General features: G+C 37.7%; 2 protein-coding genes across 3 annotated transcripts; one reads left to right on the top strand and one right to left on the bottom strand.

Annotated features, from left to right (window-relative positions):
• The first annotated feature begins 21,707 nt into the window (after positions 1-21,707).
• LOC141587180 (lon protease homolog 2, peroxisomal-like) lies at positions 21,708-34,351 on the top strand. Of its 2 annotated transcripts, none has more exons than XM_074408621.1 (17): positions 21,708-21,968; positions 23,161-23,273; positions 23,482-23,590; positions 23,828-23,997; positions 24,241-24,332; positions 25,393-25,572; positions 25,674-25,757; positions 26,280-26,407; positions 26,854-27,055; positions 27,136-27,342; positions 28,364-28,494; positions 29,117-29,330; positions 30,630-30,932; positions 31,299-31,493; positions 33,019-33,264; positions 33,771-33,872; positions 33,950-34,351. In XM_074408621.1, the coding sequence occupies exons 1-17, from the start codon at positions 21,862-21,864 to the stop codon at positions 34,031-34,033; spliced, it is 2,667 nt and encodes an 888-aa protein (XP_074264722.1). In that variant the 5' UTR covers positions 21,708-21,861; the 3' UTR covers positions 34,034-34,351. The 2 variants fall into 2 exon arrangements, with proteins under 2 accessions (XP_074264722.1, XP_074264723.1); XM_074408622.1 differs by having other exon boundaries at positions 21,730-21,968; positions 23,488-23,590.
• A 1,633-nt stretch (positions 34,352-35,984) lies between these two features.
• Positions 35,985-52,705, bottom strand: LOC141587179 (regulator of nonsense transcripts 1 homolog). The gene is made up of 29 exons (XM_074408620.1): positions 51,990-52,705; positions 49,780-50,031; positions 49,500-49,670; positions 49,156-49,206; positions 48,905-48,997; positions 48,683-48,778; positions 48,460-48,510; positions 48,254-48,372; positions 47,726-47,834; positions 47,340-47,462; positions 47,188-47,259; positions 46,750-46,821; positions 46,321-46,387; positions 45,445-45,587; positions 45,301-45,372; positions 44,825-44,953; positions 43,616-43,771; positions 42,795-42,908; positions 42,573-42,671; positions 42,407-42,484; positions 41,486-41,620; positions 40,883-40,957; positions 40,638-40,752; positions 38,910-39,271; positions 38,749-38,799; positions 38,583-38,654; positions 37,270-37,401; positions 37,077-37,196; positions 35,985-36,772 (listed from the first exon to the last, which is right to left on the bottom strand). The coding sequence occupies exons 1-29, from the start codon at positions 52,506-52,508 to the stop codon at positions 36,620-36,622; spliced, it is 3,801 nt and encodes a 1,266-aa protein (XP_074264721.1). The 5' UTR covers positions 52,509-52,705; the 3' UTR covers positions 35,985-36,619.
• Between the last annotated feature and the right edge of the window lie 19,384 nt (positions 52,706-72,089).

Genomic DNA, 72,089 nt, shown 5'->3' with positions numbered 1-72,089 from the left:
CTAGAACTTTGAACCGGTCACATAGGAAAGTGTTTGTCGAGTCATATGTGTGCTTGGTTAACTTGTTAACAATGTGATGAAGTGTGTGATTGTTGGATGTTGAAGGAGAAGTTGAGAATGTGAAAGAAAAGTAATATATGTGTAGACATGATGTTGGAATAACATGTTGGATGTTTACAATGTGGCTTTAATAGCATGATGAATTGATCTTGTTGATAGTAGAATAGATGCGTAGCATATTTATTATGTTATCATGTGGTTTTATAAAGTTTAGCATGTTAGTGTACGAAGTAACATGCGGGTAGCTCTTACGAGTTAGTGATACTCGATCGAGTGGGACTGACTCGATCGGGTGGGTTTTTGGCGATTTTGAGTCCAGAATCGAGTTTTGGGGCACTCGATCGAGTAACTAGGGGTACTCGATCGAGTAGGGGGTCACTCGATCGAGTAGCCTAGATACTCGATCGAGTAGGTAAGAGATCAGAAGGTCTGTTTGGTTCTGGAGTTTGGGTACTCGATCGAGTACGTGGGGCACTCGATCGAGTAGCCCGTTACTCGATCGAGTGTGTTTGGGAACTCGATCGAGTGGGTTCTGGGCAGCGTGTTTTCGTGTTTTGAGGTTTAGTACGTGTGTTTATGTTTACCCTTTCTTATATAGTTTCAAGATGCCGCCCAAGAGAATCGCTTTGTACGCGAGAGCAGAGCTTATGACCACGGATGACATCGTTAAGATGTTAGAGCACCAGGATGCTCTTACTGAGACCCCGAAGAGAGTGAATGAGGACAAGGATAAGAGTAAGGAGAAGGAGGTTGATCATTCTAAAAGCGACCTCTATATTGCGAGGTTTAACCCGAAGGAATACAAGGGGGTTGGGGAGCCTAATCGCTTGATAGTTGGTCGCGAGAGATGGAGAACATCTTAGACTTGGTTCATTGCCCTGATGAGATGAGAGTGGAACAGGCTGCGTTCTATCCGAGGGAGGCAGCAGGCAAGTGGTGGGATTCAAAAGAAAAGTGAGTGCTAAGGAGATATACACCAACCAAGGCTTACCCGCTATACCTTGGGGGAGTTTCGTAGGGGTGAGAGGAAGGAGTTCGTGCCGGAGCATGTGAGGAGTAGGTTGAGGGAGGAGTTTGATAAGTTTAAGATGACCGCCGAGATGTCGGTAGCGAGTACTACGAGACATTCAATGAGAAGTCCAGGTATCGAGGATATGGGTTTGAGTGAGGAGAACCTGGCGTTGAGGTTTGAGAGTGGGTTGACTACCAAGATTATGGATAAGTTACCCGTGGGAATCCTTACCGATGTTAAGGAAGCTTATGAGAGGGCTGGAAGAGCGAGAGGTTGGTGGAGATGGCTCGGAGAGGTCCGGTGGAGAGAAGAGGAAGTCCGAGAGCGAGGGTGGTGGCCAATCTAATTACAAGAAAGGCAACCACAATCGATCTAAGGGGTTTTCTTCCTGTCCGGGTTTAGTCTTTGGGGCTTCCTTTGGGCGTGGCCGTGGGAGTGTGAGTAATAGTTGGGGAGTGACTGCTTTGGTTGTGGTGGCGTAGGCCACAAGAGACATGAGTGCACGAGTGCACGGATCTGCTCGAGACCCGCACGAGCTTTGAGCAACGAGACCGGCTGGATCATGGCCAAACCGGGGAGGTCAGAGCTACCAGAGTGGAGGCAACCGCAACGGCGGTAATTCTTATCAGAAGACACCGATGAACAACAACAACAACAATCAAGGGTCGGGTGCTAAGCCGACCGCATCAGCCAAGATCTTGCCCGGGGAGGTGGGCGGAAGACCGATGGCAAGTTGTTCATGATGGACAAGAAGGCAGCCGAGGAAGATGCGCACGTTATCACCAGTACATTCCTTGTTAATGGTATTCCTACGTTTGTTTTGTTTGATTCGGGGCTTCTCGGTCGTTTGTGTCTTGAGTCATGTAAAAACAGTTGGGTTTGAGAGTATATGAGTCCGTTAGGGAGCAAGTTTTCATACCTTCGGGTGAGTCTGTATCGTGTGGGAGGTTGTTTAGAGATGTATCTTTGATAGTTGGGCAAGTCGATTTCCCTGTAGACTTGCTAGAGTTTCCTTTTAATGGTTTTGAGATGATAGTTGGGATGGATTGGTTAGGAAAGTATAAGGCTAAGATAGACTGTCATCAAAAGAAAGTGTCCCTAAGAGGTCCTAAGGGTGTTAGTGTGTCTTATCGTGGGTTTCTAGTCAAACCCAAAGTTAAGTTGATTGCAGCTGTTACCTTGAAGTCGTATCTGAGGAAGGGATGTCCGTTGATCTTGTGTCATGTGAGAGATGACCGGATAGAAAGTCCAGCAGTTGATGAGATACCAGTGGTGGGAGAGTTTGCAGATGTTTTCCCGGAGGAAATTCCGGGGTTGCCACCGAAGAGGGAGATAGATTTCACCGTTGAGTTGAAGCCAGGGACGGGGCCAATCTCTAAGGCACCGTACCGTATGGGTCCTAAGGATATGGAGGAACTTAGGAAGCAGTTGGATGATTTGATAGAGAAGGGATACATTAGACCAAGTGTATCGCCTTAGGGAGCACCGATTACTGTCGTGAAGAAGAAAGATGGGAGCTTGAGGTCAGTGCATAGATTACAGGGAGCTGAACCGTGTGACGATAAAGAACAAGTATCCTTTGCCAAGGATAGATGACCTGTTTGATCAGTTGAGTGGTGCAACAGTCTTTTCTAAGATTGATTTGAGGTCGGGGTACCATCAGGTGAAGATTAGAGAGGTGGACATACCAAAGACAGCTTTCACGTCAAGGTATGGCCATTATGAGTACGTGGTGATGCCGTTTGGGTTGTCTAATGCACCGGCAGTGTTTATGGATTTGATGAATAGAATCTTGACAGTCCTTGGACCCGCTTTGTAGTAGTGTTTATCGATGATATCTTAGTCTACTCTAAGACTAAGGAGGAGCATGAGGAGCATCCGAGGATCGTGTTGCGACTTTGAGGGATCATGAGTTGTATGCTAAGTCGTCCAAGTGTGAGTTCTGTTAGAGAAAGTTGCTTTTCTCGGGGCATGTAATCTCTAAAGATGGGGTAGTGTGGATCCGGCGAAGATTGAGGCAGTGACAAGTGGGAAGCACCAAAGAATGTTGCTGAGGTTAGAAGTTTCTTGGGTTTAGCTGGATACTACAGACGGTTCGTGAAAGATTTCTCCAAGATAGCTAGACCGATGACAGCGTTGATGAGGAAAGAGAACAGGTTTCGTTAGGATGAGGGTTGTGAGACGGCGTTCCAAACATTAAAGGAGCGTTTGACCACGCTCCCGTCCTAGCATTACTGAAGGGAGCGAGAATTTCGAGGTTTATACGGATGCCTCGAAGAATGGGTTGGGATGTGTGTTGATGCGAGAATGGTAAAGTGATTGCCTATGCTTCTAGGCGCTTGAAGCCTTATGAGGAGAACTACCCTACACATGATCCGGAGTTGGGTGCAGTGGTGTTTGCTCTCAAGATTTGGAGACATTACCTTTATGGAGCAATCTTTAAGGTATTTTCTGATCACAAAAGTCTTAAGTACATCTTCACGCAGAAGGAGTTGAACATGAGACAGAGGAGGTGGATGGAGCTGATTGGTGATTATGACATGGAAATTATCTACCATGAAGGGAAGGCCAATGTTGTTGCGGATGCTTTGAGTAGAAAGAGTGTACATTCCTTGTGTACAAACAATCTTTGATGAGGCTGAGGGATGAGGTAGCGAGCTTTGGGATACATATGATGCGGGAAGGGGATGCCATGGGTGATATGACAAGACATCCGGAGTTTTATGATGATATTCGAGGTAAGCAGGCTTTGGATCCTAAGATAGTTGAGTGGAGAGCTGGAGTAGAGAAAGGGACAGTGTCCCGCTTTTCTATTCATACAGATGGTAGTTTGAGGTTTGATGGTAGGTGGTGTGTTCCGAATGACGAGGAGTTGAAAAAGACAATCATGACAGAGGCGCATTGCACACCATATTCAGTTCATCCAGGTGGAGACAAGTTATACAAGGATTTGAAGAAAACGTTTTGGTGGCCTGGATGAAGAAAGAGACAATTTGAGTTTGTGTCCGTTGTTTGACATGCCAAAGAGTTAAAGGGGAACAGAGAAGACCACAAGGTAAGATTCAGTCTTTAAAGGTGCCTGAGTGGAAGTGGGAATCCATTTCCATGGATTTCATTGTGGGTTTGCCAAGAGTCAACAAGGTAACAACATGATCCGGGTGATAGTGGATCGTCTCGACTAAGTCACTCACTTTGTTCCAATGAAAGATACATGGACTAAGGCACAATTGGCTATGGCCTATCGAAAGAACGTGCTTAAGTTACATGGGGTCCCTAAGGACATAGTGTCCGACGAGATGCGAGGTTTATATCGAGGTTTTGGAAGGAGTTGCGGAATCGTTGGGAACAACTTTGAAGATGAGTACGACAGATTTCATCCTGCGACGAGATGGGCGAGATCGAGAGAACAATCAAGACTCTTGAGGATATGTTGCGAGCTTGTGTGATGGATTTTGGTGGTAGGCGGGAGCAAAGGTGGATTTGATAGAGTTTTCTTACAACAACAACCTATCACACCGGTATTGGTATGGCACCGTTTGAGGCTTTGTATGGGAGGAGATGCGGAGTCCAATCTGTTGGGACGATAGTGCCGAGGCAAAGGGTTTTAGGACCAGAGATGGTGCATGAGATGGTGGAACAGATTAAGATGATCAGGGAACGGATGAGAGCAGCCCAGGATCGACAAAAGAGTTATGCAGATCTACATCGTCGGGACATAGAGTTTCAGGTTGGGGACAAGGTTCTTCTGAAAGTGTCTCCAATGCGTGGAGTTATGAGATTTGGGAAGAAAGGCAAGCTAAGTCAGAAGTTTATAGGGCCTTATGAGATCTTAGAGCGAGTTGGGGAAATTGCTTATCGTTTGGCTTTACCAACCAATGGAGAGAGTGCATAATGTGTTTCATGTATCGCAGCTGTGGAAGTATGTGAGTGACCCGTCACATGTGTTGGAGGCAGAGAGCTTAGAGCTAGATGAGTCTTTATCATATCTTGAGGTGCCTAAGCGGATTCTAGACCGAAAGGTTAGAAAGACTAGGAGTGGTGAGACAGTTTTGCTTAAGATCCTTTGGTCTAACCACGAGACCGAGGAAGCTACATGGGAGGCGGAGGATATCATGAAAGAGCGTTACCCTTTCCTTTTTGATCAGGTATGTATGGTTACGGGGACGTAACCTTGTTTCTTTTAGGGGGGTAGGAGATGATCGCGAGAGTTTTTAAGAGTTTTATACACCTTTTATATGTTGTGTCGGTATGTTTGTCGGGATAAGTTGGGTTAGTATCATGCTTTACGGTGTGTTTTGTTTGACCTTCGAGTCAGGAGGCTTATGGGAGTACCTTTGTTTAGTAGTGGTTTGAACTTCGGGGACGAAGTTCCTTTTAAGGAGGGAAGACTGTAATACTCCGTATTTATATGTCTTGGGGTACTCTATCGAGTAGCCCTTACTCTGTCGAGTATGGGCAAGTTGCGAAATAAAATAGTTTTTGACCTGTTGGGTACTCGATCGAGTAGCTGGGGTACTCGATCGAGTAAGGGGGTACTCGATCGAGTACCTTGGGTACTCGATCGAGTGTCCGGTTTTACGGGGAAGTTTTCTCGGGTTTTGTTAATTATGCGATTAAGGTATTTAAACATATTCGTCATTGTTTTAATTCACTTTTACAAAATCTAAAACCCTGTTTAAGAGAGAAAGCCACCACTTCATCTTCCTAATCGCATTCTTAGCAATTCCCGAGTTCGACGGTCGGTTCTTGTTGTTTTTCGTGTCGTTGGATTCCTTGCGTCGAGGGTAAGCTTTTAACATAATTTTTATAATGTTTTGTTAAGATTGGTTAAACCCTAATTTAGGAATTGGGGGTTTTGGTGTGTAGTTTGTGATGTGTAGTCTTTATGTGTTTGTATGATAGGAGGAGAATTCGTAGAGGAGCCGTTTTGATACAAATTGTAGATACCGTCTGCGTGTTGTGCTTTCCAGGTAGGATTTCCTACTCGGTATTAGTCCCATAATGGGATATTGGTGATGTCTTTGTAGTTAGTTGTTTGATATGATGATTGTGATTGTGATTGTGATTGTGATTGGTTGTCTATGGCTCTCGAGATGCGTTCTCGGCTGAGTGGGGTCACTTGCGGGAGTGACTTCACGCCCTAGTTTCGCCCTTCGTGGAACCCGCCACGGGAGGGGATGTGCACATTAATGGGACAGGGTTATCGCTCGTACGATGAGCGGGGCTTAGGTGGGAACGGTGCTGTCCCCCATCGGGTGGGGTCCGGTGGACGGTCGGTATTGAGATGATGGGAGTTGGTGGTGTGTGTGTGTGTGTGTGACGGTTCACTGGTTTGTCTTTTGTCTTATTATTGTTATCTATATTGATTGTGTGATTAGTACTCGACCCGGTGTTGTTTTGTAAACTGCGGTGATCCATTCGGGGATGGTGAGCAGATATTGAGCAGGTATAGAGATGAGTACTGGGATAGCTGGGATGGCCACGACATGACGATAGAGTCTTCCGCTGTAGTTTAGCATTTATTTACATTTCAGTTGATAACAGATAGTTTGGAATAATGTATCGTACTTTGGTTTTGTTTGAGGATTGTATTTATTCATTAAACTATTTATATTAAACGTTGTTTCTGTTTTGTCTATTTGATTATCATACCTCGGGCGACCGAGATGGTAATGTCTTCATACCTGAGTGGTCCTGGTAAGGCACTTGGAGTATGGGGGTGTTACATTCACATTCCACCAACTCGTGTTCTTGTGATATACTGTTAATTATGACATTGATACGGTTCTGGTCATCCAACCTCAGGAGTAGCATGATTTGGAATTGGTTGTTGGCTACGTAATGACATCCATACACAATATAGGTATTGTCGGAGATCAGCTTGTGGCATGTTGTAGCTTCTCTCATAATTGGCTTTGGTTCTTCAATCAGCTCATACATTCCAAGATTACATGGAGTGGTAGATATCAGCTTTACAGCCTGGGTTTTCATAGTGGCATAGACAAAACTAATCATTAACTCTTTTGAGTCGACACATTTACGCATTTCTCCTTTGTTGTCGGAAGTGGTTTGATCACAGACTCACATTTAGGACCATTGTCCACGACTTTATGGCTTTATAGCCACTCTCCTTTTTTTTTAGAAGTGACTCACACATGATTTTCAAAAACCAACATCTTATTACCTTTTTCAATGTCATTTTTATCAAGAGTAAACAACTAGAATTTGCTTATCAGTTGTTTCATACTTATATAGCTTCATCTCTTCTTCTATAATGATGTTAATTTCATTGTGCCCGTAAAATTTCACGCTATTTTCTATGTGATATTTTGTCATGGCATCGTCGGTGACATTGGATATAAATTTTATGTATCATATTTTAGAATGTTTAAATTATTTGCGTCTTCACGAGTTTTTGTTTTTAAATAAGATTGATTATGATTGGTGCTTATATCAACCTGAACAGAGTTTTAAAATATAAATAAGAAAATAGACACTTTTTTTTGTTGGATCTTTTTCTGCTTGATCTTCTAATTTTTCAAAGTTTCAGTTGATGGTATGAATGATATTAGGAGACGTAGGCCCTGTTCTTTTGAATTTAATTTTAGATCTTATAAGTTCAATTCAGTTCAGGTCAATGCACTTCAATTCAGCTCAATTTAGTTTAGTTCAGATCAGTCCAATTTAGTTCAGTTTGGTACAACATTATTACGATTTAATACCGTTATTATATTATATTATATTCCCTCCTATTCTCAATAACCTTACCTTTTTTCCCGTTTGTTCACAATACCTTCCACATTTCTATCTTTGGAAAGTGTTTGTGTGGTCCAAATTTAATTATATGGTCGGTTAGTGTGTTTCGTTAATCTTTGTGCCAAAATGAAACGGGAAGGTTATTGAGCGTATGAGGGAGTATTATAGTATACTACTATTGTTAGTATATTTAATATTATTATTATTATTATTATTATTATTATTATTATTATTATTATTATTATTATTATTATTATTATTATTATTATTATTATTATTATTATTATGTCCTTAATACATAATCTACACTCGTCTACTTATAAAAAAGATGACGGCACTTAGAAATAATCTTTTTTCTAAATGTAGATAGTGTTAGCACTATTGTTTAAAAGTTAAGACGGCTTAAGATCAAACTTAAGAAAAAAAGCAGATAGTTTAAGAAAATGATAAAAAAAACATATGAAAGATTTGTTCAATAAGCAATCCTTGTTGAATGTTATTGGTATGTTATATATTATATATCTATCTATATTAATAAAGTAAACTTTTTTCGAGCGATATTAGAATCTCCAACATTAGAAAAACGCCTCAACCTAATAAATAATGCTAAATAACTATAATAATAACTATAAAAGAAATATAAAAAAATCATCCGTATAACACTTCTATTAGCTAGCTAATCCTATATGAATTAGATGACCAAACAAAATACGCATATAATGCCTACATAAACCTCAGGTAGAGAGTTAGAAAGTTGGGTAAGACTATAACTATTATGTTGAACTTTTATCATTTGAATTAAATATATATTTAAAATATGAGTTATGTTTGTATATGGACTTAATAACGGAGTAGTATTTAGTATTTACCTCCATCTCAAACTATATGTATGCATATAAATATTGATTTACGGGTCAAAATTCCATTCTAATTATTATACTTTTAATTTCAAAGCTTCTCATTCTTCTTTTTAACTTTTTTTCCTTGAGAACGCAATAGTTATTCGTCATGTTTTTTCTAAAAAAATTTAACGTACATTAGTAGTTGTTTATTAATGTAATGTTAATTGTTTTTTAGCTATTTTTTAATTCTGTATTCTATATTTTGTTGTTACTTATCTATGTTTTATTTGTTCATGTGCAGGGTAATACTTCTAGCAATCTTAAATGTTTGAAGGAAATATGGTAAGCAACTGTTTTATTTTTTTATGATTTTAGAAAGGAGTATACATTATATTCTTTGCTATAGAATTATAGAGTAAGTTTTGTGCCTTTAAAGATCAATTTTTAATATTTTATCTTAAACTAATGATAGTTGGGAATTATTGAAGAACTGTGCGCCTATCTTTTTGTTAACAATTATATAGTGTAATAGTCACTCTATTAAGGGAGTAATTGTTCTCTACCTCTCCCCCCAAGTAAGAGCATGTACAATGGTAAGCAATTACTTTGTAGCTTGACAAATCTACATCACATTTTAAGCAATAATTTTGTAGCTTGACAATTTCATTCCAATGGTTTAGCTAGTTAATGAAAAAAATCAAACCTAATTAAATTTTAATAAAATTAAAATTATGATAATAAACTAATTTGTCATTGGTTGATATGATATTGTGGGACCATTTAAGCAACTAGCTTAATGAGGCTTGTTGCTTAAGGCAAGCTAATCTAGTAGGACATCTCCAATGGTGTAGCAACTAGCTTGCAATTTTAAGAAATTGCAAACAAGTCCCTAAGCTACACCATTGGACTTGCTCTAATACACTAACTATGTATGAACGTAATAATTCCTCCATCACCTCCTCTTTCCACCCTCTACAACCATCACTAACCACCAATCTCCTCCTATTTCTTCTTATTTTAGCTCACATTACTCCCTTAATAATTACTCTCATTACAAGCAAGCCCTTATTATGGAACACATTATTGTTTGGTTTTTTTTATAAAGACGAGAGTCTGAGTCTTACTATGAGGATGTGAAGATTATCTTTCATATTATTAGAGACCTCGTTGAAGACGTTAACTAAAGATTGGAAGTATTTATACTCTTAATATCTCACACTTTTTGTTCATGCATGCGCTCTTCCTGTGTTCCCGCACCGCTAAGTAGTAAGAACTCTCTTATCACAGTCATGAACTTGGAGCTATACGAGAGTCCAACTTTTCTGAAACGCTTTTGAGTAATATTAGATAATCCATTATTTATTAATAAACTACCTAGAATAAATCAGTTTATAACAACGTACGTATAATGTAAGGTGTGTTATTAGTAATTTTTTTTGTCATTGCTAATTGCTTAAGACATCTATCCATTATTCTGATTGAGTTGCTTAATTTTAGCCCAACTTATAAAGATATGTCATTGATAATTTAAACTTAATAAAGTTTACGATCCATGTGTATTCTGCTTTAAACGACGTGGTTGCATTACGTTCTTTGAAGATGGTTGTGGTGATCATGGTTGGTCTTTGTATATGGATTTGGTTGATCAATCTTAATACCCTACTCAGTAGGACATCAGGAGTTCTTATACATCCAACCTCATCAGCAATATGATGAACGATGGAATATTGTTCCCAAAACTATTAGTGTTTCAAGTTTTAGATTTCTATAGAATTCACGATATGAACAAGTTAGGTTGCTGAAGTATTGGACTTTTAACAAATGGCGCACCTATTCTTATATAGATACTACTATAAGAAGGTACATTTTTTGTTTTCTTTGGTTTTTGAAAAGAAAAGAAGAAAACAAACACTCGAAATTCAGTAATCAATGTACGGGGTATTAACTTTTATTGCCTTTATTAACTAATTTATCGTATTTCGAATGGTAGCGTTACACAATGTATATAGAGATACGATTGTACACGGTTCTTTTAGATTGAACTACGAATTACTAAGTAATAATAATAATGTTGTTTCTTAAAGAAAAACATTCCTCAAACTTTTTGAAGAATTTACATTCTACACTTCCAATGTATACACTATTATCAATTTGGATCCTCTCCATTACTATCTCCCCATTACCTCTCTAATACACTTTTATTCTAATATATTTTATTTCTCCATCCATTTAGATATTACTTTTATGAAATAATTACAACCACTAGATCGTCCCAAGATTTAATATGCACCGTTTAAAAGTAATGGATGTTTATTTCTTTTCAAATAATGGAGAGAATCTGTACCAAAACTATTATTACTTTTCAAAGATGATGTTAACATTTGGAGTCTGATCTTTAATAAACTCATTAATGAGGAACAATTTTAGTCTCCATAGAAAAAGCATGAAAATCACAAGTTTTTCTTAAATTTATTAAAAAAGGATTGGTAAGCACATATATACTTAGTGTTTCGCATTAGAACATATGTATCATATTCAGCCTTTAATCTTTGTGCCACTAATTTTTAGCAAACATATTTAGTTGTCAATATATATCTATAATTTATTAATAGTTCTATACTCGCATCGTCGCATGAATTTTCAATCTGCTGATTCTCCTATTAGGTAGCCTCCCTTTCAATCTATTCATGTGCTAAAATCTGTAAATTAAACTACAAATATAGTCATGCTCATATTTCGCTCAAACAATCTGAAGTTATAAAGGGTGCATTTTTTATTTTTATTTTTATTTTCTACTTAGTCTCATGACGGGATTACATCAACCAAAAAGCCCTAATATCCTTTCATAGATTTTCTTATGCGGGACCGTATATCTATTCATTTTGAACAAAAGGAAAGTAAAAAAAATTGATTTTGGACCAAACAAAACCGTACAGTAGTATCTTATTTTCGTAGTAGATAACTCACAATAACTTACCTTAAACGGAAATTGATAATTGTTAATTGACTCTCAGAGTTCCAGCTAATCAATATGGTTTAAATATATTAAAAATATTAGTATGAAAGACTCTAACAATCGTCATGTGCATCGCACGAGCATTAAATCAAGTTAGTATATTATTGTAGGGTTTTTTTGTCAAAACAACCTTACATCTAACTCACTTTCAAAAACACTATGTAGCATTATTTTATTTTATTTTGCTTTTTATTACCTTAATTTACTAAAAAAAAATATGTCAAACAGTACAATTTGCTTATTTCTGGCCAATTTGGTCAACTTTTCGACGTTGACTAGCTGAATTAATTACTTTTTTCAGATTTTGCCTAAAACTACCAAATTTCTTCGTTTTTTGCCTTCAAAATTCCTTACTAATTTAATTTACCTCATTTTCAACCAGTTTTCTTTTTCTTCTCTTGATTTCTATATATTTGAGTTTGATTTTCATCTATGTTTTTTCTTCTTTCCCTCTAGTTTATCTCATTACCCCTTAAACGTTTTTGTTAATTTATCACCACATTATTAACCAACTAAACAATTCCTTATGATCACCTTACCACGTCACCAAACTCCTTCACCCACACCATGTCGTCTGTGGTTATAAAATGACACAGCGCCGGACTACGTTTCATCTTGAAAAACCTCGGAATAAAAACATTAGCATTCCACTAGCTCATGTGATATATTGTTATGGTATTGATACGGTTTTAGTCATCCAAACTCAAGAGCGGCGTGATCTGAATTTGGCTGTTGGGTGCATAATGACCGCCTTACACAACATAGGTCATGTCGGAAACCTGCTTGTGGCATGCAATAGCTTCTCTCATAATTGGCTTTGGTTCGCCAATCACCTTATACATTCTAAGATTACTGGGAGGGGTAATTATTAGTTTTGCAGCCTGGGTTTCGTAGTGGCATGGACAAAACTAATCATTGACTCTTTCGAACCGACATATTTACGCACTTCTACTTTAGTGTCAGAAGTGGTTTAGTAACAGACTCACAGTTAGGATCACTTGTCCTAGTCACTCTCCTTCTATTTTAATATTGACTTACACATGGTTTCAAAAACCAACAACATCTTATTACCTTTTTCAATGTCATTTTTACCAAAAGTAAATAACTGAAATTTGCTTATCAGTTGTTTCATGCTAATATAGTATCAACTCTTCCTCTATAGTGACATTTCTTTCATAGGACCCGTAAAATTTCACATGATTTTGTATGCGGTATTTTGTCATGGCATAGTTGGTGACATTGAGTATAAATTCTATGTGTCATTTTTTAATATGTTCAAATTATTTGCGTTTTCGGGAGTTTTTGTTTTGAAATAAGGTTGCTTCAAATTGGTGCTCATAGCAATTTGAACAAAGCTAAAAATTATAAAGAATAAAATAGGCATTTTGTTGGTTGGATTTTTTTCTACTTTGACCTTCTAGTCTTTCAAGGTTTCAATTGGTGGTATGGGGGATATTAGGAGACTTAGGCTAAAAACCTTTTGAAATTAATTTCAGTTCTTATTAGTTTAGTTTAGTTCAAATCCATTCAATTTAATTTAGTTCAGTTCAGCTTAATTCAATTCAATTAAGTTCAGTTTAGTTCCACATTATAATAATTATTTAATAGTATTATTATAGTTATATTTGTGTTTGTGTTTATATTATATTATATTATATTATATTATATTATATTATATTATATTATATTATATTATATTATATTATATTATATTATATTATATTATATTATATTATATTATATTATACTATACTATTATTTTTTATTATATATAATATTAATATACTTATATCATCATCATCATCATCATCAATCATCATCATTATTATTCTTGTTGTTGTTGTTGTTATTACTATTATTGTTATTACTATTACTATGTATAAAAAATTATTAAAAGGCTAGTCTAAAAATGTCACGTAGACAATGCCACATGGGATGAAAAAAAGTCACGTACACAATAACAATGTGACTTGGCAAATTAATATGACATGGATTATCAATTTATTATTATATTGCATTGGTTTAATTCACTTATTTCCTTTAAAAATCCATCCATATTTCATTAGCTTTAAACTTAATTAACTCAAAAAAAAAAACTAAAAAAAAATACGCATTAACTATAAGTTAATAATTTCAAGATATTTCATATGGAGTAGTATTATATGTATTCGAAATAAAAAAAACTGAATACATAAGAAATTAAGAATGAAGAAAAATAAATGAAGTTGAAAACTAAAAAAAAAATTGTATTGTCACTAATTCATTACTTTTTTTTAAAGGCACTAATTCACTATTGTTGTTACTATAAATTTTTTGTATATAGAAAATGTTTTATAGAACTAATTAATCTACAAATGAGTATTAAAGATCATATAAAATATTTTCTTAGGGAAATATAAAATATATGGAAAAGAAAATATTTATTTAATTTAAGTAATTTACAAACAAATTATGTAAATACTTAAGTGAAATTAGACACTAATAATAGAATTTTAAAAGGGTAGTAATACTGTGTATTTAGTTCATGAAATTATTTCACGTAAATATGTTGCTAAAATTAGAGTAGAGAAGTAGTCAATTTGTCATGATGGTGGACATAGATATGGAATATTGACTACTAACTTAGCGGAGGCATTTAATAATGTGGTTAAAGGAGCACGTTTTCTTCCCATAACAGCACTTGTAAAGTGTGTATTTTTTAGAGTTAATGCGTACTTTTTTTAACGACGTGAGTTTGCAAGGAAACGGTCAATTAAATGACTTCGTTATAGTACGAAAATCACAACCTTGTTGGAGGAAAATTGCAAAAAAGGAGCATACCATAAGGTTGTAGCTTTTGACCATGTTGGAGGGGTGTACCAAGTGACAACACGTAGAGGTTCACGACCCTTGTCATATGGTAACCATTTGCACACTGTTGATTTATCCAAGAGAACATGTACTTGTAACAAATTTCAAACATACAAGTATCCTTGTTCACACGTGTATGCCGCTTGTAAAAACAAGGGCTTAAATGCTGCCCAATTTGTGGACATCACCTACACTACCAGAGAACACTTGGCTTCATACGCTCCTATATTTCACCCTTTGAAAGATGAGGCTTATTGAGGTCCTTACAATGGGCCTACAATAGTATGTGATGAGCTAAATAGACGGGGAAAAGCTGGAAGAGTAAAAGATTTCCTAATGAAATCGATGAGAAGAGTAAGAACAAGGTGTCATGTAGTTTGTATCGTGGTTTAGGCCACAATAAAAAAAACTTACATCATGAGAATTAACAATTCACAAGGGTATTCTACTACTTACAATTGTCTTTTTTTTTTTATAATTTTTTTTAGTTCAACATTTCTATTATCTATGTTAATTTAACAACTCTTCAACTCTTTCAAATGTGCAGGACTAATGTAACAACGTCAACAACCAGGCGCGGTGAACCCGGAACTCCTCAAACAACAAGAGTTTCACATGAGCAAGGCAATATTGGAAGGGGGATGTTGGTTCCCTCCGATGTAGGTCACATATAGTTTCGCACAAGGAGTTTTTAGTAAGTAATCATGTAGTGTATTTCATTAGGGCCACACAATTTTTCTTTATTCATAGGATAGTACGTTTGAAGTTTAATGTGGATTTAATAAGCGCTTTGGTTGAGAGATAGAGGCCGGAAACCCATTCCTTTCACTTGACTGTTGGCGAGGCTACTGTGACCTTGCAAGATGTTCGAGTGTTGTTAGGGATAAGGATTAGAGGGGATATTGTTGGTAGAACAACCGCTTATAATTAGCCATTATTGATAAATGAACTCTTAGGAAAAACACCGGGTGATGGAGACCTTAAAGGGGCTTCCTTAAGGATTGGTTGGTGGTTGGAAAAATTTAGCGGTCTTCCGGAAGATGCAAATGAAGTTGTTCGACATCAATATGTGAGAGCATATTTGCTTATCTTAATGGTAACATCATGTTTCCGGATAAGAGTGGTAATGACATACAAGTTGTTTATTTGCCTTTGTTGAGGGATTTGACCAACATAGACAATTATTCTTGGGGAAGTGCTGTTCTTGCTACTTTATATCGTAATTTATGTAGAGCAAGCAACCTCAAGTCAAGAGACATTGGAGGTCCCCATATTTTATTGCAATTGTGGGCATGGGAGCGAATTACAATTGGTCTACCTACACTCACAGGCCCCGTTAATACTACTCATCATGGACCTAACCCATCAGGTTCTCAACATCAACTAAGGATTGACTCATTGGGTCGTAGGTGTTTAAGTGTGAATCGTAAGAGACCGGAAGGCATTACCACACTACTTGGATATAGAGATGCTTTCGATACAATGCGACGTGATCAATTTATATGGCAACCTTACACCCAACAGATTTTATCTTTTCTACCTGAGTTTTGTCATGATGAATCAGATGATTGGGCAGTGATGGCACCTATGATTTGTTTTAACATTGCTGAGTGTCATTTTCCTAATAGAGTAGCTCGTCAATTTGGGTGGGAACAAGATATCCCTTTAGCTTCTGATACAGAACCTAAGTTGCACAAAGTTGACAAAAGAGGTGCCCCTTCACGGAATTGGATAGAAAAACATCAACCTTACATATCAATGTGGGTAGACCTGTCAAACGGGTCGGATCCCGGGTCGGGTCATACGGGTCGGGTTAGAATACGGGTCGGGTTGAATACGGGTCGGGTCAGATACGGGTCGGGTTATACGGGTCACGGGTCGGGTTAGGGTCAAAATACGGGTCAAGAAATAATTTCTAACGTCTTTTTTAAACGATTTTTTTTAATTAAAAAAATATTTTTTTAAAATGTAAAACATATTTAAAATTAATATTTTAATCATATTCAACGTTTATATTAATTATATTGATATAATTATTAAAATAAAGTTTTTTTAATAATTATTTTATTATTAATTATTATAAAAGTTATATAAAATTAACTTTTTAGTTGTTTTTGTAATTTTAAGTAGTAAAAAAAATATTTTTTTAACTATTTTTTCAAATATAATATATAAATATAAATATTTTAATAAAATTCTTGATTTACCTTTGACCCAACGGGTCGACCTGTTCGGGTCGGGTCTCGACCCTAAAATAACGGGTCATTTCGGGTTCGGGTCAAACGGGCCGCGGGTCAAAAAAACTGGGTCTGTAACCCTAAAAAAACCGGTCGGACGGGTCGGATTTTTGGGTCTGTCGAGTTTTGACAGGTCTAAATGTGGGTTATGAGGGCTGATTTTAGGTTCCATGGTGTAGAGGGTGATAATGAAATGAGTTACTACGACCCTTACATGGTTTGGTACCGGGATCGCACTATTCTATTCATTAATGACACGTCTGTCGCGTACCTGTCAAAAATAAAACCTAACGGTCTCAACTAAATATGTAGTAGAGGCAGTCGAGTATCGAATCCACAGGGAGGAATGTAACTACAGCTATCTATTTCTAAATCTAAGGTAACAATTGGGTTTGATAAATTTTTGGTCCTAAACTACGGAGTTGAAAGAAGAGAAATAAGGAAAGAGCAGTAACGCAAGAAAATGAATTAAACTATCAATAAGAGAGAGGCATGTCGGGACTTCGGTTCACAACGGTAGTTTAACAACTTAGCGATAAATGACTCGGGCAACTAACTCATGAGACGGATATTAGAAGGTCCTTTCGGTCCACTTCCCACCCTAAAATACCACTAACTTAACTTTCGTCCTCATTAGGGTAGTCTCATGTTTATAGCGGCCTATTTAATCCAATCTTTCGATCCAGGTTAATTGTAGCCGTTTAATAGGTGACATAGAAGCGTGCACTCAACTAGGTCGGTGATTACAGTTATATTGCTATAGTGACAGAGTCTCTTAAATCGGTTCGTCTAATTCATTTACTACGTCGTCATTATTCTACCGCAGATCCCCTAATCCCAACATGAAGGGAGATTAGCTACTCATATCTATTGATAAACTAACAGCATGTAAATTTCCAGCAGAAGGCATAGCGAAATAATAATAAAAAGCAATGATAATAATTAGGGCAAGAAGGAATAACAACAATAACATAAACAGGAATTAAAACAACAAAGGAAGGTTAATTATTATTAAAGAAGAAAAGAGAATTACAATCCGAGAAATTCCGGCGTAAAGAACTCGTAATCCAAGTGAAGCAAATCCGAAAAAAACGAAAGTAACAGTTGAAGGGAATGAGTAACGTAAGAAAAGTAGCAGTGAATACTAGGTAAAAAGATTAAGTCCAAGATGATCCTAATTAACCTAGTAAACCTTGGTTAAATAGGAAAAGTCTAAGTGTTATGCAGAATAAACCAAACACGGCTAATTAAAGCCCATAGCGTCAAAAGCCTCTCGATCGAGTAGATTAGACTACTCGATCGACCAGCAGCACAGCAGAAGCTCCTCGATCGACCCAATTCCATTCGATCGAGGACTGGTCATGTGTAGATCACTCGATCGAGTAAGCAGTAGCTCGATCGAGTCTTGGGAAGCTTAGGAATCACTCGATAGACCACCAAACAGCTCGATAGTCCACCTGGGTCATCAATTCAGCTCACGTCTTCATCAAAATGCCTCGTAGAGCGTGCAACGACACTTCTAAGTGCAACACCTCACTCTGGAATAATCCCGTCTCCTCTAAATGCATGCAAAAAGGACAGAAAAGAGCATGGTTCCGCTACTTCCGCGATCATTCCTACAAAAAGGACAAAATACACCAAAGTAGCCAATTCGGGGCAAAATACTATAAAAACAGTATAAAAATGCATGGAAATACGTACTGAAATAGGCTAAAAAGACTATACATTAGGCACGTATCAAATCTCCCCAAACCAAACCTTTACTCGCCCTCGAGTAAACTCAAAACTAAACTAATGGAACGGAAATGATAACTCAGAGCTAGCTTAACTTGTCTACTTGAACCACTTTAATGCAACAGAAATCAACAGTTAAAGCTAGGCAGTCAATACGCAAACGAATTATAAGTCGTTCGAAAATAAAGCGACCTATCGACCTTGCAAGACCAACAAAATTGGACTCTCACGTGGTCACTCTTCTCTCATGAAGCAAAGGGCAAATGTTATATGTAAAAGAGAGAAGAAAGACAAATCACTCACCTAATTACGACCTACATAGCATGCATGCAACAAAAATGAAAGACAATTCAAGTACTAATGCACAAATTCCAACCAACAATGTCCGTCACAGCCGAGGGTTTGCAAATAATATGGGAATAGTGAGGTTCAGGTGAGAAAAGGCAATACAAGTTATGGAAATGTGGAGGTAAAAGCGTCAAGCTAGTTCCTAACAGGACCATAATAAACCATCCGGATCTCAAACTGACTGAAAGACTAACACGGGTGCCCTTCACTTGGCACAAAACTCACTAGACTGGAAACACAATCTCCTCAAAAAAGATATGGAATAAGAGTAGAGGAGTCAGACGGTCACAAAGTTCCCTTTTTTAAACATATCGTCTGAAACAACTAACTGAAACAACCAACCCTCTTGTCGATTGTACATCTTCAAACATCTTCTCAACTCTGACAAGAGGGGACAATCAATACCACTAACTTAACTTTCGTCCTCATTAGGGTAGTCTACTGTTTATAGCAGGCCTATTTAATCCAATCTTTCGATCCAGGGTTAATTGTAGCCAGTTTAATAGGTAACATAGAAGCGTGCACTCAACTAGGTCGGTGATTACAGTTATATTGCTATAGTGACAGAGTCTCTTAAATCGGTTCGTCTAATTCATTTACTACGTCGTCATTATTCTACCGCAGATCCCCTAATCCCAACATGAAGGGAGATTAGCTACTCATATCTATTGATAAACTAACAAAGATGTAAATTTCAAAGAGAAGGCATAGCGAAATAATAATAAAAAGCAATGATAATAATTAGGGCAAGAAGGAATAACAACAATAACATAAACAGGAATTAAAACAACAAAGGAAGGTTAATTATTATTAAAGAAGAAAAGAGAATTACAATCCGAGAAATTCCGGCGTAAAGAACTCGTAATCCAAGTGAAGCAAAAAAAAAAAAACGAAAGTAACAGTTGAAGGGAATGAGTAACGTAAGAAAAGTAGCAGTGAATACTAGGTAAAAAGATTAAGTCCAAGATGATCCTAATTAACCTAGTAAACCTTGGTTAAATAGGAAAAGTCTAAGTGTTATGCAGAATAAACCAAACACGGCTAATTAAAGCCCATAGCGTCAAAAGCCTCTCGATCGAGTAGATTAGACTACTCGATCGACCAGCAGCACAGCAGAAGCTCCTCGATCGACCCAATTCCATTCGATCGAGGACTGGTCATGTGTAGATCACTCGATCGAGTAAGCAGTAGCTCGATCGAGTCTTGGGAAGCTTAGGAATCACTCGATAGACCACCAAACAGCTCGATAGTCCACCTGGGTCATCAATTCAGCTCACGTCTTCATCAAAATGCCTCGTAGAGCGTGCAACGACACTTCTAAGTGCAACACCTCACTCTGGAATAATCCCGTCTCCTCTAAATGCATGCAAAAAGGACAGAAAAGAGCATGGTTCCGCTACTTCCGCGATCATTCCTACAAAAAGGACAAAATACACCAAAGTAGCCAATTCGGGGCAAAATACTATAAAAACAGTATAAAAATGCATGGAAATACGTACTGAAATAGGCTAAAAAGACTATACATTAGGCACGTATCAATTAACCCTTTCTCCCAACAAGTTACTTATCAAGCACTATTTGGAGCCGCACAATATCTTGTAAGTATACTTAATATACTTGTCTATTAATACTTAACCAATATTTCATAAAATGTGATTTGTGATACTATCTATTTTGTTTTAGGTTCATGGTTTTGCCAATATCCATATGATATGTGATAAGGAGCTTCAACAAATGCCTTTTGAGGTGCCCCCTCATTTCCGCTCCATGGTTCCACACATCCGGGACTACTCCTCTCAACCTCTTCAACATGTAGGCTATTCTCATCTTTTTCAACCAACCCAAGAACCATGGGAAGAAAGTTCACTTAGGGTTCATGAGTCACTCGACTCGATGGATGTGGAAGACAATGTACCTTTGGTTTAGTACACTCGGTGAACTAGACACTCTAATGCTTTCATGTCACCCATCAATGAACAAGGTATCCCGGAGCCTTCAAATGGGAAGGAGTTTTGGACTCGCCTTCGAGGGAAGAAAAAGAAGAAGATTTGAAGAACTTAATGTAATAGGTTGGACGGTTAATGCAATTGTCACTTTAGACGGTTAATGTAATTGACATTTTAGTTGGAAAACTTAGTACTTAAACTCCTTGTGCTAAACTATGTGGTGTGTAAACTCTATTTTAGTTTTCAATAGACAATGGTTTGTGTCCAATTTGCATTGTTGAGTTTGGTTGTGCCTTTTGACAATGGAACTAAATGTGGACGAAGTGAAAATGGACAGATTTGTAAAAAAATGGATATAACTAAGTTAATTACCCCGTTATAACGCACAAGTGTCAAATTAGTATTTAAATAAATGAAGATAAAATTTCGCCTTAATTGTAATCAATTCTCATTTTGCACCCAAACACGAGTGTCGATATCCAATACGGTATTGAATATGAGACTACTGGTTAGGAAGAGTGTTCGTGCTATGAGCGTTGTTTTGAAGACCGAGGGAAGTGGTTGATAAACAAAACGTGGTGTGAACAAGGTAACCACGTACGACTCGATGAACGTAGGATAATTCCACTCCTATCTAATCCCTAATCATAACTAACTACATGACCATCCATCACTAATCCATCACCAAGAAAAAACCGATGCTCCTTCTAAACTATCATCCGTAAACATGATGATGTCACTCTAATTACATCATTAACTTAATCCCCTCAACAATATATACTCACTCCCTCGTCATGACCCTCTGTCCAGTCAATTACTATTTATTTCGGTGTAATGTATAACACAATTGTTATTTATTTTCATTTTAATAAGTTTTACGCAAGTAAATAAAAGGACCTATAAAATAGACAAGTGACATGTAATTTTCTCTCCTTTGTCAAACGAATGATTGTGATAGACGGAGCATTTGATTACTCTTCTTCTTCCGTCACTATATAATATAATAATCCTCTGTATCTCTCTTACAAACCAAACAAACAAACAAACAAACAGAATAAAAATGGTGGAGGCAATGGAGCTACCAAATAGACTTGGTATATTAGCCTTCAAAAATAAAGTATTATTACCTGGTGCTATTATTCGTATTCGCTGCACTTCTCTTACCAGGTTCGTTGGTTCCATTCTTTTTTTTTATCATGTTTTGTTGTTAATTCACGGGTCGATTGAAATACTAGTGGCGGATCTTGAAATAAAAATATATGTATGGACTTTATGGCCGGACCCCTCCCGACATAATAACTAAGGTACCCCAATTTGGCAATTTCTATGGATGATCATTGATTAAGTTGATTTGATGGGTTACCAATTCAGTTTATTATGTTAATTCTAGTAATTTTTTTGAGATTTTATTATTATGTTAATAACTTAATATGATGATTATGTTAGTTGTAATGTTGTATCGTCAGTTGGGGGTTTAATGTTGTATGTCTCGCTCTAGTTGCTCAATAATAACCATCATTTCTGAATTTTAATATATACTCTACTAATTGGTTTATGCAAAATTGTTATTGCATGCAAATTATGCTTACTGGAAGGAAGTACACTAGCTCAATTTCAATTTTTAATGACAATTTTCGAAATATTTTGTTGTTTATCAGAACTTCAAATCAACTATTTTGTTGTTTTAAGAGATGTTGCTATTGTATACTGTGAGAAGTCAAGTGGGAACAATATAATTGGAATTGAGTGAGTAATGTTTAGGTTGTGCACAGTAGGGCTAGCTTAGTTGTTAAGGCATAAGGGTAGGGGAGTTGAATCCAAAGGGAAGGTTCGTTGCACTGCCTTTAAGGTTCCATTTAAACAATTCTGACAGAAATTTGGGTTTGAGGGTGCTTTTCATCCTTGCGTAGTTTGGGTGGTTCCATTAAGCTTCCGTTGATGCTTGTATGAGTTAGAGCTGATGAATTAGATAAAAGAGTGATTTGATATAAAACTAGAGGAACAAGTAGTCCTAAGAGAAGAATGGATTTCTAGGATTGTTTGCCTCTTAATCTTGTAGTAGTATTGTGCTTGTTTTGCTATGCAAATGGCAAATTTATGCAAGATACTTGTTTCGGTCCAAATTGCCTTTCATTTAACTACTTTAGCGCATAGAAAGAAAGCCGTTAACCTTGGTCTACAATTTAGATTGGTGTTCTAAAAGACATTGCAATATTACATCAACAGTTTAAAAGAATACATTTGTCATTGGTATTGTAAATTGGCAGTCAAAGATTTGGCAGATAAATATCTTTCTTTAGACGTGGCTAAACTAGAAAAACTTGCATGTTGTTTTTATCTGTCTTTGTTTCTTTTACAGTGTTAAGCTTGTGGAGCAAGAATTATGGCAAAGGGAAGAGAAGGGTTTAATTGGCATAGTTCCTGTACGTGATGCTGTGGATTCTGAATCTGCTGGGCCTGTGTTATATCCAGGTTCATGCTTCTGTTTGTCATAGTCCTTATAATTTGTCCGTATTTTTGGAGATGTTATATGAATATTTCCCAAGGTTGTTTGAATGACATATTCAGCTCTTGTTGTGATTTGTGTGTAATTTTAAAGTTGTGTATTTTACTACTATGTATGTTTTATGGCATTCCCTCTAAATATTCTTATGTAACGTTAAAAATATTCATTGTAAAGGTGCAGGAACTGATTCTAGCGAACATAATCCGAAAAATCAGCCAGCTTTCTCAGGCTCTCCCAAGGCAGGTGGAAAGAGTCAGCAGGAGACTGTTCATTGGCACAACAGGTATTTTGTAATTTGGTTTTTTATGCTTTTCTCCTCTTCAATTGTGAAGTAGTAGTAGGTCGGTGCTTTATTGATGCAAATTTCATTATGGCTTTATGGGTTTATTTTGAAACTTCCAGGCGAACACCCCCGCTTGTGATCTTGTGAACCACATGATACTCTCTCATTTGTTTATGAAAAGCTTTTTAAGATATAAAATAACCACGAGATAATGAAGAAAAGTGAATGACAATGTAGGGGAGTGGCTGCTCGAGCACTACATCTCTCAAGAGGAGTGGAAAAACCAAGTGGCAGGGTTACATATACTGTGGTACTTGAAGGCTTGTGCAGATTCAGTGTGCTGGAACTAAATACTAGAGGAACTTATTATACTGCAAAAATTTCTTCACTTGACATCACGAAATCAGGTAAGAGATCTGAATGTAAAACAGTTTTGATTTTGGATTAACATTATGCCCAACATAGAGTACTTGAACAATTGTGCGGTCGCAAACAGGTCTTAATCAATTTTCTGGTATTGACTTTTTGTGCTGTTTAGTTTGACAAGTTCTCTCTCTTCATAAATGCTAGTATATTAGTATAACTTATATGGATGTGGACATACTGGTTTTACACCCTAAAGAACTATGACTTTTCCATGTATTTTTCAGTTATGGAACAAGCAGAACAGGAGCCCGATTTTGTTGCATTAGCTCGCCAGTTCAAGATTACTGCCATGGAACTTATCTCTGTCCTTGAGCAGGTAAAGGTTTGATCTTCCTTAAATGCCTTGTTTCATCTAGGCCGAAATTCTAAAACATAATCCCCCCGTGTGAAGAATTTACCCGTCAGAAGTTTTAGGCAATCACATTGTAAACAAATGAAAGCTCTTGAATTGGGGTAAAAACCTCTTCATTGAAGTATGAAACATATATGAGGTCACTTAGTTTATAACAGGGCTCTGTCCTATTAATTTTTTCCCAGGAGATCGACTACATTTTTTTTTCATTCTTGTAAGAAACATCTCTTATCCTTTTATATTCGTGCTCAATCATTTAAGGGGGTGTTTGGTTGGAGCTTTTGGAATGGATTCAATCCATTCTAGTGTTTGGTTGGAGGTTTTTGGAATGGAGTTAGATATCCAATGGATTCTAACTCCATTCCAACCCCTTGGAATCCCATACCCATGTGTCTACTCAAGTTTCTAACTCCATTCCTTCTTATTACTACCTCTATATCCATTCCAGGGTCGAACCAAACACTTATGAGCAAGTATGGGGTTCTAACTTCATACCACTATGGTATCACAATCCATTCCATACCATTCCAATACTTCGAACCAAACAACCCCTAAGATAGTATGTAGGCAAATCAATACTTGCTCGAAAGGATCCTCTTAAAGATGTGGAAAGGAGAGATTGATAAAAGGAAACCTCATATAGAGTAATATGAGAATCAATATCTATTTCATGGTTTAGCATGTTGATTGGCCTGTCTATTACACCGTTATACTGTGTATAACTGCAAGCTTTTTTTTTCTCTCTCTCAAAGAGAAGCAAAGAGGAACCAAATGACTGAGTGTAGTTGCTTCTTAAGTTTTCAAACTTTCTCATTCTTGGATGCATTTTCTTATTAAGTTTTCTGTACGGAAGTAAATATATCCTCTTAAATTTTTTAGATAGCAAATAAGGTAATTGTGAGCAATGATTTCTGTGGGATGCTAGGCTTTTGAAACAAGTAGATGTTTGTGAGGTCTCTGCTGTCTTTGTTAGTAAATTGTTCTTTTTGTTAGTTGATATTCACTTGGTCTTTATGTTTACCAGAAACAAAAAGCGGCTGGGAGGACAAAAGTTCTTTTGGAGACTGTCCCCATTCATAAATTGGCTGACATATTTGTTGCAAGCTTTGAAATAAGTTTCGAAGAGCAGCTAGCTATGTTGGATTCTGTTGATCTTAAGGTTAGGCTTTCAAAAGCAACTGAGTTGGTTGAAAGGCATCTGCAGGTACTTTCTAAGATGATTTGCATTTTCAATCCGTCGAATAATGATCTCTCATTTTAGTTTTGTGCTAATGCCCCTTTGCTTTAATGGATTTGCCTCGCTAGACTATTCGTGTAGCTGAAAAGATCACACAAAAGGTTGAAGGACAATTGTCAAAATCACAGAGAGAATTCCTTCTAAGGCAGCAGGTTTGTACGGAGTAAATGTTTCTACTGGACATGCCGTTTAGTTCTTTATGCATTAGGAAATGGGAAACACTCTTGCTAATTGGTTCTCCCCTGTTTTACTTTGCAACAGCTTGATTTATCTTTTTTTTTTTTGAATGATATTTATCTTGATACATTTTAATTACTTGAAATCAATAAGACGACTTTGACATATGGATGACAACATTGTGCTTTGAGTAAATGGAAAAATATAATCTTGATCAGACAGATTTAAGTACATGGTACGTCTGACAACTGTCGCTTGTATTTCTAGAATCTTTTGACATCCACTTTTGTGTTATATTAGTAAGCGTACTCACTTATACTAGACCTTGTTTTAGTTCAGAATGAGATCTTTATTATTGTTCATTCCTCACTCCGGGTTTGGCTTGTGAATGTTTCATAGCCAATCATCTTTGTGTAATTTTAAATTGCTTTCAACTTTCACTTTCTGGCTATTTTTTGAAGTTCATTTTTTATGTGTTTGTATTTCATCTTACTTAGATGAGAGCTATAAAAGAGGAACTTGGTGATAATGATGATGATGAGGATGATATTGCTGCTCTTGAAAGAAAAATGCAAAATGCAGGAATGCCTTCAGATATTTGGAAGCATGCGCAAAGGGAGTTGCGGTTAGTTTTTTTATGTACTCGTTAGAAAAATGCTCTTTGATTTTTCTTTCTTTGTCTTTTTTACATTCTTGGAAATTGTTTCCTCATTAGCTAAAGCAATTTAACATTCTTAACTTTGTAAATATGTCAATTGTCGAGGATATTACATGATGGTGGACGCAGGGTATGTTGTTTCTGGGATTCTGTTGAGAATTCAAAGCTACTTGCATTCAAAGATACTTATTTAAATTTTTTGTGAAACAATAATTGAGTATAATGCTCAAAAATTTAGTTTCCCGATGTCCCTGGACCCCATGGTTATGACTTCTGAATCTTATGATCATACATCCGCCAATGATTATACAATAGGCTTTGTTAATCCTAGAAACAAAAGAATCATAGTTGAATGACTTGAATATTATCGATGAGTGCACTAAATTTTGGATTTTTTAATTCAAACTTTACAGGAGATTGAAGAAAATGCAGCCTCAGCAACCTGGATATCATAGTTCACGCGTTTACTTAGAACTTCTTGCTGATCTTCCCTGGAAGAAAGCTACTGAAGAGCATAAACTAGATCTTAGAGCTGCTAAAGAGCGTCTTGACCTTGACCATTATGGATTGGTCAAGGTCAAACAGCGCATTATTGAATATTTAGCTGTTCGTAAGGTAGATGATTTCATATTCAGTCAGGCTTTTTTGGTTTGTTACTGAGAACTATATACTCACCTTGTTTGAGCTCACTGCAGCTTAAACCAGATGCAAGAGGACCAGTTTTGTGCTTTGTTGGGCCACCTGGTGTTGGCAAAACGTCCTTAGCCACATCGATTGCTACTGCTTTGGGTCGAAAGTTTGTACGTATATCTCTTGGTGGTGTGAAGGATGAAGCTGATATCAGGGGCCACCGGCGGACTTACATTGGAAGCATGCCAGGTCGCCTTATTGATGGCATAAAGGTAAATCTTAACTACAACTATGTTTTTTCCATGCTATCACTAAGACGTCTTCTGGGTTTCTCATATGCTCATTATACTATCATTGACAAAGTGATGACCTGATTATATTTTACCATCCAAATTGTCTACAATAACAATCCTTCCCTCTCGTGCTGGATGGGTTCAAAGAGATTGTGCTATGCTAGTTATGATCTCTTACCCTACTAAACAACTCATGCATGTGCTCCCTAAGAGCTTTCATATCCTTGTGAATGTATACCTCTAATGAGTACCAATAAAATACGTCTTCTGTATCCCCTCCCTTCCCCAAACAATCTGCTCCATTGCTCGAGATTTTATCAGATTAGCTAGCCCCTTTCAGTTTATCCCACTAGAGTCTTGAATAGTCATAGTATTCTTTTACTTCGACAGTCTTCTTTTTTCGTATTATTGAACGCGCTATATTATTCATGTCAGCCGACCCCAAATCATTTTGGGATTAAGGCTCTGATGTTGTTGTTGATGTTGTGGTTGTTGTGGTAGTTGTTGATTTGCCCCAATCTGAATATTGCATAATCCATGAAGCTATATTTTTGACCAAAATCTCTTCCTCGTCTTAAACATTTAGCGTTATACTGTAACAAGGTTACTTTTATATGTTTGTCACTGCCATCTGCGGGTGTTAGCTGAATTTTGTGATGATTTTCCTTTTGTTGTATTGCCTTTGTTAGTTTCCATTTCTTCTGGAGTGTTACTACCCTTTGCTTCTGGATTACAATGGAAAAAAAAGGCTCACAAAATTAGTTGCAGTTATGCAATCCTCAAAGTAGTTTTCTGTATGGGTCATCCAAGACAGTCTTTTTGTGCTATTAACACGGGCAAAGGCTGCATGTGTCCGACCCCTGAGCCTTTGAAGCTCTATGGTTATTGTATGGCTTTTGCTACTTTTCTTTTTTCAGGACTTCAGGTTATGGTTGACTATGTGGTATTGCTGTTTATTTCTTTCTTTGTTGTCCTCGTTATGTTTTTTGTCGGTTTCCAGAGAGTGGGTGTCTCCAACCCTGTTATGCTATTGGATGAGATAGACAAAACAGGCTCCGATGTCCGTGGGGATCCTGCTGCAGCTTTACTAGAGGTTCTTGATCCTGAACAGAACCGAACTTTCAATGACCAGTATCCTTTTTGTGATATATTCTTTTGTTTCTTGAAAACAGATGCTTATTACTTCCAGTCTATGGTTCTAACCTTTGAGAAGAAACTTTCTTATGGTTTTTATATGTTACTACACAGCATCTTTTGAAAAAATCCTTATGCGACAATCATTTAATCCTCTTTAGGGTGAAATTAGAATTGGCGAGTGAAGTATGAAGGAATGATTGTGGCGCAGATTTTGCCTTTGACTAGGTAGTTGGATAGAAGAGTAGGATAAACTGGCTGTCTCTGTTTCCTACTTGCCGGTGTTGCTGCCCTCCATTTTTAGCTGGTTGACACTCAGATTTTAACCTTCTTTGGTTTATATAAATGTCTAAGGTTCCAAATATAATTTTTGTTCCTCCATACTCCTTTTTAAGATTTATTTCTTAGAATATCTCATCGGTTGTTCTTCCCTCAATAAGGGCCAAATAAAATGCTTATCCCTAATGAAGAGCGTGTTAACTATTTAGCATCCATATACATGGTCTAAAAAATACTTATCCCTAATGAAGAATTTGCCATGTGCACACTTCATTTTGTACCATGTTATAAAATAGTCGTTATAGTAACCTAATGTTATTTCTTAACCGCAACCATTCAGTTATTTAAATGTTCCATATGATCTTTCAAATGTTATCTTTGTGGCAACTGCAAATAAAATGCAGCCTATCCCTCCACCCCTCCGGGATAGGATGGAAGTCATAGAACTGCCTGGATATACACCTGAAGAGAAGCTCAACATTGCTATGCAACATCTTTTACCAAGAGTCCTAGACCAACATGGATTGAGTTCTGCCTTCCTTCAGATTCCAGAGGTATTCACTTTTCCAAATCTTTGCACAGCTTGTGGGAGGGCACGTGGGTGGGCGCACATGTGTTCATCTCTCCTTTTCGCTTATGGGCATTATCCCATCCTTGACCTTTATAAACAGAACAAAGGAGATTGATTTAAGGAGCCATATATACCAAAGTCAACCTCAACAAAAATTCTATGGCTTCATAAGAAATGTTCAGATCTAATTTTTTAAGGCAAGTCTAGGAATAATTACAGTTAGAACAAGGGGAGGGGTGTTATTATTCTTTTATTGCTTCTTTCTGTCCTCCATCGATCTTCTCTTGCTTTACTGATGCTTGTTTCTTTTTGTTCTTCTCAAATTATCCAAATGTAATTATTATCTGTGTTTTTTCCCCAGTCATCCTCTATTTTTGAATTTTTAATACCTTCCTCTCTTTGAAAATATTTTATATCCCTTTCTAACTTCTGTTCTCAGAGACTCAGACTACCTCCTTAGTGGTCAAATGCTTGCCCCTAGGCATTCTAATGATCTAACTATTCTCATGAATCGTTCGAGATTTTTCTTTTTTGCCCTCATCTACTCCTTGCAAAGTATGCATCATAAATTTCTTGGTACTCAATGTGTACTAGAAGTTCTTATCAGAAAATTCAACTGTTGTCACTGTAGTGATACTTGTCACTTGCTGTTTACTACTTGTTCTTGGCAGTATCTTTGATATGTACTCCGTAATAGATGTTTTTGCTATCTATTAACATGCAATATGATGCTTTAAAGCCAAAGCATTATGGAGTTGTCAAGTCACTCTTTAGATGAGCTTACCTGTATGCTCGTTATTTTAATCATTTTTTCAGTTGGTATAGAGAAGTAGGAATTTTCTTATTTCGTATATAAGGACGTTCTTCCGTAGTTGTCAGTGACTATATATGTCTATAGGAAGACCACTACGATGAATAGTGAAGGGAGTGAGGTTAGAAGAAGAAAACATTGAATGTGTTCCCTTGTGAATAATCTGTTCATTAAGCTTTCTAATTGATATGTTCTTCAATTATTTTGCATTTTCCATGCGCTTTCTATTTGAAGCAAAGACCTCCCACTGCTCCCACACATTATATTATATATTGTACCTAAACCAGCTTGCCAACTATACTTTCCATCCGCATTTAAGCTAATGATATGATCCGCTACTCACCACCACCACCTCCTCAAACACTGGTATTTTTTGTTGTTGTGAAAAGGCAATCTCTACCAAGTGTCAGGCCCTGTATTCAAGGATGCCACTTATCATTCTTAAACTCTTATTGTTCTCTATACTGTCAGGATATGGTGAAACTTGTGATTCACGGATATACTAGAGAAGCTGGTGTTCGGGATTTAGAGCGAAATCTGTCTGCATTGGCTCGTGCAGCAGCTGTAAAAGTTGCGGAGCAAGATAATGCTACATCAGTTAGTAAAGATATCCATCAGCTTTCTTCACCTATTCTGGAAAGCAAACTTGCTGACGGAGAAGAAGTAGAAATGGAGGTGATTACCATGGGCGTCAATAATCAAGATTTTTCAAATGCTTTACGACTTACATCTCCTCTGATCGTGGATGAGACTCTGCTTGAAAATGTCCTCGGTGTGAGTTTTTTCATACTCTTTCTCCGTCTAATCCTTCCCCTTGTTTCTCCATGTTGGCGATACTATTTTTTGTCTGTGTGAAGTGAGGCGCAAGGCCAATACAATAAATGGGAAAGGGGATTCGTACCTTTGACCTATCATCCACTAGCTCTGAGTCTCTACGGGTATCCACATTGATTATTCTCTGAATGTGTGATTTCTTAACTTTTGCCAATTTATTTCTTAACTTTTGCCAGACTAGGAATGATACAGTGGGTGCCTCATTTTTTATGTGTACTAGCATTTATCTCTTATAGAGTTCCTCATTTATCGCATATAGCTAGCCAGTTATTTTTTAGTCTCTCAAAATGAATTTTGTGATCGCAGCCACCAAGGTATGATGATAGAGAAACTGCAGAAAGGGTTGCAAATCCTGGGGTCTCTGTTGGTCTGGTGTGGACGGTTCATGGTGGGGAGGTTCAGTATGTTGAAGCCACTACCATGGGTGGGAAAGGCACCTTACGCCTCACTGGACAACTTGGCAGTGTTATCAAGGAATCAGCACAAATTGCTCTTACCTGGGTAATTTGTTTTTCTTTATCATTAGATCATGTTCATTTAGCGTCTTTTGAAGGATGTGCCGCATCTGCTAAACCATATGGACCAACCAGTCCTACGCGGCCACGCCCTTAGAGGGATCCCTCCTAACTTCTGTGCCGGGAGTTTTAACTTTTAATCTCCAAGTCGCAAGTCAGGTTGCTTCACGATAAGATTTGTAATTCCTGTCATTTTTAACAAGTACTCCCCCCGTCCTCCTAATTGCTTCATATATTCCTTTTTAAGAAGTTTTTCGTTTTTCTTCTCACTTCTCTTTCTTTCCCTTTCTAGTAAGTTTTATGCCATCAAATTATTAAGTTATCCTGATAATATCCATTTAATAACAAAATATTTCATTAATAACCTAACCAAATCTCACTTAACTTAATCGATTAATCATTAACCATACACTAATTACACCATTAAGTAGTCAACCGCCATCGGCCATCCACCCCTAAGGCATCTCCTCCTGTTCCAGCAAGCCAAACGACCACACCATTGTTGACCATGAACCCACTGGCGTTGAGCACCAGCCACACTATGAACCACCTCTGGGAACCGCTGACTCCACCTGCTCCTTCTCCAACCCTTTGAATCCTCTCTCGCGCGGCGCTGTTGTTTTTTCTCTCTCCAACCATCCCCGACATCGTCCCTCCTGTTCTTGACTCCGTCACATCCTCTCTCCAAATCCCCTTCCTCCTCCCTTTGTGATCTTCTCTCAATCCCATTATTTTGATAATGTGGACCACTATTTCTCCAATCGACCCTCCCCAAATTATTTTTTCACGAAAATAAATCAATCGAGATTTATTGATGTATTCCTAGTATCATGATGAAGGGGAGCTTTGGCGCACCGGTTAAGGTGTTGCTTTGTGACCGTGAGGTCACGGGTTCAAGTCCTTGGATCGGCCTCTTGCCAAAATGGCAAGGGAAGGCTTGCCCCAATTACACCCTTGTGGTGGGACCCTTCCCCGGACCCTCGCCTAGCGGGGACGCCATCGTGCACCGGGCTGCCCTTTTTTTATTCCTAGTATCGTGATGGTTTTGTTGGTTCAGATGTTATGATAGTGGGGTAGCTCTGGTGGTGGTGGTCGTAGGTGCAGTGAAGTTGTAAATAGATTCAAGTTGTCTTCTCACCAATCTAAAACCCACTTATCTTATATTGCCATGTTGGGGGTGCGGTTGAGCGGGTCTGGACATTACAGCTTTGGGTCTTTTTTTGTTCAGCTCACTTTCGGGGTCAGTGATTGTCGGTCAGGTAAATATTGTGGTTTTGGGGTTGATGATTATCAAGGTTTTTTTCAAAGCGGGTTATTCTTGGCCATGTTGTTTTGGATGTGGTCAACTTGGGTTTGAGTGTTCTTCGGGTTTTTCTTTACGAGTTTGGATGAGTTTTTTTTTTTTTTTTTTTTGATAGGGTTGTAACTTGTAAGGAGCTGCATGTACTTTCACTTGCGGATTTTTGCTTAACAGAGCTTGCTTCTTCCTTGTTATATTTGGACGAGAACAGGTAAGATCAAGGGCCAGTGATCTAAAATTGGTAGCAGCTGCTGATGCCAACATAATGAAGGGGCGCGATATTCACATACATTTTCCTGCAGGGGCTATCCCTAAAGATGGGCCATCGGCAGGAGTGACGTTGGTCACAGCATTGGTGTCATTGTTAAGTCAAAAAAGAGTGCGGGCAGATACAGCAATGACCGGAGAGATAACCTTAAGGGGTCTTGTACTTCCTGTGGGTGGTATTAAGGATAAGGTGAGCCACTACTTATTTCGTACCTTTCATTATTTAGTTTCTTTCATTGATGCTCTAGCTCATTATTCTTCAATTTGTACAATCAAGGAAGCTGAGTTCTCTCCGAATCGGGTTTTATAATTTTAATTTATTTTTTTTCACAAAGCAATGTGTATTACCAAGTACTCCGTAAATGATGAGTATGTTGATAGCTCGCCAAATAATTGTTGAGTAATCAATTAAAAGTGCCTCAGGCTAACTAGTGTAACCTTAAGTTTTATTCATTGAATTTAGGAGTATCTCATACTTCATTCATTTGGCTTTGCTTCATTTTTGAAAAATTGTGAGGAGGATTGCGTAAAACGTAGTAACCCAAAATGAGTGGAGGGATTATGATTTTACATAACTAAGGTTACATAAAATTCGGAAAAACACTGGGTATGACACTGAAAATTGCTACTATCTTTGTACATCATGGTAGCTGAGTTATTTGTAAATGGTTGCTTAGTTTTACTTGATATGAGCAGGTGTTAGCAGCACATCGATATGGTATAAAGCGGGTGATATTGCCTCATCGGAATGTCAAGGATTTGGCCGAAGTACCAGCACCTGTTCTTTCTACACTTGAGGTCTACTCTCTTCAAAAGTCTCTTATATTTACACTTCATTCTCTGGTTCTCTTAACAAGGGATTTTCTAATGGACAGATAATATTTGCCAAGAGAGTGGAAGATGTATTAGACGAAGCTTTTGAGGGCGGATATCCATGGCGACTTCAAGCCATGTTATGATCCGTTGTTGATGGCATGGCTTCATCGACAGAGATGGTTAATTTACTGCACGTTTATCTTTATCTTCATATTTTCCACGATGTACTGAAAGAAATATATGTCTTCCACTTGTACATTACACGCAATGTATATCCTCCTGTATATTACACCACCAATATCATAATCTTATGTACTAACATTCACTCCAGACACACTGCCTCTGTAATATGAACCCCGTCCCCATACGTAAAGGTTCTTGTCTACGACGGGGTAATAAAAGTGGATCTACACAGCTTGACCTGTATTTTTGGAAAAAAGTTGAGGATTCTTTTGAATTAAGAGCAAGGCTTTTGTTTGGTATGAGCTTTTTGAGCATTTCCAGGCGAAGACAGCGACACCCACAGTGACCTCCAAATAGAAGATTCAAAACATTTCTTCGTCTTTGAGAAGATGAATACTCCATTTCGGCCCTCTACATGGCCCAAACTCTCAGTTCAGGCGCTCCCCCTGCACATGGAAGGCAGGCAGTGATGATGGTAGAGTATAGAGGCATGTCCGATATCTGCACAAATCTGGGCCTCAGCTTTCTGCAAATTATGCAAGCCCTCTCTGGAATGTGACTTGGTTCGGGGGTGAGTTTAGAAGGGATGACGGTGTTACTTTTGGAGTTTGAATCTTGATTTTTTTTTTTTACTTCTGTAATTTGTAAAGAAAAAGGGAGAACCATTCCTAGCCAAACAAGCCAAGCTGTGAACTATTGATGTTTGGAATAGTTTGACTGATGTTTATGATAAATATATATCGATTATGAAAAATCAGCACTTTTAGTGAGTCAACTCGTAATAGAATTAGAGGGGGTTGTAGCAAGTTGTTTTTGGAAACCAAGGATGTCCCTGACAGGGACACTAGGTTCATAGTTGGGTTGCCTGCAGAATTTAGAAGATTGGAAAGGGAAGTTTTCTATGGCCTACCCTAGCTGAACATGGGCGTAAGTGTATCTTGTCGTGGAATGGTATTCTGTCACCCGCAGCTCGAATGACTCTCATCTCTTCTATCCCCGCTCTTTGTATTTACTTTTCTATTGGCATTTCAAATACTGGGCGGGATGGAGGAAAAGGTCGGTTCACTTGTGCAGTAGGATTTTTTGGGCCAAGTTAAAGGTGACGGAGGATTAGGCATTTGAAACACAGGATTTGCTAGATAAACAAGTTTGGAAAATTATTTTGAACCTAGTCATTGTTATGAAGATTGGTTTATATTGAGGGAGTTGCTGAAAACTCCTTATGTTATTAATTCCTCTTGGAAATGGCGGGTTAGCTTACCGTGGGACTATGTAGAGGTGGAACCCATACCAACGCGAGTAACACTAGATCAACTTGAACTCGGGTAAATTGATTAGTATGTACTTGAGACAAATCATTTAAAGTACAAATTTGGAGGACACATGACTTTGCCCTCTTGTAAAATGTTCATCCTATTACAGCGACATGACTTGGCCCTTGTAATTTGTTACTTGTAAGAGTATCAATCCTATTTGAATTGACTCATTAGACATGAGATTCGAGATAGAAACTAGTAGACAAACCCAAAATGTAATAAAACCCAATTATATCAATCTACATTTCAAACGTCCAGGTATTAATTTGTGTACTTAAAAACTTCGAAAAATCCCAAAATGTGAGGACACCCACAGCATATGTGACGCTTCAAATGAACTCCCGTACCAGTGTATAACCAAGTCTGACACTTGTGTACGCACTCGTGTCTGACCCTCCATAGAAGCGAAGCAACATAGTGCAGCAGATTGACATGTACAAACACAGGTTAGGAACTTGTTGCTTACGTTTTTCTGGTATTGTGGTACATTAGAAATAGCAAAAGAAAAGAAAGCAGGAACGGTATTGTAGTACATTCGAAATCACGAGAAAAGAAAGAAAGCAGGAACAGTCACAGCTTGTGGAAATGAAGATTAGGAAAACCTAAACACAATGGATTATTACGACATGATTAACACGACTATTTAATTTCACTATCACATGAGCGTTAAGAAACATTACACGCAAGACACATATTCGGCATCATCACTGTTATATATAACTGTTATAATGGAGTCTAATTACATGCCAGATAGAGCTGAAAGGATTCGGCAATCAGGTAGCCTTTTTTTCCTGCATTGCTGTACAAGTTTCTGTACTCAGCTATTTATCTCTTTATCAACAACGGGCCTTATTCCGTATGCCCATTGAAATGTTGTTCTCCGGTAAGATTGAACCCTCACGCACAAGCCTGGTCATGCAATAATCTCTCCAACAAAAAAAATGATTTCCTTTTCTTTAGCCTTTCTAGACAAGAGAGTAGGTACCGATAATGTGGATCTTCCTTCTTCTCAGCCTTAGTTTGTGCTGTCTTTTTGCCGTATTAGACATGCCTTTTTAAGCCACCATTCTTGGACTAACTGAACATTTGTGGTAGTGGCGATAAATAATGACGATCTCCCCGCGGGAATATTAATTTTCCATTTGATTTATATGGCAGCACATTGGATGGCACAAACCAAGTTACAGATATCGAAGATTAATCCCATTTGTGGCAAACTCTCATACACTCTCAACCACTGTATTGGCCCTTGTGGTTCTGAAAGCTTTGACCATGCTGGTTAGGCTGGGCCTGAGCCTGCGGTTGAGGCGGCTCATTATGCAAGTTTGATGGCTGTGTGTTGTAGTGTGGAAAGGAGTGAGGATACAGAGGGTTCATCAAGGCCTGCATTAAAAAGCAATCTTCTATGAAAACATCACATTTGTCAAAGCTAACAGCACTCAGACTTGGTTATAAAACCACGCCTGACTCAGATTTGACACGTACTTAAAAGAGAGTCTCCCACAATTATTTAGGTGAGATTTTTCAGATGAAAAATTACTAAAATGGGGTTTGATAATGGGTAGAAAGATTTGTCTCACTCCAAACGCATGAGGCCCTCTCCCAAAAGATAAACTACAGTGTTCCATGGGCCACAGACGGTGTTCTCGATGAACAGTTGCAGCTATCTTAAAGAATAACTGATCACCTGTGATTGAAGGTGACTAGCATTCCCAGCACCAAAATGGCCCTGAGAAGTGTCTTCTTGAGACGGATCAGGGAAGCCAACTTGGGTAAAAAGTCCCTGCGATCCATGAGCCATATAGTCCTGAAGAGAGCAAAGATAAGAACACGCAAACCAGGAGACAACATATGAGGAGGTGGGAAGAGCCTTGACGTACCTGAGACATAAAATCATTCCCGCCACCAAAACGAGAAAATCCAGCCTGAGAGTTTTGGTTCAAGTAGCTAGCAGGAAATCCAGATTGCGCTCCTTGGGTGGCATAATCAACTGAATATCCACTTTGTGAAGCCTGTCACATATACAACAGATTGACACACCTAAAACTACAAAAAGATGAAAATGCCTTAGTTTAAAAAAACACGGATGAGGCACGCATAAGCTCAAGGCTGAATGAAGCACAAGCCAAAACGCACTGGGGCATCCTATGTATAAAGGTGCAGAAAGTGACATGCACTTATATTTACATTCCATATACTCTATTTAGTAATTCTTTTATTTACCCTTCCCTTTGCCCATTACCCCTATCTTACATGTTATGACTTTTTAATTTCTAAAGAAAAGTACTGATGCACGATATCTTATATATATTGAAAATACAAATTTGTCTGCGAAAACTGTGGGCCTTCGCACTACAATCCCTCATCGCTGTGGTTCACCTTGGGCCTTCTGAAACTCGGGACAATACAGAGGAAAGCTGAGTTTCCAAAAAAAAATACGGACCACACAAGGCTTATGACTCCTCGAAATACACCATTGTAGCAATACGAACAGTAAAATGAGTCACATACATAACAGGCATCACAATGTCATCTTAGCAAAGGAAACACACATCATATAAAGAAGACAAACCATAAAAAAGACAACCAAGTCCATATGATTCTAAATCCTGAAATATGAATATACCATTTTTTATTAATATAACAGCAAGGCAACCTAGAAAAATTACTGCCGGTTCAAATAATACGATAAAGGGACCATGCACATGTCAAAACCAGTAACAGCATGCAGCCATGATATTACATGAAGGCCAATATGCGAGGATCAGCTGATCACTTGTGGTAGATACAGGTTTTCAGCTTAACAGTGTTTTCCAACCCGTGAAGAACCTTTCACAAATAGCAGATGTGTGACAATCACAATGATATTTGGCCAATACAGGAAGACAACAGGCAGCCAATATTTGACACTCACAATTGATCTTTGGCTGATACAAGTCGACAACAGGTAGCCACTATTTTAATGATATAGCCAACCCTAGGAAAGACTATTATAGAGACAGCAAATGCAGGAGCAATACCACTGATCACAGATATATTTAAAAAAAAAAAGGGCACGATAAACCCGGTCATTTCCACACCATCCTGTCAGACAGGGTACAACAATATGATTTGTCGTACAACCACAATTGCAACCAATACAACAATTTACTACCATGCATACATACTCAGAGCACAATGTAAAAAAATATACCTGTGTTGAGAACTCGGCAATATTGTAAGAAACATGGGATCCTTGACTCTTAAAATCATCCCCCAAGAAGTCCTGGCGTATTGGACATATATATTAGTACATCAGAATTACATGGCTACGGAGACCAAGAAATGGACTTCTTAAAATGAAAGGAGGGACAGTATACCTGTGACAATCCCCCTAGAGAGAATCCATCACGGAAAGATTGGTTAGGCCCCTAACAACAGCAAGTTATATGTCAGTAACGAGCCAACAATGACTTGAAGGAAAACTTAAGGACACAACAGAGGAAAAAAAACTAATCAAGTGCCTGAAAGAAATACTAACATTAGAAACAAAGCCGGGTTGTGACAATGGACCACCAACGGACTGTTGGCTATTAGGACTTTCTGGGGGAAAGTTGAAGCTAGGCCCAACATTTCCAATAGGCTGTTGTGAGCCCTGCTGGTGAGGAAGGTGACTGCCAATAGGAGCAGCACTACCTCGGCCAGCACCAAAGCCACGGCCACCAGGCTGGGGTACTTGAGGAACAGCTCCAACAGGACCATGCACAGCTCGAGCAGGAATAGCATATGGTTGAGCCGGTGGTGCTCCATGATAAGGATGAAGGGGAACTAGAGGCATTGGAAATCCAGTGGGATGTACTCCTGGCTTGTGACTACCATTGGGTGGTCCTTGTGGCATATACCCTAATGGAAGGATGTCAAAGCTGAGTCAACAACAACGACAACTAATAAAGAGAGCCTTATTCCCAAAATGATTTGGTCGTTTACCATAAATCAATATTTGAAACTGTCAATGACAAGTAAAATCATGAGAATTAAGGGAAAAAACTGAAAAAATAAAATAAAATATAGTAGTACATATACCATCAAGAATGAGGAAGTCACAAAAATGCAAAACTTTCATTTATTTCAGGAAAAAATATTGTTCTGCATTATAGTAATACTATCTACAAATATTTGACACTGTTAATGACAAGTAAAATCATGGGAACACCAAGTAGATAATAATTAATTAATTAACTAAAAATATTTAAAAAAAATACTAGCTCCTTTTCTTCTACTTTTCCTTTTAGGTCCATTTCATTGATTTCTACTTTCTCTAAATAGGTCTTTCACTTCTCTCTCAAACAAGTGCCCCACCTATTGTTTCTCCTCTCTACTTTTACATTTTTATTATTTTAAGTAACGTGTCATTTCGAAGGTGGAAGATATCAAAGAATTGGCGAGAGTAAATAGTTAAATAAACCTTTTGTCTTTTTTATACAAAAGATAAATCCCTGCTTTTTACAAAATTACAGAATTAATATCAATTTGTAAAAAAAAAAAAATACTTTCATATGAATTAAATTTCACAATATGTATATATTTTGAGAAACAATAGGTTGAGGAACAAGGTGGTCCAGGAAAAGTAGGTGTTGCGTCAATTGAAGATAAGATGTGGGGAAATCGTTTAAGGTCGTTTTGCCATATGCGGCGAATATTACCGAAGGCACCGGTGAGAGATGGAGAAGGATAATATTGCTAGGGGAACGGATAGACCAAAACAGAAAAGGATAAGGGTGATTGAAAGCGATATGAATGTTTTTGGGATTAGTGAGAGTATGACAATGAAGAGGGCATTGTTGAGAGAAAGAATTAATGTTGAAGATATAGTTTGTGTTTCAGATCATTACTTACCTGTTTACCATTTTACTTAAAGAACCAATTTTTAAATCCTACCGTATTATTTTACAAACCTATTTTGCAGCTTTAATTTGCTTTATTTTTTACAATGCACTTGTTTTTTTTTTTTTTTACTCTTGAATGCATTGGTAGATTCAAGCCTAAATGAAATGTATATATCGGATCTGGAAGATGATGCATGTTAGCCGACCCCGACCCCAAACCATGTTGGGACAAAGGCTTGGTTGTTGTATGTATATATTTTGGGAGATACTAAAGAGACAAGTGAATATTTTGAGATGTAAGAATGACAATTGTAACAATCAAACATAGAAACTAGAGTGGAAGTTGTCTACAAGAAAGGTGCATAATAACAGATTGATGATACCTCGAGCACGACCACTTCTTCTATCAGCATTTGCACCGCTTGCTGAAATTGGTGCAAAATCATTATTGGGTATACCAGCGGCTGCACCATAGAATAGTCGACGATCGTTGTAGATCTGAGTCATGATAGAGCTTCAACTGTTAGAAACATAATGACATGAAAAGACTCCACAATATAGTTCATAAAAAAATAATTTCCTCCTCTACACCACCCCTTAAGAAAAACAAAACTTGTCATCGCTGTACCTTCTTTGGTTTTTGAAATTGAACCATACTTTGCTTCAAGTTACTGAGAGGTCCTTCCACCAGGCACTCGTGATCCTTCACAACATCCGTGCAGAAAGTAAAATATTAGTAAATATATAAAAAGCTCATTTAAAAAAGAAGAAAAACGAAAAATACAACCTTATTTATAACAAGATCACACCAAGGCATCCGACAACAGAATATATATTACTAACTCCAATCCAAACTACCCATATGACTTTTTACGGTCTCCAAGGCAACACTTTGACCTCATTTTTATCCATTTACATATTATTTTCTTTTGTTAATAATATAATTTTGCTAAAGATATTTGTATTACAAATCTAAATATGTTAGTGTCAGATTTTATTTTATTTTCATAAGATTTGTACAAAAATCAGTGTCCAAATTTTGCGACATTGACTTTCGAATTAGTTTGGATTGAATTGAAGGGAGTATGTGATTACAACAAAACTGGAAAAAGAGGAGAGGGTTTCAAGCTTCAACTACTCATTGTATGTCAATATCTGTTTACCTCAAAGGGTATCCCTTTTAAGATTATAAAAGAACGCCAAGCACAAAAAGTAAAGGGTAGACACATACCTTGTAGTGTGTGAGTAAACCATTCCAGAGTGGTTGCTTGCTCAAAACTTTGGGATTCCCTAAGATGACAATCCCATAACGAGCTCTTGTCAAAGCCACATTGAGCCGACGAGGATCATTGAGAAATCCGATGCCCTAAACAAATATTATAACAAGAAATCAGGAAATACTGCAATAGCTAACACTACCGCTCCAACAATAAAAAGGCAAGGTTCAAAGGACAAGAGACGGATGTCCCCGCTTAAAGTGAACTTGAGCTGATGAGACGCAATCCAGTTCTTTAGTAGCGACTTTGCTTCCTGTATGTACCACCTTAGACTCATCCATTTCAAATTTTAGCAGAAATGAATCTAGTAAAGTTTCTATAGACGTCCACCCCACAGAAGTACAGAACTACTTGCTAAATCATAGAGTTCATCCAGTGAATTTGATAAAAGCTACTCCCTCCAATCCATTTCAAAATTCAAACTACCCATCCACCTTTTGCATAAAGATTAAGAAAAATTATAAAATATTGTAAGAGTTTGTAGTGGAATAAATACGAAGGAGAGAGACATAATAAAATATTGCATGTGAGAGGTAGTTTGGAATGGATTTACAAAAAATGGAAAATGGGTAATTTGGAATGGATTGGAGGTAGTATAAGACTACAAGAGTTCCAATGGAACACCAATTCATTCTAAAAATTTGCAAGAAAATGATGTTCAGCTAGTGATGTACACCTAATAAGCAGGAGACTACAAAAATTTCTTATCTTATAGAAAAAACATATCAACTTTCCAGAAGTATTGCATGGGTAACATATCAACATTAACGAATCACGTTACAGTGGCTAAAAAGTATTGCACGGAAAACTCTACACAGCAGCTATACAGAAGTTTTTGAAAAAATATGTCAGCAACCCAAAAACAACTGACCAACCTGATGTTCATTACTCCTGACACAGGATAAAATAATGTAATCCTTTTCTCTTCCTTGGAATGAATCAACACTTGCCACCTATACATAAGATCAAAGATCAAAGATAAAAATAAAAATAAATCTCTCTTATAGAAACAAAGGAAGATAAAACTGTATCATATATTACCTCAATTTCCTTGTAAAGTTGCTGTCTAAGAGCACCATTCCTTGACATATAGTTCACGATATATGCCCGCTGGCCCTCGTACGGTGTTATTACCCCAATCTATAGCATATCCAATAACACAAGTTGTTAGAATATCTGGCTCCAAAGAAAAGGTCACCATCATTGGGATGTAGGGTAAGGTGGAAAAATACCCTAATGGATCGACAAGAAACTAAAATTTACCTGACTAGGAACTACTCCACTTCTTAAGAAGGTAGTCACTATTTTCTCAACATTTGCAGCCTCCGTACGATTAAGATAGGAAGTTCCGCTAGCGCTAATCTCCTCTTGCCCCATCTGCAAAACACTCCCCATAAAGTTGATACACAGAGCACATAAATATGTATAGCACCTCATGTCCTCAATTCTTTATGTAACCCAGTAATTGACTTTTGGGTAAAGTATTCTAACCTTTAGTATAATGTGACAGACATGTGCAACAATACAATGTATATTAGTTTCTTTAGAGTGCACATAGTATACTTTTCAATATTCTATAAGTTCTGATAAACTATAGTTAAATAACTAACGGACAAAACATGAACTCAAAGACAGCAAAATTGTACAACGTAGCAAATAAGGTGGGATGGAGGGACTGGCAAAAACTTCCGCGGTATGAGCAATATCATTTTATGTCATATTAAATTGCTGAGATAAAAGATGAAACATTAATGATCCCATCTTGGGGAAACCGGAAACACCAGTGTGTTTGAGTATACAAGAAACCAAAGTGTGAGAACTGAGATCAAAAGCTGTGATTGTAGATTTTTGGGAGATACTAGACATTCCAGAATGTAAGGGTGAAGTTCCAAGTTCAATACAATGTCATTTGCCACATCTCAGACCATCCTATACTGCTATAAACATGGCCAGGTCCATTATGTCGTTTTTACATTTCTATAATATTATCCAAGTACACATAACACAGTAAATAATATGCTCTTCGTCATGTCTGCTTCAACTTCAATCATCAAAGCAAAATTTCACATATACAAATTATATACCTGGACATAAAAGAACATGGGGCGGTTTGGAACGGGCCATGGGAAATCAATGCCTGTTGTTTGCCTCTCATTAATTGTGACGCCATTCTGAAGTGTCCCTTCATAAAAGTTGTTGGAAGGAAATTCTGATAGTGCTGGATGCATACGATATTGAACCTGAAGATCAATCAGAGCAATTCACATTCTGCTTCCAGTTAAAAATACTAGGAGCTTTGAACCCAGGCATATGTATGCATCAATACGCACAAATAGTAACAAAATCATGATCATACTTATCTCGCCACCACCAACAAAGAACGCAACAAAACCTAAGTCCCGAAAGGATTGGGGTGAGCTAACATGAACCGTCACAGAAGTATGATAGAACATCAACATGAAGCGGTAAAACAAGATAACATAAGAGAACCCTAGAAAGATAACAAATAGGAGAGGCAAAAGAGAGAATTTTCAAAACAAACAAATGGAAAATAACACAATATAAAGTCCAGCCAAATTATTAACATAGGTTATCTGCCTCCGCTGCTCCACATATCCAATACCATATTTTCATCAAACCTGAGCAGACACAAACCACTCTCAATCACCCTACCCCTCACAACCTCCTAACAGCTCTATCACTTGCTCTACTTCTCATATGGTCAGATCAAATTTAGGCAAATCTCCCTCGTATCTTCTTATCCTTATTAAATGCAACTCATACTTTATAATCCTTTCTTTTAAGACCATCAATGCAATGTAAGAGCATCTCTACATGTTCCATCTCATAAACATGACATTGTTTCAAGCTCCTAACACACATTGCAGGTTTATTTGTTGTGTGATAGAATTTCCTTTCAACCTAGATCGCACCATTGATAGTCTTCGACTCTTCCACTTCAACTAGCTTTGCTTTGAGTTTGTGAGACATGTCTCTATCCATGTCATCGTTTTTTTATGGCAGATATTCAACAGCGAAAAAAAAATCAGAACGCGGGATAACTTTCCATTTGAAATGACCCTGACTTCTACAACATCCATACCCGCAACTTACACCATTATTAACACCAAATCACCAGTAATGAAGTATTGTTATTCCAGGCTACACTCACTATCAGCTCAATTATATTGAAGTACAAAGTAGTAAACTGCAACACTAAATAATAAGGCAGATATTATATTATATTATAAAAAAGCATCAATATAGAGCAGCTCTCAGCCCGTCAGTCACACCTGCAATCTAATAGGTTTCACGCCAAGTAAGACGAGACGTTCAAAGAGAGATTGCGCCAATCCAGCTCGAGCAGCCTTCTTGCACATTATTACAGGACCAAGTTGACAGTGGTCACCCACAAGAACAGCCTGGAAAAAATAACTAGTATTCAAATCCTGAACAAACAATAACAAAAAATGTATTGTGCAGTTGCAGTTATGCAAGATTAGCTGAGAAATCCCCAACATGCCAGTGGGTTTACGAAATTTGCTTTTTGTGCAGGTTTTGGAAGAGAGAAATTTGAGAAGACAAATCAAACCCACATCCATCGGTGTCTTTAAAGGATTATTCATCACCAGTTTACCCAAAATAGAAGGGTAGTAGATATAGTGGGACATCCAAAAATGGAAATATGGTGAATCAGTACAAAAGAAAACATTAGACATGTGACCACTGTTCTTTATTTTATTTTTAAAATGCTGAATTACGGCCTCACCTGCTTAACTCCAAGCACCAGTGGAATAAGACACTCAGGTTCTGTAGCTTGAGTGGACTCATCAATTAGTACCTAATATCAGCACCAAATTAATATGTTGGGCAAACATTCTTAAGATGAAACTCACGGTGAATACACTCATACCTGCCGGAACCTAAAGTTAGCAAGGCGGGGATCACCAGCTCCGACGCAAGTACAACATATGACATCAGCACTCTGAGCTATCTCCCGCTCTGTTGCTCGCTTCAAAGCTTTGTACTTTTTCTCATCACTACTTGATAATTCTCCTGAAAAAAATTAAGATGCACCTTCAGTTCCACAACGCTATAAGAAGAAAGGACAAGAAAACTAAGAACTACTCTCTACATCCCGTTTATATTGTCCCCATTTGACTTTGGTGGTGAAACAATGTCAACTTTGACTGAGATTTTTTTCATAATCTATGATGAGTACAGCTTTTGCAAAATAGTAATCTGAAAAAAGTTGTTTATATATACTCCCTTTATTTCTTTGGTTTCTTCCACTTCAAATTTCAAAAGTGGCACATTACCAAAAATAGAAAGTGGACGAAATCAAATAAATCAAATAAATGGAGGAATGGACCAAAAAGAAAAGGTGGAAAAAGTCAAAGAAAAGGAGGGTGTATTAAACATCATATCTCTCAAGTATGTTTGGAAAAATAATGATTAGGAGTTTAGGACATCGGTAGACCACCAAAGTCGAACAGTGACTACAAAATTTCTGATGGAGGCAGTATTTTGTTCAAGGTTAACAGCATAATCTCCACTCCTATTACAACCAAAAACATGACATTCTTGAACCTCTGCACTACGGCTTCAGTAGTACACCAGAAACACCCAACACTTGAGCCTCAGATCTGAGAGGTAACGCCCATGTACAAAAGGGGAAATTATAGACTATAAACTTCAGTGGAGCCAACAGGTAAAGGTGCAAACACATGGACACTCTATTCATATATCGAAAGGAACTTTGTTTCTACAGAAGTGAGCAAAAAGTCACCTTGTTCATCCTTCAGTTGTTGTAGCTTGTGCAGTTCACTCTTCTCAGAAGTGTCAAGGTGCCGGACCTACAGATAAACCATAAATTTAAAACGCAGATGAATAAGGAAACAGAATCACACTTTATTTTACTAAAGGATATCGATTAAGAGACGCTAAGGGGGGTAAGGCCCGTGTACAAAACAGCACCTAGGAGCATCATATTAAATCAAGACCGCGGCCCAAAAAGCGACCATTTTGTAATGGTTTGGAAGATCCACATGTCCGAATTTTACCGCGTAATGAAGCAATATTGACTGCATTTAGCGAGGTTGCAACAGCCAATAATACGACCTTAAATAAAACCGGGATTTAACACTTTGCCAAGGAGATAAACCCACATACAAAAAGAGAGTGAGATTAAGCTTTATAGATACATGAGTGGACAAACCTGATAATGAAGTGTCAGATGCTCAACAGGGGAACTAACAGCCTCCCTTGACTTAGCACAGAGCCTCACTACCTAATCAGAATAATAAAGCAAATGAATCTTATTATATGCTCAATAAGCAAATCTTATTATATGCACGACATGTAATTATGTGCTTTGTAGAGCAAGATACTTGAAACTGTCATAAATGCCTATGAAATAGAATAGATTCATGGACATTTGACGTCGCAGCAAATACTTCGATCAAACAAATATTGCACCTAGATGCATGTCAAGCTTGCAAATAAAAGCAAACCAATTATCGGCAAATACTTTTGAGAAGTATTTTCCGTAATGTGGATAGCATGGCAAACAGAACAAATCAAAACATCAAAACTTTTATTTAAGAGCTCCTGTTTGGCTATTTAAACTTTGAAATAGGACTGCAAGATGAATTACCTTTAAGCCAGTGGCACTTATCTTTTCAGCCAGTTGATCTACAGCCACATTACTTGGCGCACAGACCAAAACCTTAAAAAGCACCACAATTCACATGAGTGTAAATAATACATCACCACCATGAAGGACAGGCATTGTGCCCTAAAATATACCTGCCCTTGTCCTTGTTTAGCCATGTGATAAACGATTGCAGCAGAAGTAACAGTTTTGCCTGTGCCAGGGGGACCTTGAATCAAACTTATGGGCTTTTGGAGGACGCTCTTTACTGCAAAAACCTACATTTAAGTTACATGAAACATCAGAATTAAACAAGAAACAACAACAAAATAAATAGCATGAAAGGAGTTTGATTTCCATAATTTCATTCTTAATAAGTAAATAAAACATGTCCTCTAAGAAACAGGTACAAGAATCTTTTAACTATGTAAAAAGCTCAGGAAAACAAAAAACAATATATCAAAGGTAATGTATAGCAAGCCCAAAAAGAAAGGGGGGAAGCTACAGTTCATCAACTAACATAAAAGAGCATAAAGTATACCTGTGAAGCATTAAGTTCTGGAAGGCCTGGAGCACCGAATCTACGTGGCAAAGTATTTCGTACCAGCTGCATCTCAACTTCATGGCCCAACAAATGGTGGTAAATATATCTGTATTAAAATTACATGATCAAATTCTGAGAAACGAGAGAAAAAAGACAACCTAAAAAACAGCCCCCATATTTGGTTGCAAATCCAAATCCAGATGATAATTTTCCATCATAACAACCAAAGACTCCCATGTAATAATAATAATAAATAAATAAAAAAAAAAAAAAAAAAAAAAAAAAAAAACTGCCACAATATTGACCAGCCAAATGCAGGTGCAATGACATGATCTGCTATATAACGTGACAGAGTTGTGTCAAAGGTTTGCAAGTACGATCTACACAACAAGCTCGGTGTCCCTGTTCGGTTAAACCCACCTCCATACATTAATTACTGACATCCTAAAAGCACCACAATAAAAAAACCAATAGCTCGAACAGATCTGCTAAATGAAAAACAGGAACTGGAATAAGGCAACCTACCCACTAACACTAGTCTCATCCACTGCAAAAGTTTTCATTGCACTCTGCATGCGATCAAAGCTTGTACTCTTCCAGACAAAATCAACACTGAAACCATGATTTATATCTACTGGAACTCCCTATAAACCAAATTCGAACTTTAGGCAAACAATTACACCAATTATAAAACTGGAACCAAAGAACAGGGAATCATCAGTCGTAAACACCTGACTTGCTCGTAACTCCAGTGCAACCTCCTCCTGTGCTGTTAACTTTATCTGTAGGGATAAAACGATCACATAAGAATACTCACATGATCAACTAACCTTTATTTAGACTAAACACCGAAGAACTGAGTCCAAGTCGATAATGAGCCAACATAAAATGATTATTAATTAAGAAAAAAAAACAGCTACAAAAAAAATGCAGTATTTCAGTAAGCTCAAGTACCACATGCCCAACTGACTGCCAAGCAGGATGAGCAGCATCTCCTGAATAACATAGCCGCAACTCATCACCAGGAACGAGACGCAATTCATTATCCTCCTATAAAATTGCAGAATTGTATATTATAATATTAACACCCACAAACTAACTAAACTAACAAAAAATGAACATCCAGCATTAAGGAACTATATGTAGGAAACAAAGGTAAATAAAAGTATCGGAAACCTTGGGGAAAACAAAATACGCAACACGCTTCTTGTTCAGTCCAATATCCCACCGAACTGTTAGATTATTCTTAGTTTGAGATTCTTTCATCATCTGCAACCCATTAAGAGCATAAAATCCATCAGAAGCAAGGTAAACTATTAGCAGGGGAGAGATCAGGCACGCAGGTGGTGGTAGAAAATGATACAATAGAAGTTGGATAAGTATGGAACAAAGACATAAAAATAAGCAGCAGATGGCACATCACTAACCTTGTCATAGTCAGCTTCAAGTTTGATAAGTGGAGCAAAGACATTTTGATACTGCAAAACACATAAAAATAAATAAAAGGCTTGCAGATAGAACATAAAAGTCTAGATGCCAATCTAAAAATCCCTCCACATCCTCCACATCACTACTTTTCGAAAACTATACTCGTTCAGAAAAAAAGGTTGTTTCTAACTTTCACAATTTATGCAGAATATCATAAAAAACTGTAATGTCAAACAGTGTTCTACATACATTATGACCAATTCGCAAACTGACAAGATATCTTTAAATTACAAAAAGGTAATTGTCAGATTACAAGGCAGTAAATGCATATAAAAACAGGAACCTGATAAGCATCATCGTATTTTATGGCAACAGGCTGTGGTTCATTATCAACACCGGGCTTCTCAAGATCCTCAAAAGATGCATCTGGATTTGTTTTCCACAGTTCTTCTATCTTATTTATCAGTTGTGCACTAATTTGTCTGGCCCTCAGTTGCTCCTGTTCAGATGGGACCTGTAGCAAGGAACCAGCACATAGATAAGGACATGTACATGTAAGTACCATAAATATTTAAAAAGAAAATCACATTGATATCATGACAGCTGACGAGCTTAAATTATACCTTGACAAGCCACGGAAGAAAGCAGCGATCATCAATAAGAGGACACCATTGACTCAAATCCCAATTCATGTCCTTGAGTGCATTAGCACTCAAGCAAGGCTCCCGGCAAAGAAGAACAACTACACTTTCTGTCTTAGCAGAAATAAATCCAAGTAGGAAAACATTACGACACCCACAGTTGTAACATTCAAGAATTGTTTCTCCTAAAGGACTATCTTTGTGTAAACAAACTTCCTTATGCTTTGCTCGAACCTGTGAAATAACAACGAAAAATTAGTCTTTTCAGAAGGGATTTGCAAACAATCAAAAGACATGAAGAGATACTATAAATCTGCTTCATCAAGAGAAAATTAACTGCATTGACAAAGCAGTTCATGAAACAACCAACAAACAATGTCATACACACGACCAGAAATTTCCTTGAACATGAGAACAATTGTCATACTGTAGTAGACAATCAAAGTTCCAAATATTCAACCCATCGCAAAGCATCTATCAATGACAAATGGAAAGACTACAAAGTAGAATGTCCACAACCATAAACCCCACAATAGCTCAACATTTCGCAGTCTCATTAAGAACAACTAACAAACACAAAGTTTCCAGTAAAAATCCACTTTATGTTTGACATGCAGCTCCAAGATTTTCATTATGATTCGGAGGATCGTGCATTTCTCTGCATTGAACCGTCGAAGCCATATCTGGTTCTTTCCATTATAATTCACATGATTATGCCAACAACAACAACAACAACAACAACATCAGAGCCTTAATCCCAAAATGATTTGGGATTATTAAAAAGATTATGCCAAAATTATTAAAAAGATTCTCGGATAATACTTCCTCCTCTTTACTTCAAGCGTCACCAGTGGCTCAAAATAATTAGTTAAAGGTGCTAGGTGTACTAAGGCGACAAAGCGCAAAGCAAGAGGCGACAAACCGCAAGGTGCAAGGCTGATGGTTATAGATAAAGGCGTACAACTTTAACAAACAAAGTTGTATTTTTTTGATAAAGTTCCATACAATATTTCCTTTATTTGGATCTTAAAGAGGGTTAACATAGATAGAAGTAGACTTCAGTGATAATGTGACAAAGAGAAGGAGATAATAAACAAACGATAAGGAAAGTAATATCGAGATTGCATAGTACTCCCTCCAGTTATTTGGAATTGCAACATTTTCCTTATATGACATATTCATGAAATTGCCACATTTCTACTTTGATCATTTTTCTGTGGGCAAAATGACACTACTTTATTGAGTAAGACTCACTTCCCTCTCACAAACCTAACATTGTGCCAAAAACAAATGTTGCAATTCCAAATTTTGGAGGGAGTAGTGCACTTTGCATGCTACGCCTTGTGGCTTGTCTATAAGGCGCACCTAGTGTTTCGGCAAGTACCTCACATACCCTGGCCGTAAGCACATTCAAGACGTGTTTTTTTTTAAACTATCGCTGCAATTCTATACAAAAAATCACCTATTATCAGCGTCAAAAATTACACCCATTACTTCTTGAAAATATTATATCAATACATGGTCGAACTCCACTCTCAAATTTCGAGGAAACAATATTTTTTTTTTGGTAACGAGGAACATCTCTCATTAGCAGCCTAGGGCGATACACCTTTGAGAGACCAAACCCAGAGAGATACGCGACAACACGGTAAGCGACACTCTCTTTTAACAGACCCCGAAGGTCCCCGTGCAATAACCGCATACTGCCCATGAAGAGAGTCGAACCCTGGACCTCGCAATTCATGACATTGCATGCTTCGAAGAAACAATATTACTCTTCTTCAACATATAGAAAGAAGTGTATAATCTATGGAAGCCGTCATTGGTTCTTTCATCATTCAAATGCTTATGCCAAACTCATTACAAAGATTCTCCGTATTCAGATAGAAGAAATCACATTCATTCTTCCATTTTGCTTCATGCCGTGCAGTCACTAGCATCTCCAACTCTCCATTTTGAAGCAGGGAAGCACAAATTACACCCCTTATACGCCAAGCGTCCAAATTAACAACACCTTCAGGCAAAAACTATCTATTTTCACCTGTAACTAACTCCTATACTATCCACCACACACCGAAATTCAGTACAAATAACACAGGCATATAAATCACAATGTATAAAACTAGCTCAAAACACAAACAACACCAAAGAGCAACGCTATGAAAAAAAAAAAAAAAAAAAAAAAAACTAACCAAATGATTGACAATGTGAGAGCCAGAAGTATTCCCGCGAGAATTACAGAACCACTTTCGACAAGACGGTACATTACACCGAACAACACAAGCCGGATTAGCAACACCGCAATACCGACACGCATGCTCCTTAAAATCCCCTTTCCCGAACTCGTCCACGAAACCATCAATCTCATCCCCGACCGTATCATCAAAATTCAACCCGCTCATCCCGGCTGCAAGCGATTCAACAACCGCCGCGCCACCACGCGCCTTCGAGCGTCCGCCGCTGGACACGGCAGATGACGATGAAGCCGCGGGCGTAGACGCATCGGCGTTGGCAGGGGGAGGAGATGATGCCGTTGGAGTAACGGCATGGATCGACGGCTGAGAAAGCTCGTTGAACTGAGGATATGATGAGAAATCTTCGGCGTCGTCGGGAACACCGACTTGAGTGTTGAATTCAAGGAAAGTGTAGGCGTCGGCACCTGTGTCGGGCTGCGACGCCGTTTCGAATAGATTGCTTGATTGTGAATCCATGGTGATTTGAATTTTAAGGGGGATTAGGGTTTGAAGAGGGGAATTAAGTTAGGGTTAGAGTAATTGGGGGAAAAATATGGAGGAGAGGATGAAGGTGCGGAAGTTAATTAAAAACGTCATCAAGGACCTTTAAAAAAACGTCATCAAGGAGAACAAAGAGAAAAGTGAAGCGCGCGTGTAGTAAATTTGTGTAATGACTAATTAGTTTAGATCCCGCGTAAATGCGCGGTATATATAGATTTTTTAATTTTTATTCTAATACTTATAAATTTTAGATTTATAATCTAGTATCTAGTCTGTCTATCTATCTATCTATATTAATAAAGGAAGTTTTTTTCGAGCGATTACAGAGAGTCCAAGTTTTACGAACTACCCAAAAATAAGATAAGGAAAATAACATAATTAGTTTGACTATGATACACAAAAATAGAATTCCATGAATAAAGTACAAATAGATAAACTATTTCTATAAGAAGATAAAATTTAATTTGTGTTTGATAAAACTATGATATTGGCAAGGACTCTTATACGTTGTCACCAATGCGAATATTTTCTTATATAAAGCTTGGCTTTCATTCTTTTCATATGCATATATGTTAAATCTTTTGTGTTCCTTTTTATATTGTTTGTTTGAATTTTCTATATGCATAATTGTTGTTCTTTCTTCTTAATTTTTTTTGGTTTCTAATATTCTACCACTTGATTTTGTTTTATAGGTACTATATGCACAGTTGACAAAGAATTAGTGATTCTACTTGAACATACACAAAGAATCGTAGATTTGGAAACTGGTGATTTCAGTCAATCAATATGACTTGGTGAGTTGTGAAAAGGTTGCTATAAGTTTTGTAGTCTTTTAGCCAATGTCTATATATAAAACGATGTATTAATTCTTATTTTCATAACTTATCTATCTACCTAGCACCAAAAAAATACGGAGTATATATCTACTTACCTACGAGTATATCTCAACAAATTACATAGCATTTTACATTAAAATCAAGATTTTACATTAGAATTAAGTATTTAATGTAATTTCTATACTTTTCTTTCTTTACTTATACTATTTTTATACTCAAATTTATATAATTCGAGTAATAAATTTTAAAGACAAGATAAAATTTACTCCTCTACTTAAGTAGATATGTCTTAGAAATCTTTGAGCGCCTTTCATCCTTCTTGGATATAATAAAGGAAATTGTAAAAAGTGTAGCCATCAAGTCTTTATCTTAGAACAAAACAAGTTATATACTCCCTCCATTTTTTTTTTTTATCTTTCCTTTTCTCTAATATATGTGAGGAATATTTTATTGAAAGGGGGAGATAATAGGAACTTGGAGGGAGTATAATATTTTGTAATTTTCTAGACTTGCATAAATAAATACGATATGTTGTTGAGTAAGACTCGAGAACATGAAGTCAAAGAACTTCTATGAAAGTGTAAACTATTGACTGACACACCTTAAACAGGAAAGTGTAAACTATTGATCGATTGTAAAATCTGCCTAAAACTAGATGTGTAAGGGCAAGTTTGACGCTTTGCATGCATGTCATGAAGTAGGTATAAAGTGTAATAGTATATGACTTGGGGTATAAGTTGCCCAAAATGATAAAAGAAAAATGAAATCTAATCTGCATTTGAAGAAGTTTATTCTTCCGATATGACTATAAGCTCAATATTTTTTCGTATATTATATTGAGCTTTTCAACATCAATTTTTTTAATTTATAAAAAAAGGTCAATTTATTACTTCCTCTATCTAGTAAATAGTATACAGTTACTTTGTTTTATGAGAGAGAAATAAATTAAGTGTAAACTATTCACTGGACGGGGAGTAAGAGATATCGATATAATGGATTCCTACCATGTTACGATCATGAAAACACTTTTTAGATACTAAATTATACAGGACAGAGCATTACAAATAGGCCCGTGCATCGCACGGGCATTAAATCTAGTATATATATAAAAGAGAGTTTTTTCGAGCGATTCTAGAGCGTCCACATCATCAAAAATTAATTTAGGAAAATTTCATAAATAATATTTTCCACATAAAAAATAAAGTGGAGAATCTTTTAATTATTATAATATCTATATTTCCTATTTTATATTCATGAGAAGTTTCTAATTTTTATATAAAAACTTTACATTTCATTTGGCAAAAAAATGTCGTTACAAAAATTATGAAGATAATATAATTAGATTCGTGGTAAAAAAAATGCTTTAATTAGAGTATAGATTTCATATGATTTGCACATATACGAGTATTAAAGATGGTGTACTTCTTTTAATATGTTATATGTCCCACATGAAAAACAATGTTAGTGTGGTGATTATAATACGTATAAATTATATAATTGTCCCACATCGAAAGATTAACATAAGGTGGGTGATCCTATGATTATAAATATGAGTCGTCATTGGAACCTATATACCAACCAAAAACATTTTGAGTCTCTTAAGTATTGTTTTGGAGAGCTTTTAAGAGTTTATATCATTATCTTCACAGTATGATATATACATATTTTTTCTATATTATGTATTATACTCAAGTGATGTTTATAATCTTTATATAAAAGCTTATACATCTCATATGCCAAAAAAGTATTATAAAAAAACGTACGAATATTAAAAAATAGTACTCCATCCATTCCAGACCAAATACAACATTTTCATTTACGCACTTGCCAAGACACAAATTACAACGTAAATATCTTTAAGTTTACATTATAAAAAATTTAAAGTTTGATATTCTCATTCTACTTTATAAGTGAATCAAATAAGATCTCAAATGAACATATTTTGTCTTACATATTGCAAGGAATCGTAAAGATTCTATTCGTTCATGAATAGTGTAAAAAAAAGAATGTTGTATTTGGTCTTGAATCGAGGGAGTATAGTATTTGCTCATTATTATTAACTCGGGTTAGATGTCGAATTATGTGCGAAAAAGATGGTGTATTTCTAAGTATGTTATTTGTCCCACATTGAAAAATATGTTGGTGTGGTGAATATATTATGTATGAATAATAGAATTGTCCCACATCGAAAATTTAGCATAAGGTGGGTGATCATATGACTATAAATAGAAGGCATCCTTAGAACCTAAATACCAACCCAAAACCTTCTGAGTCTCTTAAGCATTGTCTTGGAGAGCTCTTAGGAGTTTATATCATTATCTCAATAATATGATATATATATATATATATATATATATATATATACATATATATATATATATATATATATATATATATATATATATATATATATATATATAGATTTGGGATCCTATGAGAACCAACAAGATAATGAGAACCATGAGAACCACTTATAATTGAACCAAACTTTGTAATTAACGCGGCCATCACCCAAACCCGTCCATCATTTTCATTTTACAACTTCCCCTTTTCACTCATCTCCCTTTCTCTCTCTTCGAAAACATCGTTCTAGATCCTTCCTCCATTTTCGAGCATCACAAATCTTCCGATCAACTTCCTCGTCCATCAAAATCTTCGACGCTTTTTCCAAAGAACAGTCTTGGTAATTCAACGAGGTAAACTTCCGATATTCATGATTAATTTTTAGCGAAATTAGGGTTTACGTTTTGTCTTTGCAATTTTTATGTCGCCTAAATTAGTTGAACTTAAGCCTTCATTAATATTTTATAGTCGGAATTATGAATTATGTTTGTCAAATTAGGTACATTAGTTGAAATCATGAAATTAGGAACTGATTTTGCGAAATTAGGGTTTCAGTGTTTCTGTGTTTGTAATTTTTACATTTGTCGACCATATTAGTTGAATTTACGCCTTCATTAATGTGTTACAGTCGGAATAATGAATTATGTTTGTTAAATTAGGGTTTTGGTGATTTCGATTGGGGAAACTTGGAAATGACAACGACTAGAGACTAATAATTCAATTGATAAACCATACCCGAAATTAGGGTTTCAGTGTTTCTATGTTTGTAATTTTTACATTTGTCGACCATATTAGTTGAATTTACACCTTCATTAATGTGTTACAGTCGGAATAATGAATTATGTTTATTAAATTAGGGTTTTGGTGAATTCGATTGGGGAAACTTGGAAATGAGGGTTGGCAGATTCTTAGTTGAAATCATGAAATTAGGGACTGAACTTCCAAAATTTTTGCTAATTACGCTAATTCATTGTCCTTATATGGCAGATTCTTAGATTTGTAGTCTTGTTGTTCACATTTTCGCTAATTAACCTAATTACGCAATAATCAAACCCCGATTCCCCATGTTGTAGATGTTTGTTCTTGATTTTCTCTTTGAAATTGTTTAAATCTCAAGCTCAAACAATGCATACTAAGTAAAGCTACTAACGTTAGTAACTATTCCACTGAGTCAAGTAAATTTTTACATATTTTCTCCATTTACAAGTATTCCTTCTTTTCAATTCTGCATACAGAAATATTAAAAAATGGAAAATTGGTGCAAAGGTTGGGTAGTCAATCGCGAGGAAGTAGAACAAGAACTTTTTATCTAACATTATGTCAAAGAGAAAACTGAGTTTCTGCCTTACCTTGGTCAAGTTACCAAAGTGGAGTTCACTGATCGTCGCAATCAGTCAAGAAATGATGTCTTAACTGATCCAAATCTTGTGTTACAAATCTTCAATCACCTTGATAAATGCTCTGATAGGGCAAGCATGGCCAATGTCTGCTTACTGTGGGCTAAACTCTTTCTTTTCTTCCCGTATTCACCTGGTGTGCTGATAGCTTACCTGCAAACTTTGCGATTTAATGACATTAATGGCGTGAGGATAATGCGTAGTCGTGGTAGACTAATTTCCAAAAGATGCAAGTGTTTTATGACGGGTAATATGGCGTGAAAATTCATCATGCATGTTCACCAACGAAGAAATGTTTTTCAGAACACACATCTCAATCCACTTAATGACAGTCAAATTAAGCAAGTTAATGAGATGTTACGGGATATGCCACCTTTGTTACATGAAGAAGCGAAATCAATAGCAACACCTTTACTAGCTCGTCGAAGGTTGTCTTATGTTGAAGTCGTTGATTTGACGTAGGTCTATCATAAGTTTGTACAACTTTACGCCAACGAACCGTATTTGTACTTAGGCCACTTAGGGTATTGAACGTTAAGGTTTAAATGTTCCTTTTTGTCAGGCTTTACTAATAATTATGTAATTAGTTTTGGCATTTTGGATTGTAGAAGTTGTTATGAATATTGGTTTGACATATACATATATATATATATATATATATATATATATATATATATATATATATATATATATATATATATATATATATATTTTATATTTTTGGTTTGACTTTCACAGCTTATGTTCTTTCATTTCCCAATTTTACTTAGTTTTCATCTGTATTCATCAAGTAGTATTATGCTTTTCACCATTGTTTTGCAACATAATTAATCGTGAAATCTTTGCGCAATCTACCTTCATTATAAACATGTGATTTGTACAACGGTTTGTCTTTCAATCAGTATTTACAATATCCCTCAAATGATTGATAGATATGGGGCGAAAGAGTGTTGCATCGAAGAAAAAAGTTCTACTAAAAGGAGGACGGTCCGTCAAAGATTATTTTCCAAAGAAAATCGAAAGTGCGACAACTAATTCTGTTGACCCAAGCAATTTGAGTAAGAAATTTAGTTCACTCTTGCACATTCATGAAAACAAAATTCCTTATCAGTACATGACGTAACATTGCACACGCATGAAAGAAAAATATATGTACATTAAACAACCCTACACATGCATGAGCTAATCAACATTAACTTTGACAGCCTTACAAAATGCAACCTCACCTTACAATGAGGAATAAGGGAAAGGGTTGAGGGTTGGATAAGGCGGATCCGCGGTAGCGGTCCGCCTAATCCAACCCTCAACCCTTTCCCGTCCCGTTTTAGGATACCCGACAACATATGTTTATTAAACAACCGTGTATGTGCATGACAATGTAGAGTATGTGCATTAAATAGTCTTCTACATGTATAAAAAATAAGGGAAAGGGTTGAGGGTTGGATTAGGCGGATCCGCGGTAGCGGTCCGCCTAATCCAACCCTCAACCCTTTCCCGTCCCGTTTTAGGATACCCGGCCCCCTACTTCAAATCCCGTCCCCAAAAAAGGGTTCACTCATCCCCTCTAGGGTGTCTTTTGGTCTCGCGGCCGATAATGTGAGAAGGGAAAGGGTTGAGGGTTGGATTAGGCGGATCCGCGGTAGCGGTCCGCCTAATCCAACCCTCAACCCTTTCCCGTCCCGTTTTAGGATACCCGGCCCCCTACTTTAAATCCCGTTCCCAAAAAAGGGTTCATTCATCCCCTCTAGGGTGTCTTTTGGTCTCGCGGCCGATAATGTGAGAAGGGAAAGGGTTGAGGGTTGGATTAGGCGCGGATCCGCCTAATCCAACCCTCAACCCTTTCCCGTCCCGTTTTAGGATACCCGGCCCCCTACTTTAAATCCCGTCCCCAAAAAAGGGTTCACTCATCCCCTCTAGGGTGTCTTTTGGTCTCGCGGCCGATAATGTGAGAAGGGAAAGGGTAGCGGTCCGCCTAATCCAACCCTCAACCCTTTTCCGTCCCGTTTTAGGATACTCGACCCCCTACTTTAAATCTCATCCCCAAAAAAGGGTTCACTCATCCCCTTTAGGGTGTCTTTTGGTCTCGCGGCCGATAATGTGAGAAGGGAAAGGGTTGAGGGTTGGATTAGGCGGATCCGCGATGGCGATCCGCCTAATCCAACCCTCAACCCTTTCCCGTCCCGTTTTAGGATACCCGGCAACATATATTTATTAAACAATTGTGTATGTGCATGACAATGTAGAGTATGTGCATTAAATAGTTTTCTACATGTATTAAAAAAAAAGGGAAAGGGTTGAGGGTTGGATTAGGCGGATCCGCGGTAGCGGTCCGCCTAATCCAACCCTCAACCCTTTCCCGTCCCGTTTTAGGATACCCGGCCCCCTACTTTAAATCCCGTCCCCAAAAAAGGGTTCACTCATCCCCTCTAGGGTGTCTTTTGGTCTCGCGACCGATAATGTAAGAAGGGAAAGGGTTGAGGGTTGGATTAGGCGGATCCGCGGTAGCGGTCCGCCTAATCCAACCCTAAACCCTTTCCCGTCCCGTTTTAGGATACCTAGCCTTCTACATTTAATCCCGTCCCCAAACAAGTGTTCACTCGACCCCTCTACGGTGTCTTTATTAAAACAACCTTGTACATGAATGAAAAAACATAGTATGTGCATTAAATAGTCTTCTACATGTATGACAAAGCACTATATGTGCATTAAAATTTCACATCTGTTGCTTTGCTATTTGATGCATTAATGCTAAAATTTGTCATTTTATGTGAAATGCTGAAACATTACTTCACTAAAAACTTCTGTACATCACCTAATTAATGTTGTTTAACATTTGACAGATGATGGGGATGTCTTCTCAGAAACAGTTGACAACGAAGCTACTACAACAGAAACAGTTGACAAAGAAGCTTCTAAACCAGAAACAGCTGACAAGGAAGCTACTAAAACAGAACCAGTTGTTCCGCGTCGAGTGAGTCCTCGTACTAAAAGACCAGTTGATGAGGATGTCTTACCGAAAGATGTTGAAGAACCATCTACCAAGAAAAGGAGAGTGTTCACTGTTACTGATAAGAAGGATGCTAGCAGCATTGCTAGTAGGAAAGGAAGTCCATATAGGAAGTGTGGTAAAGATTATGATACGCTGGTAACTAGGATGAGTCCTTCTTTGATAATTAATTTTATCAAGTCGAACCCGTCTGAGAAGCAAATTGAAGCTATTCAGAGCATGGGTTTTGGAGAGTCATTAAAACTTGATCGGAAGAAATCCATGGCCATTTGGCTAGATGGATTGTGGAGTCTTTCAATCCATTCGATTGTTCGTTGATGAATGGGGATTTGACTATCACGGATGAGGATGTCTACCTTGTCACGGGAATTTCTATGGGGCCATTAGATATTAATCCGGTTGGGAGGTACTTGTAAAGAAGAGGGTTATTTAGAGGCTGTCCAGGAGATTTAAGGACCAATTTAGTACCACGATATTACCAAGAAGGTTTCTTGGAGAAGATGATTGAGCGGCGGGATCTTGGAGATGATTTTAAGAGGAATTTTCTTGTATATATTACTTCGATTACATTGATGGGGGTAGCTAGTGATTATCCCGGCACTCGTATATTAAGTCACTGTCCGATCATGTCGATGTACCTAAATTTAATTGGTGCAAGTTTGCACGAGTCAACATGATTGAAAATGTCATTTCCTGGAAAAAGGCGTGACTAAAGACCACTGGTACGTCCTTTAAGGGACCAATTCTCATTTTCTGTCTTATCTACTTGGATAGAGTCGTTTTCAAGACAAGAACGGTCGTTCGATCTTTCCCTTTGTTAGCCAATTGGTCGACGAACGTATCGAGAGAGGGTGAAGATGGAAAAACATGACGCAAATGGTTTTGGAGAGGGCGTGTAGAAGATGATTTGTTTATAAACCACCCGTGTCTGCAAACGACAAACGGGTTGATGATGCGATGACGACACGGGGAAAGGAAAATGTTGAGGGTCTTTGGAGTGACGACAAAGGGAAAAGGAAAGGTTGAGGATACTGAAGAAGGAGGTCCCGTTGATAAGAAAACAACATATTGTATCAAGTTTTTAGCGGGATTTCTTTGTTACTCTTAGATTGTTATGGTGCATTCTCAAAGGCAATCATGCAAGCAAAGTTTGTGGTTCCTCGTATGGAAGCTGTTACCAAAATGTCGACTTTGGCAGATTCGTTATTTGAAGGGTTTTCACTTTCGCAGCAAAGTAAAGAAGAATCTGAGATGGAAGAAGAGGAGAGAGGACGAGGAGAAAGATGACCATGAGAAGGTCAAGGAGAAAGATGACCATGAAATGGAGGAAGAGGAGAGAAAGGATGAGAGTAAAGTGGAGGAGGGGAAGAAGTATGTGGATTATATGGACTTTGATGAGTTTTACAACGATCCCAACATCTTGGCTGATTTAGAGGGGATTCTGAATAGTGCATATAACCGTGTTGGTGAGGCATTTAAAGAACACCAAGTTACGAAGGAAAAGATGGACAAGGAACTCATGGAGGGACCATCTTTCAATCTCTTTCATGGTGAGGATGCGTTATATACATCTCAAGAGTTCCGCGAAGCACAGAGGTCTGGTGATATGTGTGATGTTCCCCATGCGAGCACGTCAACTGCACCTGTCATTCCATCCCCTCCCCGTGCAACAATGTCAGCTACACTTCAATCCCATCCCCTACCCGTGGAAGCACTCCCGCTGCACCTTCTATTCATTCCCCTCCCCGTGTAAGCACATCAGCTGCACCTTCCAATCCATCCCCTGCATCACCAATACTTATTTCGTCACAACTGTCATTGAATGAATCTCCAATTATGCCTTCTTCTCCGCTTGTAGAACTGTCCCCAACCGTCCCCTCCCAGACTCGGAAGTGTAAGAGGAAAGTTGAGTTACCTGACGTTTTTCGTTCACCTTTCTTCATACGAAATGTGAACGTGATGGATGTCTAGAGTCAGTCTGAAAAACTGATGGGTGACTATGCATTTGCCGCTGACTTAGATGAAGGGTATGTATTAGTCTATTAATTTTGCTTTTATTTTTTTCTTATTCGGTATATGTATTATATTTTCTTTCTATAACACTAAGGTTTTATTTTTGTAGTGAGGTTAAATTCACCGTAGTGGCAAGATTCTTACACGATATGATATGAAGACCTTGCTATTTGGTGGTAGCGTTAACATTGACGTGATCAATGTGTGGTGTGATTATCTGAATAATGGAAATAGGTTAAGAGTTCGTAGATCAATTTCCCGTCTCTTTCTCACTGAAACAACTGATGTAAGTTTGATATTTAAATTTTGTTGGTCTAAGTTATCAACTTGTACCTTTTTATTCTCTAATACGGGTCACCTAATTGAAACAACAGATAGCCTCATTGGATATCAACTATAGAGACGTGAAATTGGTAAGTTGTTCAATATTTTAAAAGTTTTAAAAGTACATAATTAAATAATATACAAATCCAACTAACCATTGTTTGACAGGTTTTATTCCTGTTGTTGCACCGAACCCACTTCTTCATTGTTTTGATATTGATCATAACTTGTATGAAGTTATACACCCGTGTGATCCAGGTTGTGTAGATTTTCATGTCAATGTTCAATATGTGGTATGTTTTCACACCGTTTGGCAATAAGTATGTTAAATGTCTGATTTAATTCTTATATAACGAACTTATTTGCTTGGCATTGTCTTCATCTAACAATGAAGAAACAGTTAAGTGCAAAGCTTTCTTCCATGATTCCAAAGCTGCATGCTACATATTTTGTAGTAGCCAAAGAGTATGTTCCGAATAAAAGTTTCTCTTCGAGCGTGATCTTTGGAATTTACATGATGCGACATATGGAGACGTACAATGGGAATAAGTGTCGGTATACTTTAAAGCTGCTCAAGGACGTAAGTCTCCATTATTTAAGTCAAATTTTTAGTTGGTGTTTCTATATTTCCTGATGCCAGAAGCCATCAACATGCATGTATTAGCTTTGTTCTTTCATGAATCAGCCTTGTATGTGTATTAAATATGTAGGTATGTGTATTAGATGTGTAGGTTCTGCGGTTGATTTCACTTTATATCATTGTTCAGAGAACTGATGTGAAGCGTTACATTGTGAGGGTTTGCAATGAAATTTTGACTTGGCAAGACAACATCGTGAAAGATCAAGTGACGTCTAAAGCAAAGGCTTACAAGAATGGCTGTGTGATTCGGTAATCAGAAATCTATTACCAACAATGCTTCTCATTACTATATGATGACTCCTGGTTTATTAAAAGTGTGCTATGGTTATGTAATTGTTCTGTGTTTTCCCTTTTTCTCCCCAGGGATGAAGTTCCACAAGACTTGCCCTATACAGATGAACACTTGATGAATTTTATTAGGACAAATGTGGCAAATAAGGAGTAAGTTATCACTGACCATATAGCATCTTTTTGAGTTGTTTTTGTCCACTTTGCTTTGTGTGTGTGTGCATCTAATTACAATATGTGCATTATTAGTGACATTGTTGTAGACACTCCATGGCTGCAAGTAACCCAAGAAGGATTGTCGACTTTGTTTGGAGGAAAATGGATCATGGATATGGTAATTGACCTTGTTGGTCTTCGTTTAACACTTGAAAGACCAAATCTTGTGTACTTTCCGACAATAATCAAGGTATTCATATTCATCCTTAGTAACCGCTAATGTTTCTACTTGGAATTACCAACATTTTTCACAAATTTTCTCAACTTTCAGGATGTTGTCGCTAAAAACAGTTTTCAAAGTCAGTACATTAAGCTTCAGTACTTGCCCAAAAGTCTAACCAAAGCTAAACTGGTAATTATCCCGTCACTTTTTAATTTTATTATTTCGACAAAATTTACTACTTTGAAAGAACTTAATTAAGTTCTTGCCCAAGAAAGAACTTTATTAAATATCCTGTCTAACCTGTTTGTATATTATCCCGTCGAACGGGTAATTATCCCCTCACTTTTTCATTTCCCTGTGGGCGTTTTTGCAGGCTTTCTTCCCTTACTGTGTTGACCGTGAACATTGGTTTGCTTGGGTGTCTGACTTTGTTAAAAAGACCAACTTTATACTTGACTCAAACTTGCCTAGGCGTCCTGACACAAGAAGTAAATTTTTAGTTGAAACGGTATGATTATATCCGTATGCCTTAGGGGTTTGTTACCTCAATTTTGTGTTGGTTTTCCTTCGCTTTTATATTATTGTGTTTTTCCTTTTTTGGTTTTTTGTAGTTATTTCCTGCTTTGGGGATTATTGCAAGAAACTTTCCAGGATACAAAAAGCTGTTGCAAATAAACAATTTTCCGTTTGTGACTGTGGATGTGCCTCGACAAAAGAATGGGTACCTTACTTGTTTAAACTATACTCTACTCGTTTTAAATATTTTCGATGGGATACACACCATTTTAAAGCGTTTAACAAATTTCCTTATTTCAAAAGGTATTCTTGCGGAGTCTATTTGCTGAAGTTTCTAGAAAACTTGAGTTGTCAATCATTATGGCCCGATCAGACTTGTTACGAGGTAATGATGTCTAAAGCAAGTTATATTAGTCAAATATTATTCGGCATATTTTATTGCAACACTTTCAATATTGTTGTCAAATATATATGCAGAATTTGGATGAATATGGTGAGAGTATGATTGTAGATCTTATCAGATGGGAGGAAAACAAGAGAACGGTAATGTGGACCATGGAAAAACGCTCCACTCAAATGCTTTTTCAAAACATTTTTAATTTTAAAAGAGTCGCCACTAAATTTTTAAATGGAATTTAGAAACCAATTTTAGAGATTTGAATTCGTGTGACTTTACGTGTTAGGAAGTTAATTTAATTTCATTAAAACAACACCCAACCCCGCCCGTTGCAATAACGGTCTCTACTAGGTTAAAGATGGCTATTTCGGAAAGATATCGCATGCGTATGCAACCATTGAATTTAAATCCTATCATGCGAATTTCATTCTAAGTCGTTTAAAATGCATTTAACTTCGTCGAAGTGGTTTAGCATGTGAGGTTCATTGATTAAACTAGAAAACACATCCAAAGAGAGGGATAGGAAGGCTTACGCTTAGCATAAGATGTATTAACAAACATTAGTGGTTAGCTCATACATACAATATAAATTATAAATAAAGAAAATTAAAATCTAAAACATAAACTAATTAAACTAAGGATTAATCAAACAAAGTCAAACAAGGAAGCAAATTAAAACACAAAACCTGGACAAACCCGTGCACTGCACGGATCTGAAATTTTCGAAATATGTCAGAACTGACCCGTGTACTGCGCGGGTTTTGAATTAATACATTGCTAATTACGAAATAAATACTAAATCAATGCAATAAATTACGAAAATCTACCTAAATTAAAATTACAAATTATAGGTCTGGAAAATCATTAAAAATCAATTTTTATATGGTTAAAAATAAATACACATAAATTAAATGAACTCGATTTATTAAATTGCCCTATTCCAACACGAGGATATGTAAATGAGACGGGGTGTACGACCGACCGATATGGCGGATTTCTTTCCCATCTCAAGTCAACGCGGGTGCCGGAATGGTACTTTAACTCATACTCAAACTATTCTAGTTTCGATATTAGTTAGACGACGTTAGACAATGGTTAGTAAATAAACAATAAAAAACGAAATAAAAAGGAGAGAAGGGAGTTTTAATGCACCCTCAACCTACATGTATCGTTGACACCGTCTTGGGTCGTAATCGATCGTAGATTTTATCTCGAGGGGCCGTCGTCGACGAAGACAATTGAAATTGAATTTTGAAATCACGAAACAAACACGTTCAAAAGGCAGACTTGAGCAGCGATTTTCAATCGCTCACCACGACTTCGTTTCTCAACGATTTTTCAAACCGAAAGATGTTTTGGAAACTAGAAAGACTGAATTTTGTGAATATGGAAATAAACCAGAAGTTTTAATAGGATTTTTGCACGAGAATCAAGGCCAAAGACCACGACAGAAACTCAAAAATACGATTTGTGTCCCTGTTTTCGAGCGGCTGTCACGACTTTAGTTTAGGGTTTTTTTGGACGATTGATGGTTGTTATTTGCAGTATGATGTGTGGAGAACTTAGAGGAATGAATGTATGGTGAAGGGGGGTATTTATAAGGAGTTTCGAAGGGTAGAAGTAGGGCAACAAGCAGTCGGGCCTGTTTCGCATAGCTGCTGTCCATCAGCTAATTCGTGAGGTTTTTAGGGTTTGTATGGGGGGTTTTCTTGGTGGTTAAACTAAGGTAATATGGGTAGGATACTAGGGTATAGTGTAGGGTTAATGGGCACGGGTTTGGTAGCTGTTTGGAGCGGGTTTTGGGCTCGGGATTTAGCACGCAAAACAGGGGGGCTGCTTGTGTTGCGGGCTGTTTGTGGAGTATTTGGGACGGGAATTGGATGGGTTTTATGATGTTCTAGGTACTGGGTTGTTGTGGGTAATGTGGAGCGCGGATTGGTGGTGATGGGTTGCGGGTTTGGACCAAGTTTGAGTCGGTTTAGAAGGGCTTTCGATGGGCTATACAAACACGGGTAAAGGAAGGAATTGGGCTGTGTTGGGGGGTGTTTAGGACGAGATTTGGGATGTGGGTAAGGGGGTTTGAACTGGGTTTGGATGGGTATAGGTCTAGGTTGGTTAGTGTACTCGAGATTCGTGCCAACTCGTAAAGAAAACGGGCTCAAAAACCGAGCTATAATCGAGCTCCAAAACGCGTGGTTGAAACGAGTTTTAGATTTTCAAATTCGATTTTTCAAATCAAATAGCACATTAAAATGAATGATTTTTCAAATCAAAAAAATATATTTTATTTTCAATAAAATAAATTTAAGAAAATAAATTCAAATTAAAACAATAAAATGAATTCACTTAAAAAAGCTTTAATTTAAATATCATTTAAATTAATAAAATACTCCGTCGACAACGCTCATTCTACATCGTGAAACGAGCCCAAATAATGACAATGACAACTAAAGAATACATGTGTCCTATCATCATCGGGTGTTTGTCGGGTTTTCTATAAATTCAAATATCGACAGATATGGGTATCTACAGAGCCCCCACTTTGACTGAGGCTTGGACAAGGCGAAAGTCAAAGTATACCCCAGGTCCCTCTCGACCTGAGGATTCTGCGGGTCGTTTATAGTCCATTAGACTTGCGTATGTAAGCTCGCCAGCCATAAGAAGAGATCATACCTGAAACTTCGTCGAGGATTGACTCTTGCTTCTGTTGTGTCAAATTATCATCGTTAGTCATCGACCCATAAATTTCATATATGGTGGGTTGAGCCTTATCCTCGGGCGCCTACGTATCCGTTTACGACGGAATCAAACCAGCGTCGTAGTTCGGCTCGATGGCACTGTAGCTTTCTCTGCTTTCCGGCTCGGATGCCAATATCCCATTGTTCATGTGAGTAAAGACAAAACTTGCGCTTTGCTTATCAATTTCGTTGTTCGCTAGGAGAACGATTCACCGAAACCACGTTTACGTTGGGGAAATGTCATTTCCGTAGCATTCTGCTGTTGATCTTTGTTAGGAGGATGCCATCCTGTCTGTTTTGTGGTGGTCTCTGGAGCCGACGGCGACAGAGCCCCCAGTTAGAGCATATTCTGCAAATTTAATCATAATATATAGCACGCGATTCACGTAGCGACATTTTGATACTTGAAATGGTCATCGACCGAATTTTGATGGGTCTCTGGAGCCGACGGCGACGTGAGCCCCGATTGAAAGAAAAGGAAAATGGGTTATCGACCCGTAGACATGAACATTGCTTAGAAAAGGTGGGTCATTGACCCGAACTTTGAATATCTCGAAAATGATTGGCCTCTTCGAGGCGAGAATTTATTTCAGTTTTCTGGATCCAAATGATTTTTCGAATTAACACATAATTTTATTTTCAATAAAATTAATTGCGAAAAATTATTTCAAATTTCTGGAGTTAGATGATTTTTCAAATCAAAACATAATTTTATTTTCAATAAAATTAATCGCAGAAGTTTATTTCAAATTTCTAGAGTGAAAGCGATGGGTAGACACGACCTTTTGACGAAAAGACTCGGACTTTCTGACCCGTAACCAATGTGGGCGTAACCTAATAAAATCCGTAAGTGTGTACGGGATGTTAATTCAACATGGGACGCGCAGGGGATGAAATTGTAAATTAGTCACTTCGGTGTACGAACTATGACAAATTCCGCAAGAGAAATGAGCGAACAAAACTCGGGACGGATGAGGCCCACTTGGCGCGCCACACGGGCCCTACACGGCCGAAATAGAGGAGGTATGGGACTTGCTTTCTTATTTCAAAAAGCTACCAAACTTCCTAAAGCTAGTAGGCTTCCAAGTTTCCAAATTTCCTAGAAGATTTAGGTTTCCAAAACCTAAAGGAATTATACTTCCAAAATTCCTCATCTCTTTTCATATATAAGGAAGGGCTAAGGGTTGAGATTTCCCACAATTTCTCAAACAGAAATCTCTCTGCTTAAAAGAATATCTTTCTTAGAAAAAAACTAGTCATGAATTCCCTGTTTGGGACCATGAAGGGATGGGCGACAGAATTCAGGGGTTTAGAAATCCAAAATCTGAATGCGGCGGGAATTCAACAAATTATTTTCCTGAGGCAAGTCATGATTCAACCCGCATTTCTTAAAGAGTGCCTGAGAGTGTGGGATCCCGAGCATCATGTCTTTGCTTTTCCGGAGGGAGAAATCTGTCCCCTTCTGAAGAATTTACCGTCTGGGAGGATGGAAGACCACGCAAGAGCTGTGGTTCCCGACTTTGTGTCCAATCGGACCCGAAAATCTGCGAATATCTAAACTTGTCGCGTGATGAAGCCCGTACCATCGTCGATGGTGGAAAGGTGGACCTGCTTGCGCTAGTGCATAGATTCCGGCGTGCGAATGACCCAGATATACCGACCATTTATCGACGCCGCGCCTTTGGCCTCATTTTATTGCATCTTTAGTGTTTCGAGGGGGCGATAGAAATTCCATCTTATCGCGGCCAAGTTAGACTAATCCGAGTCGTGGAGCAAATGGAGAATGGTGCTAATCCTGCATGGATTATACTAGCTGAGACTATTAAAAGCTTGGATGCACAAAAAGCCAATCCGGATGCTGTATTCATGGGATCAACCCGCCTACTGCAAGTTTGTCTTTCTTCTCTTTTTTCCTCTTTTTCTCTTTTTCTCTTTTTCGTCTCTTTTTTTTTCTTTTTTTTTTCGTCTTTTTTCTTTTTTTTTTTCTTTTTTTTTCTTTTTTCTTCCGTCTTTTTTCTTTTTTTTTTTTCGTTTTTTTTTACCTGCCTTTTTCTGGCTGTCTAACAGGTATGGCTCAGCGAGCGTCTTGGTTTGATTAATCCGCCGTTGAAACCAGAAGATTATCATGTCAGAAGTCTCACTAATCGGCGACGGCGCTACAGTTCTGAGCAAGGATCCGATTACTGGCGAAATATGCTGATTAACGGAACAGGGTCTCACATTCGCTGGTCCTTACCATGGCTTCATTTGAGCTCACTTACCGGGCTCGCAGATACTGATCATACACGGTATGTCACTTTGTTGGGCTTGGATCACCCTGTCTATTTTTACCCGGACCGAGTGCTTCGCCAATTCGGTCGTCAACAAATTGTCCCTGCGACGGAGGCTTCGCGAGGTCCTGCTTTTGTTATTTCTCAGGGTAGATGTCATACTTGGCTCCACGGGTGGCGCCGAAGGACCGTGTGGCGCATTCCCGAGCCGCGCGAGTCTACTTGGGTTTCTCCTTCATATCTCAAATGGACTACAGAACCGGGCCTTAAAGCAAGGAAGAAACTACAGAAAGATGATACCATTGATCGGGAGAAGCATGACAGGGGGTTAAAAAATCGACAATTCTTTACTGGGCCGATTCCGGGCCGACCGAGACCGAGACTAGGCCTGACGAGAACCCTAGGGCTAAACCTGGTGCTCCTAGCGTGTGGGACCGACTGGGTACTACAAGTGGTGACGTTCCGACACTTGCAGAGAGACTTGGCCCTCGACCAAGCGTAAAAGAGAGATTGGGCCCGCGAGAAGACAGCGTGGTCCCCCCGAAGAAACGGGCAAGAATGATGATGGGTGAGACATCGTCTCATAGTGACGGGACACGCGACCCAACTAAAGATAGGTGGTAGTTACGGCTCTATTATTTAGTGTTACTATTATGCTTTTATTTGCTTTCCTGTTAGTTTGATTTGTAATGGGCGTCGCCCGGATTTATCAAAATAAAAGACACGTATTATTTATTAGAAATCCTCAGTTTCTGCATTGAATATTTCATTTTTATTGTGATTATACCCTTTTCAAGGGTTGCCTACGTATCTGCTTTTCAACAGAATCAAACTGAGGTCGTAGTTCTCTCATAAAACATTTCAGGCAGTGGCAACAAATGCCAAACTTAAAACTTATTCAAATACATCACAATTCAAGTGTTATTTCATAACTTTGAGAGTGAGGTCTTAAGGATAGTACTTCTTCAATCGATCCAGTTCGTTGGATTCGAGAAATCATTTCCATCCAAATCATCAAACGTACCACGCCTCCTGTGAGTATCTTCTTCACGAGATAAGGACCGCCCAATTAGGCTTAAACTTCCTTCTTGGATCGATCGTAATAGAGCCCTTACTGATTTGAGAACTAAATCGCCTTCATTAATTCCCCTAGGCTTCACCTTCTTGTTAAAAGCCCGCTCTATCCTTTTCTCGATAGAGTGACCATGATACAACGTGATTCAAACGACGCTCATCGAGCAACACCAACGAATCATATCTGGCTTGGACCCAATCCGCTTCCGGGACCTGGCTTTCGAGCAAGATGCGTAGGGAGGGTACTTCCAGTTCGACTGGTTGTACTGCTTCCATCCCGTAAACTAGATAGTACGGGTTGCCCTGTGGCGTTTCTGATGGATGTTCTATATCCCCACAACGCGAAGGGTATCTTCTCCGGCCACTCCTTGTAATTGTCAGACATCTTTCTCAATATAGTAGCCACCGTTTTATTAGCGGCCTCCACTGCTCCATTTGTCTGAGGTCGATATGGAGATGACTTATGATGCTTGATTCTATACTTTTCAAGTATAACAGCTGTCTCAGCTTGAAAGTGAGTTCCATGATCACTGATGAACTCGTGCGGCACTCCGTCGACGATGATGTCATTCGAATAAACTTGGCTACTTGCTTCGCATTTAGCACTTTGTAAGACTTGGCCTCTACCCACTTGGTAAAGTAATCAATAGCGACTAGGATATAACAATGCCCTCCTGTTCCAGAAGGGTTTACTTTTCCGATGATGTCGATTCCCCAGGTTGAGAAAGGCCAAGGTGACGTCATGGTGTATAGCATAGAAGGTGGTACATGTTGAATATTCGCAAATATTTGGCAATTGTGATAATGCCGGACATATCTGCGACAATCTGTTTCCATTGTTGTCCAATAGTATCCTAACCTCATGATCTTCCGAACTAGCATGTGGGAGTTCATATGCGGCCCACATTCCCGTCGTGGACTTCTTCCATGACCTTTTTCGACGTTGTCTTGTCGACGCATCGCAACAGGACACCTGTCTTTCTTCTTATACAATTGTCCATCGTTAGTTTTAACGAATTGGGCGGATAACATTCGCAATGCACGCTTTCTACGTGTATCGAGGTCTCGGGGTATTCTCCTGCTTCTTTGAATCTCACAATGGATGCATACCAAGGTTCGGCCGCTTTCCTCGGCATCATCGGCGCGTTTATATAAGCTGGTGAAGACCTTCGTTCGACACACAATGGCATGCTATCCATATGATCGGGGATGTTTATAAACGCTGCCGCTTTGACATCGTCGTGAACGATTTTCCTCCCTTGGGAGGTACACGCATCGCACCTCTTCGAAGAGTTTTTCTAGCTCTTCTATCTTAGCCTGGTAGGGTGCCAGGTA

This window comes from Silene latifolia, chromosome 6 (assembly GCF_048544455.1).
Source record: "Silene latifolia isolate original U9 population chromosome 6, ASM4854445v1, whole genome shotgun sequence".
NCBI classification, from domain to species: domain Eukaryota; kingdom Viridiplantae; phylum Streptophyta; class Magnoliopsida; order Caryophyllales; family Caryophyllaceae; genus Silene; species Silene latifolia.
The sequence above is the reverse complement of the archived record's forward strand: the minus strand, read 5'-3'. Positions and strand labels throughout refer to the sequence as shown.

Bases quoted from the DNA above. Each gene is read 5' to 3' on its own strand.
- LOC141587180 (XM_074408621.1), top strand. From the start codon at position 21,862: ATGGTGGAGGCAATGGAGCTACCAAATAGACTTGGTATATTAGCCTTC. The intron at 21,969-23,160 runs GTTCGTTGGTTC...TTTCTTTTACAG, and splicing joins CGCTGCACTTCTCTTACCAG to TGTTAAGCTTGTGGAGCAAG. The intron at 24,333-25,392 runs GTAAAGGTTTGA...TATGTTTACCAG, and splicing joins TTATCTCTGTCCTTGAGCAG to AAACAAAAAGCGGCTGGGAG.
- LOC141587179 (XM_074408620.1), bottom strand. From the start codon at position 52,508: ATGGATTCACAATCAAGCAATCTATTCGAAACGGCGTCGCAGCCCGAC. The intron at 43,772-44,824 runs GTGTGACTGACG...ATTGATCTTCAG, and splicing joins TGAAACCTATTAGATTGCAG to GTTCAATATCGTATGCATCC. The intron at 42,485-42,572 runs GTAATATATGAT...TCTTATGTATAG, and splicing joins AACTTTACAAGGAAATTGAG to GTGGCAAGTGTTGATTCATT.